This window comes from Rhamphochromis sp. 'chilingali' (assembly GCF_963969265.1).
Source record: "Rhamphochromis sp. 'chilingali' genome assembly, chromosome: 1".
Taxonomy (NCBI): domain Eukaryota; kingdom Metazoa; phylum Chordata; class Actinopteri; order Cichliformes; family Cichlidae; genus Rhamphochromis; species Rhamphochromis sp. 'chilingali'.
The window spans coordinates 2,664,320-2,725,267 of record NC_137929.1 but is presented as its reverse complement, the minus strand read 5'-3'; the positions used below and the strand labels follow the sequence as shown (position 1 = coordinate 2,725,267).

Here is a 60,948-nt window from a genome sequence, read left to right as displayed (position 1 = left end):
GATACTAATATAATACATATACATATATAATCCATACTAATGATGAAAGAACTGAGCTCACAGTCCATTGTTCATTCAGTGAACTACTCAGTTTATTTTGGGCCTCAGAAATGCTCACTCTGTTTGTACATCACTGTCAGCAATAGACTCATTCTGCTGTGTGGACAGGAACACATGTGACATCACTTCCTGTTTGTTTGTGACTGAAGAAGTTTACAAGGAATCATTTAGAAGAGTTTCAAACATCAACTGATTGAATCCATGAATCTGAAAACATGTTTGTGAGTGAAAGAGACAGACATGTACAGACTGAACTATCTGTTCAACAGTCAGAGTGTTTCTGTAACAGGAGACACTCTTTACACTCCACTCAGCACAGGGACACTGAGGAACCAGACCAGACCATAAACCCAGGATAAAGAGTTTGAGTGAATGTGGTGTTGAAGGTGTGGAGGTGGATCAGAGTGTCAGAGGAGACTCTGTAGAAGGACAGAGTGCCAGCAGGACAGTCCACATACACTGCTGCTCTGTTAGAGACAGAGGAGGAGGAGATGGATGTTAGTCTGTTATTGTGCCTGACAGAACGAGGACCATCATCAGAGCAGCTCAGACTCCAGGACTGATCATTGTTTCCAAACACACAGTCTCTGCCTCCTTTCCTTCTGATGCTTCTGTAACTCACTGATATATAAACTCTTCCTCTCCACTCGACCTCCCAGTAACAGCGACCAGTCAGACCATTTCTACACAGCAGGTGAGGATAAAAACCATCAAATCTGTCTGGATGATCAGGATATGACTGAACCTCCTCCACACAATGTGCCTCAATGTTATTGATATTATTATTAACATTGTTATATAATAATAAAACCTTTATAATAAAACCACTAAAAACCTTTGTTCTCATGGTCCAATCATGAGTGAACTCCCCGATGAAGCCTTGTGTGCTAAAACATGTCAGAGTTTTAAAGGTTAAACATGAGTTTCCAAAACGTTTTGCTGGAGAACAATGAACTATTTGACTGAGTTTCAATCATTTACAGACGAGCAAAACCAGGACAGAGAAAAAAGGACAAAACTGACTCAGTAAAAAACAAAAGAAGATCCCATGTAGATCTGTATTATGTAGAAGTTCAGCCCAGCAACCAGTTCAGTTCAACACAAGTTTAAATGATTCTATCTGAACTCTGTGGAGCCTGATCTCAAGCTTTTTGAGTCTGACACAGAAACCAGAGGATCTTTCTGTGTCTTCAGATTCACTGTGATCCAGTGATGGGAGTGATTTCAGCCCTGAGTGATCGCGCTGATGTTTGCACAGAGCAGACAATGAGGTGAATGTTTGGGCACATTGGTAACAGTGAAACAGTTTATTAGTAACGTGGGATCGTTTGTGTTCAGAGTATGAACTGAGATTCCTGAAGCTCTTGTCACACTGGTCACAGCTGTAGTTTCCTTCCATGTGTGCACGTTCATGAATGTTACGATTACCTGAATGTGAGAAGCTTCTCTCACAGTGTCTGCACTTGTGTGGTTTCTCTCCTGTGTGGACTCGTTTGTGTGATTTAAGGTCCCTTGCAGTGGTGAAGGATGACCCACACTGATCACAGAGGTGCTTTTTAACCCCACTGTGAATCAGTTCATGTCGTTTTAAATCACTTGGTGTGGTGAAGCTTCTCCCACATTCTTTGCAGTATTTCAGTTTGTCTCCAGTGTGTCTATGTTGATGTACTTTTAGGGTCTTTTGCCGACTGAAAGTTTTTCCACAGAGGTCACAATGAAAGTCTTTCCCACCACCACAGTGATGACAGGGTTGAGAACTGGATCCATCTGTGTCGCTCTGCTTCTAAACAAAGACACAAAGACAGTGTAAGTCAGTCCTTCAACATTTGTATCCTGAACGTCGCCTGAAATAAAGAGCATCTCTGCAGACGTCCAACTACATTTGACTGTTTCAGTTAACACACTCAGTTTACTGGGCTGCAATAACTACAATACTACCACCATAATACTACAGTAATACTAAAATCATAACTGAAAGGAAAATCTGAATAATCACTCAGAGCTGCTTTTCCATGCAGTAGAATTGCTAACATGCTAACACAGTTTAATGAGCAGAGTTGTTCCAAACAGTCAGGCTAAAATGACAAGATAACAATATAAATACTAGGGGTGCAACGATACTCGCATCGATATTGAACCGTTCGATACAGTGCTTTTGGTTCGTACGCATATGTATCGAACAATACAAAATTTGTAATTTATTTTATCAACTTTCCGTCTGACGATGCTGTCTGTGTTGAGCGCTCAGAGAATCTGCTTTCGACTACTCCGCCTAGGCTGCACTGTCGAACGCAGATCCACTGAGCGTTCAACACAGACAGCATTGCCAGAATGAAGAGTGCAGGGAGACAGAAGTTAAGCTCTCCTTGCAACATGGCAAATTGAACCTCCCCCACCCTCATTCAGATCTGGCGTTTGGAAAGTAAGTGACGGAAGTGACGAGTAAGGTAAGCGACCCATGTTGTAGGTGACGTCAGACGCCGGAGAATTGGCGGAAAAAAAAAAAAAAGCAAATGGTAGCATAGAGTTTAACAAAGGTTTTTCAAGCTTCAGTATTACCAAATATACTAATCAATTGTCATATAACTAACAACATCTGTTCTATCATCTCTAACACCCTGGAGGACAACGGGGGGTGTTTAGACGCTCTCAAAGATTACATCGACCGCTGTTTTCAAGATTTAGTAATGAAGAAGGCCCTCAGTGCATCCTCCCCGACCAAAATTGAGACGCCGTCATCGAAGAGATGTCGCCCGGCAGACTCCCCCGGTACAACATTGCCCGCCGGCAAAGACATCGTAGACATCCTGGAGTCAATCGACAAGCGATTATCCAGTTTCAATGCGAGGCTGTCCCTGGTGGAGATTTTACACCGGGAATTTAAATCTCTGAGAGAATCCCTGGAATTCAGCCAGCAGCAGGTGGAAACGCTTGCCGCTGAAAATACCACTCTACGGGAGTTGGTCAAATCTCTCACCGATAACGTGACCCAGCTGAACATTGAAAATAAAAAAATAAAAGAGTCCGTTATCGATCTACAAGCCCGTAGCATGAGAGATAGTCTTGTGTTTTCTGGTATTCCAGAATCTGCCGGAGAGGACGCGGAGGCAACGGTGAACAGCTTCATTAAAATCCACCTGAAGCTGCCGGAGGACACCGTAAAGAACATCGACTTCCATAGAGTACATCGCTTGGGGGACGTGAGGTCGCGGACCGGGAGACCACGGCCTATTGTGGCCAAATTCGGTCAATTCAAACAGAAGGAACAGGTGAAGAGTTGCGGCAGAGAGCTGAAAGGAACGGACTTCAGCGTGAACGACCAGTTCCCCAAAGAGATCCTGGAACGATGCAAGGTCCTGTTCCCAGTTCGACGTAGCTTCATCCAGAAAGGCTCCAGTGCTGTCATCGCCGTGGACGGACAGCTCTACCAACCCCGGCACCACACCGTGGTTATATTGACTCTCTTTCTTGGCTCTCGGTGAAGGCGGTCGCACTTTTCTCCTCTCCTCCTTCCCCTTATCTTCCCTGCTTAGCCTCTTGTGTCCTGTCTTGTCTCGTGTGCACTATTTTTCCCTCGAACAGTCTCTCACTGTCGTTCTCTAAAACCTAACAGAGAATTATGGATTTGATCAACTGGTCTCTGAATGCTATTGACACCCTCTTCTCAACGAGAAGTCTGGGCTCGGGAGAGCCCGAGTGCCCTGGAGGGACTTTCCCTGCCGGATACACGATGGATGGGTGGCAGACCTGGAGGATCTTGTGCCTGGCGGGACTGTCTATCGAGGACGCTGAGGATATTTACCTATTCGGAACCATGATAACAGGGTTCTTGCTGATCGGAGCTGGCTTGGCCCTGACTTATCGGAGAAATAAGAGAGCGGAATCAGCTGTTCAAACCCCCCCTAAGCTGACCGCTGGAATTGAAGCGATGGGACGAGGCGCGGCCTCCCACACCGAACGCAGCATGGTTAACACCTTGGAGACGCTTACAGCTGCCGTGAAGACTCAAACTAACACCATTGAGCGTATGATGGGATACATCAGAGAGGGGCCTGCTCACAATAACACCCTTGAGCGAAAGTTGGATAACATCGCAGAACGGTTCACTGCAGCTGTGGGGTCTCAGAACCAAAAGAACGAGAACACCACGGAACAGAAGCTTGATACCATCATGGGGAGGCTCGCGGCTCTCCAACGGGAAATCGAGGCCCCAGTGTCAGAGTGCTAAATTCGCTGCTCGCATAAAGGAGAAATCAACAATATTCTACATTTGGACACCACGGCGCCAGCTGCTCAGGCCCAAGGCTGGAGCCCACCAAAACAACTCCCTGATAACGACTGTGTGATGACTATTCTTCCCATCCCATGAAGGACACCCTGGATCGGCTGGAGGACTGTTTACTTAGCCTGATAGGCCGAAGGACACTGTCTCAGCTGAACTATGGACACGCACACACATACACTTACACTGATAAGCACGCACTCATCCCCCCTCCCTTCCCAACGCCTTCGATGCTTGTTTCCTGCGAGGGAACACGGCGGGTCTGCGTGCCGCGCTGGAATGGTAGCGCTGTGCGGGGCGGCTGCTGTGTTCGCTTCGGATTACCCCTCACCCCCCTCCCACCCCTGTGGCTTGTCATGTCTTCACAATGTTGTGCTGTGGACATTTATGTGCTTTTTGTGCAGAGGAGTTTTTTTGTTTCCTGTTCTCATGCTGTCCTACCATGGAATCATAGCATGAGTAGGGGTCTCTTTTTTTCCTCTTGTACTTTCCCCACTGTAGTGTATATTTCAATGTTTTTCTGATTCTACCAATCTCCGACCTGTATCCCCATGTAATGTTTGTGTTATATATGTACGGTCGGGGGGGGGGGGGGGGGGGGGGGGGGGGTGTCCCATTTCACTGCAGGGCAACCTGCATGTGACGAATAAAAGCTTGATTGATTGATTGATTCCAGATAAGAACCCGCTACACTCTTTTCTTATTCATTCACACTTTCTCCTCTAAAATGGGTTTAACCTAGTAATATCAGTAGGATGTCATAGCAGATATAACACCGTCACCCTCCGTCATTACTTTAATTGGAATGTTTCTGTTTCGTTTCCTTTTTTTGTTGTTGCTCACAGTTCATGTGGTTTCTTTCTTTCTCTTGTCTTTCACTGCTGTGTTCACCTACTTCCCCACTCACCTACAAACAACACCCTCTATTTCTCCATATTTTCACACCACGATCACGCAAACACATCCGCTCAACGGCAGCACATTCACAACAGCCTCACAGCACGCACAGACTTGCAGGACACATAAGCAAGCCACGCTTGTTCATATTAGTGAATATTCACACACATAGTCAGACTTATGGAGCCTCTCACCACACTTTTTCTCTCTCTCTTTCTATTTACAAACAAGGGATGTTTCCACACTCTCTCCACCTGTCTAAACGAAACACCCAGCGTACATCATTAGACATACACACACAATTATGGGCATGCTGAGGTTTGTCACATGGAATGTAAATGGAGCTGGCACCAGAGGAAAGAGGTTAAAGATATTTAACCAGCTTAAAAAACTACAGGCAGATGTTGTTTTATTACAAGAAACTCACAGACCTGTCACAGGTTTAAACGAACTTAAAACACCTGAGTTTCCTAACGTGTTTGCAGCCTGTTATAATTCTAGACAACGGGGAGTAGCAATTTTAATACATAAAAATGTTAATTTTACAGTACTCGATACAGTTATAGATCCAGAGGGTAGATTTCTAATTATTAAACTATCAATATTGAACAAAAAACTATGTATTGTAAGTATATATGGTCCAAATGTTGATGAACCCTCATTCTTCCACGGATTTTTTAGTACACTCTCTGAACACCTCGATTGCGCACTCATTCTTGGCGGTGACCTCAACCTTGGACTAAATGAAGAAATGGATAGGCTCAACACAACAGGAACTCAGCGCAATTGGCAATCCACAAATATAATCAAACAGTATATGAGCGACTTTGGCCTTCGCGATGCATGGCGCTCCCTTCCCCCCAACAGTAAGGAATATACTTTTTTCTTGCATGTTCATCACTCTTACTCTCGTCTGGATTATTTTTTGGTCAGCAGCTCACTGCTGAGCGACATTTCAGACACTGAGATTCATCCTATAGCTGTCAGCGATCATGCTTCTGTATCTTTAACACTAATGCACAAGAATAATACTACGCCAAGTAAAAACTGGAGATTTAATACATCACTGCTTAAAGATGAAGACTTTATTAAATATTTTAAAAAGGAATGGACTTCATATTTAGACTTTAATGACACTCCCGGAATATCTGCTTCTGTTCTATGGGAAGCAGGGAAAGCTGTGATGAGAGGTAAAATAATTTCTTTCTCATCACACAAAAAGAAAGAAGAAAACAAATATATTCAGGAATTAGAAAAAACCATCAAATCACTAGAAGAAGCCTACGCGTGCGACCAAGATCAGGAAACATTGAACAAAATACGCAAGACAAAACTAGAATTAAATGAAACTATTAATAAAAAAAAAAAAAACACACAATTCCTTATACAAAGACTTCGCTTGCAGAATTTTGAACACAGTAACAAATCAGGTCGATTTCTAGCTAACCAGTTAAAAATAAAGAAAGAAAAAAACAACTATATGTGCTGCTAAAGATTTATCGGGGAACACAATATATGACCCTGGAAGAATAAACAACATTTTTAGGGATTTCTATGAAACTTTATACTCACCACAAATAAACCCATCTAAAAATGAAATTGACCTGTTTCTTGACAACTTTACTCTTCCAAAATTACTAGACAGTCAAGCAATGGAACTGGATTCGCCACTGACGCCAAGTGAATTCCAGGAAGCCCTGATAAGTATGCCCAATAATAAGGCTCCAGGTCCAGACGGCTTCCCTGCAGAATTCTACAAAGAATTCTGGACAATTCTGGCACCAGTATTCCACGGAATGTTGCAGGAAATCGAGGAAAATGGCAGACTACCACCAAACATGAATTCTGCCAACATTAGTCTCCTGCTAAAACCAGGCAAAGACCCTTTATTTCCCTCAAGCTATCGTCCAATTTCTCTTTTAAATGTAGACCTTAAAATAATCTGCAAAGCTCTCTCAAAGAGATTAGAGAAAATAACCCCCCTCTTAATTCATCCTGACCAAACTGGTTTCATAAAAGGTCGGCACTCCTCAACAAACACTCGTAGATTACTTAATTTAATAGACTACTCATACAATAAAAACATCGAAACCATAATATTATCTCTAGATGCAGAAAAAGCATTTGACAGAGTTAACTGGAAATTTTTATTCGCAACTTTACACAAATTTGGTTTTGGAAACTCTTTCATAAACTGGATAAGAATATTATACAATTCCCCAACAGCTCGTATCAGAACAAATGACCAGACATCCTCCAGCTTCTGTCTCCTGAGGGGCACCAGACAGGGATGCCCACTCTCTCCTTCACTTTTTGCAATTTTTATCGAACCTCTAGCAGCAGCATTTAGACAGGCTACAACAATTAAGGGCATAAAATGTAAGAACATAGAACATAAAATCAGTCTCTATGCGGATGATGTGTTGCTTTTTCTGCAAAACACACAAACCAACCTCTCTGAGGTAATTACTCTAATAAACTGGTTTTCAAGAGTTTCAGATTATTCAATTAACTGGCCAAAATCTACAGTTCTCCCCATTAACTGCTCCTTCCATAATACTTCCTCTGCCCCACTGCAATCCGGAACTATTAAATATTTAGGTATTAATGTTTCTCCTAAGCTTTCAGACTTAACTAAATTAAACCACATCCCACTTCTAAAGAAAGTAGAAGGCGATCTGACTAGATGGAAATCGTTACCCATATCACTCATGGGAAGGGTCGCCACTATAAAAATGATGATCTTGCCAAAAATAAATTACTTATTTTTGATTATCCCTAACAAACCATCACAAGATTGGTTCAGATCTCTGGATTCATATATTTCCAAATTCCTTTGGAAAGATAAACCCCCGCATATCAGCTTAAAAATGCTACAAAAAAAGGGATAGAGGAGGATTAGAACTGCCTAATTTTCACCAATACTTCTTAGCCAACAGGCTTCAGTTCATCTCGGAATTGTTAAAACATACCTTCTTAGATGAGCCCTGGCTAGATGTTGAACAGGCACTATGCAAGGATCTAGAGATTTCAGACCTACCATTTATTAGCTCAAACATCAAAAGACATGAATGCTTTAAAAGTATCAACATCAGCTTTTCTCTGACAGCATGGTGGGAGTTTCTAAAAATAACAAAGTCTTCATTAATCCCATGCAAACGTACACCTATCTGGAATAACCCTGACATATTACAAAACAATAATATGATTAATTTCCCAGAATGGAGTTGTAAAGGAATTAAACACTTAGAACATACATTAGAGGGAACAGAATTTATTCCATTTGACAGACTAGTTGCACAATATGGGATCAACAAGAAAAGATTTTTAGAATATCAACAAATTAAATCCATAGTAAAAAAGAAATTTAACATCAGTCAAGTTGAATTACAAACACCACCAAGTGCGGCACATTTCCTTACTCTTAAATCCCCCAAATTATTATCTAAAATATACAGAACACTTTCTAAATTAGATGAATCAATATCACTTCCTATTGCAAAGTGGGAAGCAGATTTATCAGTCAGTTTAGACCAAAACTTCTGGTCTCAGGTATGCTTAAAAACCTTTAAATTGATTAAAAATCCCAGTCTGCAATTAATACAATACAAAATACTACATAGAGTGCAGTTTACAGGTCATCGGATGTTCAAGATAGGCTTTACATCTTCCAACAACTGCTCACACTGTCAAGGCAATACACCAGACAATTACATTCACGCTCTTTGGTTCTGTCCACCAGTGCAGAAGTTTTGGCGCGAGATATGTGAAGACTTATCAAAATGTCTGAAATGTAACATTCCAACTTCCCCCTTAGTGTGTTTGTTGGGCAGCTTAGATAATGTCACTTCAGAAAAGAATATAGCCCATATGGTTTTCACTGCCCTATGTATAGCCAAGAAAACTGTCCTCATGAACTGGAAAAATAAAAACAATCTTAATTCTAACCAATATAGAAATTATCTATTAGATTACATTAGTCTTGATACAGCCTCGGCCACCACATCAGATCAATTGCTCTGGGCTCCTTTGATCAGCTCCATCACCTAGTGGGGGTGGGGGGTCATAGTTTGGTCCCGCCTTCACTGTTGTGATTGGTGTGGGGGTAGGGACAGGCTTAGGGCGTCGGGGGGTTCCCCGGAGGCATCTTCCTTGGGGGGCTCAACCCGGGGTAGCGGTCATGTCTGGTTGGGGGCTCTTCTGGCTCTCAGGTGACTGTTTCCTCGTGGCTGCGTGCAGCGGGGCTAAGGGAGGGTCTTTGCTGACGGACGTGGGTTACTGACCTGGTAGCCTGGCTGCCCCTGGGTGGGTCCGGGATGGGCGTGAGGTTCTGGGGGCGCTCCGTCTCTGGGCTGGGGCCCTGGCCGGGCCCCTTGGATCCTGGTTGGTGTGTTGCCGGGGTTGAGGGCGGGTGGGTGCATGGGGGCCCATCCCTGGCGCAGGGTGCCGCCGGTGCGTCGAGCCACCTGGGGGGCTCTTCAACTGGTGGGGGAGATTGTCACACCTTGCAGGAGCTTTCCTCTCCTCAGGAACTCTCTGCAGGAGGGGGAGATACAGGAGAGGTGGAGGAATATCTCAGCCTGGGTGTCTATTGTCTCATGTAGTCTGGAAGATGAGTGGATGGTGGGGTGGGTGCAGTTTTCTCTGTGGTGGGGTTGGGTGGACTGTCCCGGGGCTGGGGGGCGCTGCTGCGCTGGGTCCTGGTCTGGATGGGCCTGGGCCCCCTTTCCCTGGCGGGTCGCGGAGTATGGGAGTGCCTACTGGGGTCAGCGGGGGAGCTGGCCCCAGGGAGGGGTCACCTGCCCCTCCCTTCCTTCGCTCCCCATCTCCAGCTGCCTCCCTCTTCCCGCTCCACCACAACCACCCACACATGCAGGGCCTTGGAGTAGGGGTATGTCACCAGGGTGCAGAGGAGGCTACCCCCCACCCCTCTGTCCCCTTCTGGCTGCCTCTGCCTCAATTTTATCCCACATCTTAGACAATCACATTACTCACACTCTCATTACACATACATATAGGATCTTGGGGGTGGGCACGATACACGGAGTCTAAATTACCATCAGGGTTGTACACCTCACCCCTGGCGTCGTTGCCCACCTCTCAATTTTAAATACACGTGCGACATTGAGGGCTAGCAGGAGGGACTATGCGCTTACCTGCTGCTCTCTGGCAGGTAGCTCCATGCCCTCCTGGGTTTTAAATGCACCTTAGAACACACATGCATCAACACTACAAAGATGCGGGTGGAGGGAGGCTTGGAGTCTTCTCTCACCCCCATTCTCTGCGGCCTGCTGGAGCGGGGGGGGCTAGGAGGAGTTGGCCGTCCGACTGCAGTCTGGAGTGTGGGGCCTCCCTGCTGCTACGGAGTTAGGGCGGTCTGCCTCTCCCCACCACAGGGAAAAGGGTAACACCACCTGGGTCTGGGTGCAGTTCCCCCCTCCAGGGGCAAGGGTACCTAGACCTGGTTCGTAGAGTACGCTTGGGGAGTGTGTACAGCGTCTCTTTATGTCCCAACCACATTGGTTGAGTGTGGAGTAAGTGCATATGAGAGCATGAGGGTGGGAATGGATGTTTGTGTCTGTGTGTTCCTGTATGTCTGTGTCTATATTAGAGATGGACCGATCCGATATTACGTATCGGTATCGGTCCGATACTGACCTAAATTACTGGATCGGATATCGGAGAAAAATAAAAAATGTAATCCGATCCATTAAATATCACGAAAGCACCTCACAAAACTTGCAACACGCCGTAACTCACCTCAGAACGTTAGCACGTCGGAGCAGTGTGCATCACGTGATAGAGCGGCTGTGGCATGCGGGACCTGTGGTGGTCTGGATAGCATTTGGAGCTTTGCTAGCAACCCGGCATTTCATCTCCGACAAAGTTATCCCGAGAGAAGTAAAGCAAGTGTGTAAGTCCATCTCTGAATGTTTGTAAAGCATTCCTGCGTTAAGCTTAACAAGCGACTGCCTCTTCTTGCTGCTACTTCAATCATGAAACTGCTTAATGATCAGCTGATCGGCTTTTCTGTCGCGAGTCCGTCTCTCTGGTTTGTTTTTGGCCCACTTTGTACCAGAAAGAGGAAACCAGCGGCTGAACAACAGCAGCACGTTTAAGCTTGATCAGCTGTTGTTAGAATGTATTTAATATTACTTTCTACTCGAGGATCTTTTTCTACATAGCTGACGGCTGGTAACTGTGCAGGGGCGGATCTAGCAAAGTTTAGCCAGGGGGGCATTAACTGGGAAAAGGGGGCACAAAGACATACTTTTCTTTCTTATTCTCATTTAAAATGTCTAGCTTTTAATAAATAATTATCTGACACCCAAAGTTTTAATTTGATGCAAAATGAATAGAAGTCCATTACTGTATATAGTAACTATTAAGTCTAATATATATACCCTAGTAAGCTATAGTACTTTTTCCTTTGGGAAGGTACCATCTGTGCAGTCTGCAATTCTGTTGAAGAAAGATGTTGAATCTATTTAATATTTCTTGAAAAATAATTGATTTCTGTGCATTTTTTTCACACTGCATCAAATTAAGGTTGATTACGTCGATTAAGCATCATGAGGTGGAGCGTGAGGGGTGGTTCCCCATTTTTTATTTATTTATTTTTGTTGTTGCTGGGAGTTGGAACCCTATTAGTTAGGTTGCTTAATATTTATGCTAAGTACTCTTTCAAATACCAGAATAGGGAGGATGGTGTAGGTTTAAGTTTATTAGATTGATCAGTATTGCTGAACTATGAAATAATTTTTTTTGCATACAGGTATAACAGAATAGCTTTAGTGTAGTTGTTGTTTTAAACTTGAGTATGAACTTATACAAAATGCAGCAAGATATTTAAAAAACAGTTTTGTTGATTAAAAAACACTATATCGGATTCATATCGGTATCGGCAGATAACCAAATTTATGATATCGGTATCGGTATCGGACATAAAAAAGTGGTATCGTGCCATCTCTAGTCTATATGTCAGGTTGGGTATCAGACGCCACATCTCTGGGGACATCTCAGGCCCTCCAAGGTTTGGAGGCCTATCTCCACCACCACCATTTTCCCTGCCGGTGGCGGACTCCCTCAGGTGTCGGTGCATTGGTGGTTCTTTGTGTTTGGGGGTGGGCATCCGGGTACACACCGGCTCACTCCTTGGCGGCCGCTTATCGGGGCCTGGAGCCTGGGGCTCGCTCGGGCCACTTCGAAGGTGGGGTGCCCCTGGCCTCTCAGCCTGGGGCTCGGTCACTCAGGCACGGCTGGCTGCCGGCGGAGCTCACGGGCGCGTCACTGCAACTCCCCCTGGCTTCTGCTCCGCGGCTGCTGAGTGAGCCCTCATCTGGGACTCTCCTCAGCTCTTACTGGGACAGTGGCGCGGCTGCCCCTCTGTTGGTCTTCCTTGGTCTCTTGTGCTCTGGGAGCCTCTGGATGTCTGGAGGTTTGATCTCCTCCATACCTGCTTCATACCCTGGAGGACAGGGCTGTGGCTCCCCACACTCCCTAGCAGATCGTTACATGGAGAAACCTTTGGAATGCAAGCATGCTGATCCACACAGGTATGCACACAGGTGTACACACGGATATTCACAGACGCGGACTACAGCTTTCTTGGCTGCTGCCTCAAAGCACATTGTGCGCTGTTTATCTTGCGTGCTGCACAATATCGTTTATTATTTAGTAACTATTGATATCTATGGCTAGCTAGTTTATTGTGATTGTGCTGTTTTTTTTATTATATTGCTCTTTGTTGTTTGCTTTCTCTTCTGTTTTTTTTCCCTCCATACAGGTGACCCAGGTGTTTTATTTGTTTGTGTTTTTTTTTTTCTTTCTTCCACCCCTTCTCACCGTCTCTTCTCCCCTTTGGTTTTCTTTCTCTCCCTCTCTTTCTTTCATTCTTTCTCCCTGTCCTATCCCCCAGTCATGTCTGTCCCATTTGTAGCAACTGAAAATAAAATAAATTCATATTTATAATAGAGATGGACCGATCCGATATTACGTATCGGTATCGGTCCGATACTGACCTAAATTACTGGATCGGATATCGGAGAAAAATAAAAAAATGTAATCCGATCCATTAAATATCACGAAAGCACCTCACAAAACTTGCAACACGCCGTAACTCGCCTCAGAACGTTAGCACGTCGGAGCAGTATGCATCACGTGATAGAGCGGCTGTGGCATGCGGGACCGTCGGTGGTCTGGATAGCATGTGGAGCTTCGCTAGCAACCTGGCATTTCATCTCCGACAAAGTTATCCCCGAGAGAAGTGAAGCAAGTGTGTAAGTCCATCTCTGAATGTTTGTAAAGCTTTCCCAAGTAAAGCTTAACAAGCGACTGCCTCTCGCTCTCCGGCTGCTACTTCAATCGTGAAACTGCTCAATGATCAGCTGATCGGCTTTTCTGTCGCGAGTCCGTCTCTCTTGTTTGTTTTTGGCCCACTTTGCACCAGAAAGAGGAAACCAGCGGCTGAACAACAGCAGCACGTTTAAGCTTGATCAGCTGTTGTTACAATTTATTTAATATTACTTTCTACACCAGGATCTTTTTCTATGTAGCTGACGGCTGGTAACTGTGCAGGGGCGAATATAGCAAAGTTTAACCAGGGGGGCATTAACTGGGAAAAGGGGGCACAAAGACATACTTTTCTTTCTTATTCTCATTTAAAATGTCTAGCTTTTAATAAATAATTATCTGACACCCAAAGTTTTAATTTGATGTAAAATGAATAGAAGTCAATTACTGTATATAGTGACTATTAAGTCTAATATATATACCCTAGTAAGCTATAGTACTTTTTCCTTTGGGAAGGTACCATCTGTGCAGTCTGCAATTTTGTTGAAGAAAGATGTTGAATCTATTTAATATTTCTTGAAAAATAATTGATTTCTGTGCATTTTTTTTTCACACTGCATCAAATTAAGGTTGATTACGTCGATTAAGCATCATGGGGTGGCGCGTGAGGGGTGGTTACCTATTTTTTATTTATTTATTTTTGTTGTTGCTGGGAGTTGGAACCCTATTAGTTAGGTTGCTTAATATTTACGCTAAGTACTCTTTAAAATACCAGAATAGGGAGGATGGTGTAGGTTTAAGTTTATTAAACCTCCAACTTGTTTTATTCCATACGTTATCCATCTGTGCTTGGTGCCAAGGCTGAGATAAACGAGGAGTTATCGCATAAAGAGGAACAAACAGTACTCCAAGAACAGACAAAGCCCAGCAGAAACCTTGAGGAGGAGCTCCATTTGCCCCCACCCGGGAAGAGCCTCAGAAAGGCAAGAAAAGGGGTCCCTATTTGCCTCCAACTCTCTCAACAACACCAACGACCAGGACAAGGGACCACAACCTTCCCCAGTCCCCCAAACCCCTGACAGGCCATCACCCTCCTCCCCCTCCCTTTCTCCATCCCCCCCACACCTGAAATTCACTGAGGAGATGATGGAGCGGGTCAATGCTGGGCTCAGATCTACCCCCCGTCCCAATCCCTTTTTGTCCCCCATAAACCCCCCACCAGAGCGGCCAAAGGTTCGCCATCGAGCCCCACCCTCAACAGAGCAATCGAAGTCACATTGCCCAGCCTCGCCCCCCTTAGTTCCTCTTTACCACCTTCACGCTCTGTCTCCGCAGTCTGATGTGTGATGTGTGAAGGGTCCGGGCTATGAGGATTATGGCAGTGGTGACTTTTCCCAGGAGAAGCTGGGACCCTGTTTACTAGAAGGTTTTAAAATCTCTGTACTTTTAGGTGACAGAAGGAGACATGTGGCCTGGTCAAAACACAGAGAGGTGCACTCTAAAAGATCTTTAAACATAGTAAACATACCTTGTGTGCCACAGACTGCTCCCAAACACGAGGGGACAAGTAATGCCTCTAAAACACTTAAGTTGGCTTTATTAAACATTAGATCTTTAGCTGGGAAAACATTTTTAATTAATGATTTAATCACTGAGCACAGCCTTGATTTTATGTTTTTAACTGAAACTTGGTTGGACCAAAGTAACAGTGGAGCTGTTCTCATCGAGACGACCCCTCCTAACTACAGTTTTATCAGTGAGGCCAGGGTGAGCAGGAGAGGAGGGGGGGTCGCTGTCTTATTTAATGAATCATTTCAATGTAAGCAGCTATCTCCTGGAAGTTTTCAGTCTTTTGAATATGTGGCTTTACAGCTGAAGGCCCCATCCAAAGTTGTGTTTCTTAATGTTTACAGGCCTCCCAAATACTGCACAGACTTTTTTAATGACCTCAGTGAACTGCTGTCTGTGATCTGTGTTGATTTTGACTGTGTAATTATTGTTGGGGATTTTAACATTCATGTGGACAACCCTCAGGACAAAGGGACTAAAGACCTGAGTAACACTCTGGGCAACTTTGGGCTGACTCAGCATGTAACAGAGGCCACACATAATAGAGGACACACTCTTGACCTACTGATCTCCAAAGGCCTGAGCATTTCAAAGGTTACTGTGTCTGATGTGGGCCTGTCTGATCATTACTGTGTTTTCTTTGAAAGTAAAATCTCAGCCCACACAAATATATCAACAACAGTGATCACAAAACGGTGTATAACTGAACACAGTAGTGCAATTTTTAACCAGGTCTTCCCATTAACACCTGACCTGTCCAGAGGGTCAGTCAATGAGCTCGTCAATAGCTTCAATGCTAACATGTTAAATGTAATGGACACTATTGCTCCCATTAAGGTGAAGGTTATCTCTGGAAGGAAAAAGTCTCCATGGAGAAACTCCACACTGGTGAAAAATGAAAAAAGAGAGTGTAGGAAAGCTGAGCGCAGATGGAGAAAAACAAACCTCCAGGTTCATTATGACATTTATAAAGAGAAACTTCACAATTATAATTTACAACTGAGGAATGCAAGGAGGTCCTACTTCTCTGACATCATCACTAAAAACAGCCATAATGCTCGGGTCTTATTTTCTACAGTTGACAGGCTAACAAACCCTCCTGTGTCAGTGGCAGCTGAACTTCATTCGACCATGGCCTGCAATGACTTTGCCAAATTCTTCACAGAAAAAATCCAAAAAATTAGACAAGCAATTGGTACATCAACAGCAGATCCAGGATATGTACTGTGTCCACCAAAAAACAGTTTAAACACCATGAAACAGTTTCACCCGATTAACAGCAAAGACCTGGAGGACATCTTAGGTCAACTGAACTCCTCCTGCTGTTTAGATGTCCTGCCAACAAGTTTTTTCAAAAAGGTCTCAAAGACTTTAGAGTCACACCTGTTACAGATCGTCAACTTTTCTTTATTATCTGGTGTGTTTCCAGAATCACTAAAAACTGCTGTAATCAAACCTATACTGAAAAAGGACAATCTTGACAAGACACAAATGAACAACTACAGGCCGATCTCAAATCTCCCGTTTTTAAGTAAGATCATTGAAAAAGCAGTTTCTCAACAGCTCAGTTACTTCTTAAAACAGAATAACTGCTACGATGCCTTCCAGTCAGGTTTTAGACAGAACCACAGCACTGAAACCGCTCTGACCAAAGTGTTTAATGACATATGTCTGAATACAGACAGTGGAAAAATGTCAGTCCTAGTTTTACTGGATCTCAGTGCAGCATTTGATACAGTTGACCACAACATATTACTCAAACGACTGGAGAACTGGGCAGGTCTTTCAGGAACTGTACTAAACTGGTTCAAAACATACTTAGAAAACAGGAAATACTTTGTATCAATAGGTAACTTCACATCTGCGCAGACAAGTATCACATGTGGAGTTCCCCAAGGTTCCATCTTGGGACCCCTTCTGTTTAACATTTACATGCTCCCACTGGCACAGATTATAAACAACAACAAAATAAACTATCACAGCTATGCAGATGACACACAAATATATATCACAATGTCACCAGGAGACCGAGGCCCTGTACAGGCTCTTGGTAAATGCATTGAGGAAATCAATGACTGGTTGTGCCACAATTTTCTCCAGCTAAACAAAAACAAAACTGAGGTAATAGTCTTTGGCGCCAAAGAAAAACGATTACAGGTCACCAGAGAACTTCAATCTATACATCTAAAAACCACAAACCAGGCGAGAAATTTGGGTGTAGTGATGGATGCAGACCTAAACTTAGAAAAACACATTAAGACAATAACAAAGTCAGCTTACTATCACCTCAAGAATATATCAAGGATAAAAGATCTGATGTCTCAACAGGACCTGGAAAAACTAGTCCATGCATTCATCTTTAGTAGGCTTGATTACTGTAACAGCATCTTTACAGGTCTACCTAAAACATCAGTCAGACAACTACAGCTCATTCAGAACTCTGCTGCTCGAGTCCTCACTAAGACCAAAAAAGTGGACCACATCAGTCCAGCTCTGAGGTCTTTACACTGGCTGCCTGTCCGTCAGAGGATAGACTTTAAAGTTCTGATGCTGGCCTATAAAGCTCTGAATGGTTTAGGACCAAAATACATCAATGACCCCCTGACCCAGTATGAACCTTCCAGATCCCTCAGGTCATCTGGATCCGGTCTTTTATCAGTTCCCAGAGTCAGAACCAGACACGGAGAAGCTGCATTCAGCTTTTATGCTCCTTAAATCTGGAACAAACTCCCAGAAAGCCTCAGATCAGCTGAAACACTCAGTTTATTTAAATCCAGGTTGAAGACTCACCTGTTCTCAGCTGCATTTGAATAAAGCACCAAATCCACACTTTTAAGCTTAAATTTCAAAACTTACATTTAACTACTGATTTTATCTACTGTTCTGATTTTATCTGTTTTGATTTTATATACTGTTTTGTTTGTTTGTTTGTTAATTAGTTAGTTAGTTTATTTGCTTGTTTTAATCAATTTTAAATCATGCTTTTTATTTGTTTCTGTTTCTAATGTCTCTGTAAAGCACTTTGAATCACCTTGTTGTTGAATTGTGCTATACAAATAAACTTGCCTTGCCTATTAGATTGATCAGTATTGCTGAACTATGAAATATTTTTTTTGTATACAGGTATAACAGAATAGTTTTAGTGTAGTTGTTGTTTTAAACTTGATTATGAACTTGCAGACTTTCAAAATGCAGCAAGATATTTAAAAAACAGTTTTGTTGATTAAAAAACACTATATCGGATTCATATCAGTATCGGCAGATATCCAAATTTATGATATCGGTATCGGACATAAAAAAGTGGTATCGTGCCATCTCTAATTTATAATAAAGGTCAATCAAATGGACCAATATGGCAAGGCCATGATGATCCACTTGGTAAAATAAATCCGCTTGGCATTTTTCTTGGCCTTAAGACAACAATTCTGATGGCTAAAGACCCAACGGGACAAAAAAAATAAATAAATAAAAGATCTGGCGTTTGGAACTATTTTGGTTTTCATGTGACGTATGACCCTGAAGGTAAGCGTGTCATGGACTAAAGTAAAACAGTATGTTGGATGTGCCACGCAATGCTCAATTACATGGGTGGGAACTAGTGTGTTAGCGCAGTTGGCTCGTTAACGTGTTGGCCGTCTAGCCCCACGCACGGGGCGATCAGGGGTAGCTCGTTAACGGAGATTTGCCGTGTTGTGGTGTTAACATCATTTCAACGAGATTAACGCTGACAGCACTAGTGGGAACACAACGAATATGACTGCACATTTACGCCGACATCATCCTAGTGCAAAGACAAGTGGAAGCAGACAAAAACAACAAGCATGCATGCTACAAACTTTACCCGAGTCATTTAGACAGCCGTTAGCACATGATTTTCCTTATGGGGACCTGATATGTTTAATATTGTGGCGAGCTCAGACAAGGAGGAGACTGAGGTGTCGTTTGGTCTTGCTTCCCGTGAGCTAGCCAGGGAGCACAGCCGTTTATTAACATCTGCAGAAGAACACTGCCGCTAGCTAACTGCTCAGCGCGGCAACCGCACAGCAACAACAACACACAGGGCGCCCTCTGACCCCGGAAGGACACACCATCGCAGCGAGAGGGCGTCACCCGTCACTATGGCAACATAAACAAAACATAACTGTACAAACAGAACCCCGACCAGCCCTGACCCGCTACATAGCCCCAACCTAAGGGGTCAGTCGTCCCCGACGACCCCATTACCCCACACAAAGTCCTGCAAATGTCCAGGTGCCTTCTTTTGGCGCACCAGCCGGTCACGACCGGCGGGGGGAAAGTCACTCGGGTCAGAACATGGGGTGCCACCATCATCCCACTTCTGACACCAATGTGGCGAGCTCAGACAAGGAGGAGACGGAGGTGTCGTTTGGTCTTGCTTCCCGTGAGCTAGCCAGGGAGCACAGCCGTTTATTGACATCTGCCGAAGAACACTGCCGCTAGCTAACTGCTCAGCGCGGCAACCGCACAGCAACAACAACACACAGGGCGCCCTCTGACCCCGGAAGGACACACCGTCGCAGTGAGAGGGCGTCACCCGTCACTATGGCAACATAAACAAAACATAACTGTACAAACAGAATCCCGAACAGCCCTGACCCGCTACAATATGCTGCTGAGAATATAGCCCAGAAGAAGCGTATAGTATAGCTTTTATTTTGGAAAGAGCCATTTCTCTGTAATAAACTCTCTTTTCCAAAGATGAGTGACTCCTCAATCAGATACAGGGCTTGCAAAATTGCTAGTCCGATGTCCTGGGGCTAGCGATTTTTCCAGTCGGGCTACCAAAATCTATCTCTTCCCTGCCCGTCGGGCTATTGTAGGAAGGAAAAATATATGTCAATGCTTTTGCATTCTTTCGGAAATGTAGCTGGGTAATTATGTCATTGGCATCGGTGAGCCACTGTCAATATGTGACATATCGAAATCGCGTTTGAATTTGCGCTTGTTTTTTGCTTTCACTTTGCAATCGCACGAACTGTGTATAGAGAGCGACAGTACTGATCTGTGAGTGATGATAATTTGTGCACCAATTCCTCTGACATCATCTTATCAATCGTTAGCTTACTATGCAAACATGACAAGTGAAATCTCCCGCAGCTTAAACATGTGAGAGGTTGATCGCGCAGATAATCACTGAGCGTTATGTGTGTGTGTGTGTGTGTGTAAAAGCAGCAGGATATATATTTTAGTTCTGCTGAGCCAAATAAGACAGGTCAGGGTGAAGAAGTGACAGCCAAAGAAAAGCTTACCACAAAACGGAAAAGTTATGACAAACCAGACTATAAGGCAAAAAGAAAGTGCAGCTTTATGGTTTCATGGACAAAAGAATTTCTGTGGCTGCAATATGATGAGCTACATAACCGGGGCTGCACATAAGTGGTCCGCAGGTGTGCATTCGCTGTCAAAAAAAAAAAAAAAAAAAAAAAAGCGCACAAGATATGAAGTTGCAACGTGTGTTTGCATACATAAGATTTTCTGGAGGAGGACAGACATTTGTTTAGAACTCTTAAAGATGTCGAAGAAGCTCCTTTAAGCAATTACTGTGATGTTCCTCCACCTCCAAAGAAATGTCAGAAGGAGTCCGAACCACAAAAGAAGCACGTATTCTCGGAAAAGTGGTTGCAGGAGGTGAGCTAGCTTCAAACAAATGATGAACGCACAGAGATGTGGTGTGGAATGTGCCGTGAAAATCCCACTCTAGCGGACAAAAACACTGCCTTTTATATGGACGCAAACGCGCGTTGCAACTTCTTATCTGGTGCGCGTCTTTTATTTTGACAGCGAATGCGCACATCCGGACCACTTATGTGGACCCGTGTAAATAACATAATGTTCTGCCGGGTGTGTCGTTGGTTTTCTTTCAATTGCTGAGTCAACAAGCGCCTTTGTTACTGGGACCAGTCATTCTAAGAAAGGCCCCCATTAGAACCCATGAGAAATGCAAGAAATGCATTATTGCTCAGTCTGCAATATCTTTCCCAGAACAAACACCAATTGCAAATAACATACTAAAAATAAACCTGAAAAAATCTGTTTAGAACAGCGTACTATGTTGCAAAGAGTGAACTACCACTGGCACAATTTAGCAGTCTTTGCAAAGTTCAAAAAGCAAATGGCCTTGATCTTGGTTCCACTTGTTCTTACCCGTGACTTCAGTGGAAATTTCAAATTCAGGATCTGACACAGACTGATTCATGTCCTACACAGTTCTTACAAGTTCATAGAAATTTCTGTTCAATTAGAACCAAGTATTTGAGTTGATGATTGTAATTTTTATACAATGTTGTAATTTGTTTTTCAACAATTTTTTCAACAATATTGTAAAGGAAACAAAACATCAATCAAAAAATTGCTTTCTTTTTTATTCGGGCTACTTACATTTATTTTGGGCTACCAAAAACTGAAGAGTCCCTGCCCGAAGGGCTACCAGGGATTTTGAAATTTTGAGAGCCCTGAGATATATTTATTTTTTAAATTACTTTTGTTTCAGCAACATTAAATTTAAAAACTGTACTTTTGAGTTAAAATATATATTTACAAGTTTAATAAATGACAAATTAAAAAGGCATGAACATTTTTTGTATCGAAAAAATATCGAACCGTGACACCAAAGTATCGAACCGAACCGAACCGTGAATTTTGTTTGTCGTTGCACCCCTAATAAATACATACCTTACAGTAGCTGCACTTGTAGAGTCTCTTTCTGGTGTGGATCTGTTGGTGTCGTCTCAGGTGATGTGGAGATTTAAAAGTCTTCTCACACAGGTCACATTGATAAGGTCTCTCCTCAGTGTGGGTAAACATGTGTCGTTGTAAGACTGCGTCTGTTGTAAACTGTTTGCCACACTGTTCACAGCAGTACACATCATGTCCGGTGTGAATGCGTAGGTGTTCATTTCGGCTCCCTCTCTGGCTGAAAGTTTTTCCACAGATGTCACAGCTGTATGCCTTAATTCCAGAGTGGGTAACTAGATGCCTCTGTAAACTGCTACTTTGAGTAAAAGCTCTGCCACATTGATGACAGCTGTGCACTTTAACTCCACTGTGGATGAGTTGGTGTGTTTTTAGGTAACCCTTCAAGGAAAAAGACTTTCCACACTGTTCACAGCTGAACGGTCTCTCTCCAGTGTGGATGACCTGATGCTGTTTTAGTGAAGCCTTCAGAGTAAACTCCATCCCACACTCGTCACAGCTGTATGCCTTAATTCCAGAGTGGGTAACTAGATGCCTCTGTAAGCTGCTACTGTGAGTAAAAGCTCTGCCACACTGATCACAGCTGTGCACTTTAACTCCACTGTGGATGAGTTGGTGTGTTTTTAGGTAACCCTTCAAGGAAAAAGACTTTCCACACAAGTCACAGCTGAACGGTCTCTCTCCAGTGTGGATGACCTGATGCTGTTTTAGGTAACCCTTCTCAGTAAAACCCTTCCCACACTCGTCACAGCTGTATGCCTTAATTCCAGAGTGGGTAACTAGATGCCTCTGTAAGTGGCTACTGTCAGTAAAAGCTCTGCCACATTGATCACAGCTGTACGCTTTAACTCCACTGTGGATGAGTTGGTGTCTTGTTAGGGAACCCTTCAAGGAAAAAGACTTTCCACACAAGTCACAGCTGAACGGTCTCTCTCCAGTGTGGATGACCTGATGCTGTTTTAGTGAAGCCCTCACAGTAAAACCCATCCCACACTCGTCACAGGTGTGTTTTTTCTCTCCCTTTCTTCTGTGAGGTTTGTCGGCCTCCTGAGAGTGCTGACTTCTGGCTCCATGTTGGTCCTGCAGTGACAGAGATACAAACAGAGGCAGTGAGTGAAATGCAGTCGTGGAACAAACTCAACCTTCAAACTCCATTAACACTAGTTTTAAACCTGAAGGTGGAGCGTGGCACCAAACACCTTAAAGGTCTCTTATCCCCACCTGCTGGTAGTTCTAACACATTACATCCAACCTGCTGTTAACCCTTTAAGACCTACCATAGAACCAAGTCCGCCAGAGCTTATATTATATTTTTACATGCTGTGGAGCCATTTTTGGGAGCATTTCAAGTTGCTATACATCAATACAACCATTATAGCCCAGATTTTAATAATATGTATTCATTAAGTGCATAGTAATTACATAAATTGCAAAAAAGTGCAATAAACTACAAAAAAATTGAAAATCGTTTTTGATTTTTTAACATATTTGTAGTTAGAGAAATTTAAGAGGCTTATCCCTCAAAACTGTAAATACAAAAAAGTTGCACAAAATAGTTTCCCACCACAGGAAATTTATTTTGAGTGTCTTCATAGTTTTATTTTTGAAATACACCAATTTTTATACACTGCAGGAAAAACGAAAATAAATATTATACTGCAAATTTGCAAAAAAGCAGCATATGCATCAAAATAAACTATTTCCAGCAGTGCAATATGAGTCCTAAGCATCCCAGAAACGACACAGAAAGTCATAAAGTCAAAGATAACTTTTAAAAAGAGCAGTATAGGCCCTGAGGCCCTGATCGCAAAAAAGACTACATTTCTGCGAAAATGACGTCACTTCCGGTTTCGGGCAGGTAATGGCGGAAATGCAAAAGTTCGCGCTGACGTCTATTCCAACGTAGGAAGTGTTTTGAACAGCTGATCTTATCGGTAAAGCGTGTTTCTGGAATATTATGTTTTTGTTCCTGCAAGCGCTTTTTATGCAGTTTTTGCAAAGCTTTATGTGGAAGGAAACCGTGACCTAGGACAAGCTGATGGCATCAGATTTAAGTACAACTCCGGTTTCATATGCAAAAAAAACTTTTGCGCTAGCTTACGTGGTTGCAGTGCTACCGGGATTTAAAAATAGTTACGCATAACAGAGCGTTCCCGCTCCGATCGGCTCTAAAGGGTTAAAGATAATTCATGACTGTTCAAACACTAAAATCATGCACACACACACACACACACACACACACACACACACACACACACACACACACACTATTTTATAATTTAGATTATTTTGTTGTTTCCTATTACATATTTCTATAATTTGTATAGATTTATACAGAATTATTCAGTGATAATAAATCCTATGTTTGTTTATTCTAAAGGAACCCCGTTAGCTTCCACAACAGATGTTGCTCGTCTTCCGTCAAATACTCACATAAAATATTACACAATAAAGTGGATTCAAGATATCCACATAATTTCACTCTTACATCCACAGTGAGGTTTCACAATTGTTCAAATATAAGCAATCAATAATAATAATATTTCTCTGTCAGCCTTCTCGGTTACGAATCGTCTTCTGCTCCTCTGTCATGCGGCGTCCCACAGGGCTCAATTTTAGGGCCACTGCTCTTTTCACTGTATCCATTGCCTCTGGGTTCTATCCTTAGAAGGCATGGGATCTCATTTCATTGTTATGCCGATGACTGCCAACTTTATTTGCCACTAAAACACAAGGATGGCATCTCCATAAAACCTCCCTTGACATGTCTAGATGACATTAAAGCTTGTTTGGCTCTAAACTTTTTAAATTTTAATGAAAAGAAAACAGAGCTGTTGGTGTTTGGACCCAGTGGTCCCTGTGAGTCCTCCTCTATTGTTTTAGGATCCCTGGAAGTCTACTTTAAATCTGTTGTTACTGACCTTGGTTTTAAGTTGGACAGTGATTTTAAATTGGACAACCAAATCAGAGCAGTGGTGAAGTCCAGTTTTTATCATTTAAGGCGACTGGCAAGAGTAAAATCTTTTCTTTCGAGGCAGCACCTTGAAACAGTGATCCATGCTTTTATTTCTTCCCGCCTGGACGACTGTAACTCACTTTATGTGGGGGTCAGTCAGTCGTTGCTCTCACGTCTGCAGCTGGTTCAAAATGCGGCTGCACGACTCCTAACAGGGACTCAAAAAAGAGAGCATATAACCCCCGTGCTGGCCTCTCTGCACTGGCTGCCTGTGTCTTTTAGAGTTCATTTTAAAATTCTTATGTTTGTTTTTAAATGCCTTCACAGTCTTGCCCCGCCTTACCTCTCTGAGCTTCTTCATCTCCACACACCCTGTGGGTCTCTCAGGTCAGCTGACCAGCTGCTCCTGGAGGTACCGAGATCCAGGAGGAAGCTCAGAGGGGGCGGGGCCTTCTCTATTGTGGCTCCAAAGTTATGGAATGATTTGCCCATGCACGTTAGAGAGGCCCCTTCACTGTCCACTTTTAAATCACGTCTTAAAACCCACTTTTATTCCTTGGCTTTTAACCTCAGTGAGACTTAGTTTCTCTTTTAATTGAAGTAGTTATTTAATTAATGATTTCACTCTTCTTTTATTTGTGTTTTATTTGTAGCTCATGTAATTTTATTTTACAGTTCCAATGTACAGCACTTTGTGTCAGCTGTGGTTGTTTTAAAGTGCTTTATAAATAAAGTTGATGATGTTGATGATGAATATCAATAACATTGAGGCACATTACACAAATTTCAAAAACAAATCATGTCTTACAATATTTACAACAACTAAAAGCTCTGTAAATCGGCTTTTAAGTGTTCATTGAAGTTTTGAATAATTCTCTAATTTTTTAAGGCAACTTATTCCACTTAAAAGTTGCTCTAAATGTAACAGTTTTACAAAACGTTACTTTTAACTCGAGCATTTACTAAATTGCAGCTTGTTGAAAACTGTGTAATATGATGATGTATTTCATCTGGATACTGCAGCTGAGCAGAATAAATGTGGTGTGTTTAACAGAATTGCTTTCTTTAGAACTACAAGTAAGCCATAGAATATTTTAGCCTGTACAGGAAGCCAAGAAAGGTTATTATGCATTTGATCAATATTAGTATAGTATGAACATCTTCACACTAATCTGGACGCCTTATTCTGGACTAACTGAAGTCTGTTAAGATCTGTCTTATTAGCTGCTGACCAAATGATTGAACACTACTCCAGATGAGACATTACTAGTGCATTAATGACATCTTTCATAATGAAGAAGTGATACACAAAGAGCATTTCATAGCCATAGCTATGCCTTGTCGGCAGAGTTATGTGACATTAGTGATGTTTGTACTTTCAGCGTTAACTTGGTTTTAAAGCCTTTAAAATATACGCCGTTCAATAGTCGACCTTCATCTGACAGAGAATGTGATGATTTTGTGGATAATTAAAGTCAGTCATATATCCACAAACACAACAAGCTGAAAGTCAGTGATGCTGCTCGGTTTGCAGTCCTGAACATCACGGCACAAGCAGGATTCACTGCACTGTTAATGTTAGCTGTGTTATATTGCTGCCTCTGTTCGGTGGTGTCGAGCCAAACGCACTTTAACGTGTGTTTGAACGAGCTGACGGTTCACTCGTTAAGCTGAAAGAAAGATGCTTTAATCACAGCAGTCACACATGTGTCCACTGCACCATCTGGAACTCTTCTTGTTTACACTCGTAATAACACAAACACTAAATCCTGCTTCTCTGGTGCTGTTGTGTAGCAGTGTGTACACCTGAGACTGTCACCTGTCTGTCTGTCCTGCACTCTCTCTCTGTTTCTTTCTCTCTGATTGTGGAATAAAAGTATGAACATGTGTTTATAAGTTACACTTGTGTTTGAATCCTGCAGCTTATCACACATTTGATTTCCATGTGAGACGACTGCAAGTGTCCAGAGTGAGGACAGACTGAGGGAGCCACTGCTGCACATCATCTGTGAGGCTTTTCAGCCCTGATGATCCACCAGGACAAACTCAGCAGTGTGTGAGGAAGAGGAGGAGGAAGAGCCAGCAGCAGCTGACAGATGGAGAGAATAGACAGACTGTTCCCTGTTTGTGAAGGACTGCTAGGAAAGTTTAACATAACTGTCTGTCCTGAATCAGTGTTGGTCAAGTTACTTGAAAAAAGTAATCAGTAACTAATTACTGATTACTTCCCAAAAAAGTAATCCCGTTACTTTACTGATTACTTATTTTCAAAAGTAATTAATTACTTAGTTACTTAGTTACTTTTTAAAAACACGATTCTACATAATCCATCATATAAAATGTAATCAAATGGAAAAGTCTCTTTTTTTAAAACTTGTTTTATTAGTTTTAATCTTTTAAGTTTATGCATCAAGCAAAAATTTAATTATATGCAACATTCTCTGACTGGAAGAAATTAGTTTAACATTGAAACCTATTTTCTGCACATTCCAGCACATAAAATAAAATATTTGTTGTGTTTACACTCAGTCTTTCAAATAGATGCAAGTAAAACACAGCAGAACATAAATAAAGTCAAAGACTCAGCGGTCCTGTTGCTCTATTTTCACCTGTAAAGCAGGAGTTGGGTAGGCGGAGGTTTACCCTGGTGCAGGTGTGCCGCGGTCAGTGGAAGAATCCGCAAGTTTCTCTGTGAGTTTCCCATTACGTCGTTGCGCACTTGGTGCTTGCTTGGAAGTTTAGGGTTTTTTTTCCGCTGTAAAAAGAAGTTTTCTTCCCACGCACGATGGATGCTAATGTTTTTGTCACTTCTTATGGAATCAAACTCAAAGTAAGGTCAGTACTTCCACGCTTTAAACGCTGCACGCTCATACTCTCTCCCACAATCGATATATGATCCAATGTTGATCTCCACACAGCTGTTGTCACTAACGGCGCACTCGCTTACGTCACTGTCGTGAGACATTCTCGCAAAGAAATCACGGTTTTAGTAACGCAGCATTCCTACGGGAAAGTAACGGTAATCTAATTACCGTTTTTGCAATAGTAATCCCTTACTTGGGTTACAAGTAACGCGTTACTGCCCATCTCTGGTCCTGAATCAGTCTTATTAGGTAATGTTCAAATAATGTGATCATCCCAGTGTTTCCAGTGTGGGAGAAAGTACTCAGGGCCTTCAAGTTACACACTATGAAAGGCAGCAACAAGTTTAATGTTCAGAAACCTAAAGTCTGTATCAGCAGCAGGATGGAGCTAAAAATAAATGTTGGTTTCAGTTCTATGAAGCTTTGAGTATTTTGGATCAGTAGCTGCTGTGTTTGTTGCATCATATTGCTGTAACTGTTTATATGCTTTATATATTCTGAGCTAAGTTGATCTATAGTGTTACATCATATTCTATAAGGATGTTATGTGTTTGTAGACTTTCTGCCCAGTTTGACCCATTTAGCAGAAGTCAGCCTGTTTAAGGCTCTGATATCTATTCTGTGTGACTTAAAGCAGTTATGACATGGTCTGATTTTCTCACCCAATAAAGGAATATTTCATATATCAGTCTACTCTTCATTCTATCAGACACAGTTATCACAGCTCCTACATTTGCTTTTTACACATATATGTAAGCATTCAGCCACATTTAGTACCAACATACTGAAGGAACAATATTTGTCTCTTATATATGATACATCTGTATACACACTGTCACAGATACTTGTCTGTGAGTGAAGTGATTAATATAATAACTATAATATTGGCCATATCATATTTACATTACCACAGTGAGATGACTTTAGTCTCATGAACAACATCAGCTAATTGTTATTTACAGCTAATCTTAAACGACTGTTCAGCACAGAAATGAAGCCCAACAATCATGTTTCACAGTCCTGTGGTCTCAGCCTCAGATACTCATCAAATCACACAGAGCTCATGTAGAAACAAATGAACTAAATATGTTCTCCTTCATTTCTGTCAAACAAAGCTGTATGAAACGTTTCCAGCTGTTAGTATCATGGTTGCTAGGCAACCTGGGCAGCGCGACGGAGGCTAGACGTCCCATTTCACGAGCCTACGAGCCTCGCACTTCGGCCTTAGCGGTCTTTGAGTACGCGGCCCTTGAGGACTTTAAAGCTGCAGAACCTGAATCGGGATACAGCCATGATGATCTCCAGCCTCGTGCTCGCCAACATTCTCACCTGAGTTAAGAAGACGATCACTGAAATGGTCTCAGCAGGTCCTTTGATGACAGCAATGAAATGCAGTGGTAAGGCTTTTTGGGGATTAAGTTCGTTTTCATGGCAAAGAAGGACGATGCAGTTCATCTGATCACTCCTCATAACATTCTGGAGTGCAGGCAAAATGCTATTATAAAAACTTAAGCAGCAACTTCTCCAGGTTCCAATATTTATGCAATTCTCAAACCTTTTGGCCACGACTGTATAACCTCTTCTGAAGTTTAGTGGATATTATACATGGTTATGCTCAGGATGTGTCGGCCAGTTTCCACTGGAAACGCCTTTTGGTTAAACTGTCAGCGAGGAATTTGCATTTGCACTGTTACATTTTTATATAACTTTAATGCACATAAACAACAGCTGCTTGTTTCAGTGAAAATACATTGATGGGTTTTTAATAAAGTTGTGCAGCTGTAAAGTATTTTGTCTGGTGTCAATTCTATCGTCAGCTACATCGTTATGGCAAATGTTCAAATGTATATGGTGATAAATATCTTTGGTCATATGGTCCTGCTCTGTCTGTCACCTTCTGTGTTGAGCTCATTGTTTCCTCTGTAGTGGCTGAGCTGAGTCCAAGTAGCTGAAAATGTTCCTCTGCTGCTCCGTCAGACTCTCCTCCTCCTGCTGATCAGCTGGGACACAAAACAGATCTTTGTTAGGCTCCACACTGCACTGAAGAGTCAAAGTGGCTCATATGTTCATCTGACAAGTAAAAGAACACATTTTTGTTTCCCGAGGTGGGCAACTTGTTGGAAACAAACACAAAAGGTTTGAGCACTGATACCTGCCATTGCTGCCATTGAAAGATGCAACGCCAGCAATGTGGATTGTCAAGACTCAAACCAATCATCAAGCAAAGACAACAGGGATCAAATGTACCGCATTTTGATCTGGGACGTACTCTGCATGAAAACAAGCGCTCACTCTTCCTGCTCAACAAATGACAAGGGCGGAGCCTTATACCACGTGATACAGAAGCTGTGCCGTGTGATGCTAAAATTAGCAGGGAAACAACAACGGAGAGCACGTCAGGGATGACGAGAAAGTGACAGGAGAAAATCCGTCCCGGTCAACCACCCAAACATCAATAACGGGAACCTTATACAGCGCTTCCCTATACACGTCGAACTCCCGCAGGCACAAAGACATTACGGAGGCTATCACTTATCACCTGACCAAAGATATGGCTCCATCAACACTGTGCAAAACGAGGGATTTAGGAAAACGATCAACACCCTAGACAAACGCTACACAGTGCCGTCCCGCAACTATTTTTCTATTGTTGCACTACCTGCTCTGTACACGCAGCGTCGAGCAACGGTGGAGACGGAATTTCAAGCAGGACAACATTTTGCTGCAACAACAAAACGTGAGACATTTGTTGTTTTATGTTTATTTATTGTTATGAGAGAATCATGATCTCAATTCTAAGCCAAAAAATCGTGATTCTCATTTTATGCAAAATCGTGCAGCCCTAACATTAACACAAAACTATTGTTTCACCAGAGAAACACACATGAAGAGAGAGAGAGAGACAATAACAGCTACCAAACAGTCGTCATAATTCGTCACACAATGAGAAAAGGACAAATCAACAAGTAACAATGACTAATTAATATTAAAATCTGTAACATAATGTATTGTTTGGAGTTTAGTCTGATTGGTTCAGGATGACCTGCCATTATCCAATCACACGTCTGCTTACCTGCATCTTTTCTCTTTTTTCTAACCTGAGCACCTGATGGCTTTGAACTTTTATTGTCCATCTTCCATTGGTTTGAATTTTGCGCTCCAGTACAAACACAAATCCCCCAACCCGAGGATCAGCACAATTAACCTAACAGACCTACACCTTAGTTCACAGATTCACTTTGTCTAAGGTTGATTTCTGGGATTTCACACAACCCAGGATTCAGATCGTGAATCCATGATGGGCTTGGATTTACATCATTATAAATGAAATGTGCTCTACTTGGAAGCAGCCGGCCCCGCCCCTTTTGACGGGTTGTGTGAGACTTTAAATCATCAAACTGTAAATTATAAATTTAAATTGTTATTGATCCTTTACCCCGAGTCCTAAAGTGTAGATTTATTTTCTTACGGTGTGTTCACACCGAACGCGATGGACGCGAATAGAGCGTCAGGTTTACATGTAAAGTCAATGGAAAGGCGCGATGACGCGCGATTGCGGGTCCCGCGAAAATTCGGAAGCAGATTTGCGTCGCGAAAACGCGTGAAACGCGCGTCAGTGTAGCGCGTCTGGCGCGTTTGACGCGCGAATAAAACCACGCGCGTGAGTTTTTGTGTTGCATTTTGTGCATACGCGTTTCGCGTCTACCGCTCGAGTTGGAAAAAGCTGAACTCCAGCGTCAAATCGCGCTGCGACAACCAATCAGGAGCCTGGTGACGTGGCTGTGACCTAGGTCAAAGGGGCAGATCCAGCCAAATCCCTTCATACTTCAATGGAGGGAAGGCTAATCAACGCGTAGCAAACAACTCGGAGCTGTACGACACCAGCTGCTTTCTGTACCGAGACAGGAATAAAAAGGACCGAGCTTGGAGGAAGATATGTGAAGAGATCGGGCAACCTGGTAAGTTCATTCATTTCTCTTTTGAAAGTTTTCACTGACCCGGGGAAGCCGCACAAAAGCTAGCAAGCCACTGCTATTTTCCCACTGACGTACAAATACCGTTCTGCTTTTATGAATGTTGTCATATAGGAATATATATTTTTTATTAATAAACAGCACACAGTGGTCCCGCTCATCCGTCACTGCTTCGCTTTTTCGCTGATTTTTTTATTGCACCGTACAGCATTGCATTCTGCAGCCTGATTGACAAATCTGCTCCGTGTCGTGTCTCCTGCGCTTGCCAAATTTATCATGTTTGGTTTTGATAACCATCGCGTCCAATAGAAAAAACAGCACAAAAACACCCATAACTAAGACCCTCATTCGGAAATAGACACCTGCACCGCGAGGGAAAAAGGTGCACGAAAGTGGCGGGCAGATGAAGACAAACCGCGGCATAATAATACTTTTACGTTTTGCAATCTACAAAGGTTTGCACTTTGAGAATCAATTGTGAGAACTGTGACCAATGTTCATGTGTGTGTGTGGAAAAAAGTGTATAAAGTGCGTGGCCAGGGGCTAGTTATTCTGAGAACCCCTGCTGCAATAAATGAGGGACCACTGTCTACTCTACGATTATTATATCCAACCTGTTAACATTTAATACTGTATTGATAGAACCAACTGATTCTGCAGCAGAGCATCCCCAGTCCCTGAGCTCCTGCTGCTGCACCCACAGATATGTACAGCAAGCACTGATACCTTTTTAGTCGGTGGGATTGCCTTGTGATCACCTTTACTAAATATCTAAAACCAATCTGATTATATCCTGTTTTTGTTTTTTTCAATGTTGAAATTAAAATCTAGTAGCAGCCTTCTCATTTCTTTGTGTTTTGTGCTGTTTTACAGGCCCACAGAGGAGGACGGCTCCGAGGCAGATGAGGGACGGGTCCCAGGACGGTCCATCGGCGGTGGAGCTGGCCATCCTGGAGTCCCTGAAGAGTTCACACCAGTCTCCAATGGAGCATTTCCTCCTCAGCCTTGTTCCTGCTCTGGAGAGCAGCTGGTCCTTTTTATTCCTGTCTCTCTGTAAATTCTTATATTTTATATATTTATGTTTAATGTTTTTCTGTTTGAGAATTTTAATATTATTTCAAATAAATTTTTATAATGACTGATGTCTCAGTTCTACTACACAGCAAATGTTGGCACACGACTTGACACATAGTATAATATGAAATAAATTCTACTAATGACAAAATATACTAATACAGTGGGATGCAAAAGTTTGGGCAACCTTGTTAATAGACATTATTTTCCTGTATAAATCGTTGGTTGTTACAATAAAAAATGTCAGTTAAATATCATACAGGAGACACACACAGTGATATTTGAGAAGTGAAAAGAAGTTTACTGGATTTACAGAAAGTGTGCAATAATTGTTCAAACAAAATCAAGCAGGTGCATCAATTTGGGCACCACAAAAAAGAAATGAAATAAATATTTAGTGTATATCAATGTGTGTGTCTCCTATATGATATATGGGGTGCCTTTGTCTGGATGTGCTTCCCATCCAGAGCTGCACAGCACAGAGGAAAGTTCCAGCGCTCCTGGAATCCCTCTGTGATGGACCGCCAGTCTCCAGGTGAAGGCACAGCCATGAAGTCGTCCACTAGACAGTCCCAGATGGACGCCGCTGCCTGGGGGGTGATCTGGCTCACCGTGGACACACCGACTCTGTAACTGAACGCTTGGTGCTGAAGGAGTCCGCGGTGACAAGGAACCTGGACAAAATTGTTCAAAATCAGTATTATGTGTGCTGCAGTTACAAAATACATTATTCAAATTCCAAAATACTTTTGTGATGTCAGATTTAAATCACAAAACTTAAATCTTACATAAAACATTTTGTAATTATAAGGATAATTACAAAATGTATATTAGATAATATCTAAAACAGTTGTTTTGTTTTAACTTTAACATATCATAATTTGATTGGTAGCAACTTTCACAACTACAGTGAGCCAATCACTCATAATTCCTAAACATGTCAATCAGGTAGGAATGAAGTGAGACATTAATAGAAATAAAGAGCTGTATGTTGACATGTAGCCCTTTCCTTGCTTAAATCATTAATATTTTTGAAAAATTAATCTGTGATAAGACATAGCTTATCAAGATAGAACCATGTAACTAAAGATGAACCAAACTGTTCAGTTTTATCTAACTCTGTTTTAATAAAGGCTGGTGACCCCTGCTATAGAGTCTGACAGCTGCAGGGATTATATACAAACATTCAACTATCCCAGAATTAAACCAGGTCTAAATATAAAGGAGTGAGTATCACTACAAGGTTAACTCAGTGGTCCTAATGCTACAGTTTGATATCAGCAAACACCGAGCGCATACATTGATGTGACACCACAGCCATGCTATCATTCAAACACTGATAACAGCATAAATCGAATTAAATCGGGACTTGATGAGACCTTCTGAGTATCACTAGAAATATTATAAACAGTCGTCTCTGTACCACAGTTTGCTTTCAGTAAACACCGACAGCATTCACTGTTAGCATAGCACATCCATGTTAGCAGTGTATAAATGGATGGTTTAGCATATATTAGCACAGGTATCATTAAAGAACTACCGTATTAAATACTTTTACTAACCTCAGGCAGACGGACAGGCGGTTTGCAGGTGGGATTGAGCGCCTGTAGTTGGTGTCTAGGCGGGCGATTCTGGGACCGACGAGGGAAAGCAGGTCCTCAAACTGGCCGACGGTGATAGCGCTGGAATCGGCCGTCATCCAGGCGCAGCTCCTGGAGCAAATGGTGAAACTCACCAAACTGCTCACGCCTCTGGAGGACCTGATGGACCCAGGTACGGCGAGGACGTCTTTTACGCTGCTGCTCTGCTCTCCACAGTACATAGAGAAGGGAGAGTCTCTCTTCAAGCGCTAGCTCGACAGCTGCCATCTTGCAAAGATGTCTGGCACAACTTCCTCCCACATTCCTCCCACATTTCCGGTTGACGATGGATTTTTCTTGGACACGCGTTGAGACGCGAATGTGCACGCGTCAAATTAGGGGCGTTTGGGGCGTTTTATTCGCGTCCATCGCGTTCGGTGTGAACACACCGTTACTCTTCTTATATTTATTGTTTGTGTACTTGCACCGCTGTAACTGCAGCCTCGTCGTCTCGTCTCTCTATATGCTGGACTGTCTGTAGCGGAAATGACAATAAAGTTTACTTTGACTTCAGCAGCTCGCAGGTGCACCGAGGGCTCTCGCGCTCACTTTATAGAATTTAGAAAAAACATCGGTGCAGATTATAAGTCTGTATCATAATATCTGTTTGTTGTGTTGTTTTTATTTTGTTTTGCGAGTTGGTTATTAGATGCCGCTCCAGCCAGCCAGAGACTCCCCGCCGCCCCGCCCTCTCCTCCCTGTGCCGCCAGCAGCAGGCGCACCTCGCAAACGGAGGGCGCCCTTACTCCCAGCAAATGGCTGATAGAAAACCGATCGGTGCCTACGAATTTCCCAATATGCGCTGGCATGACGTCGGGGAAGCATGGGTACGACCGATTATTTTATTTTTTTCTTGCCAATGCCCGTGATGCCCCCCCACCACGATGCATTCTATTGGTTTGCACACTTACACACACCCAGCTGTGGTTTCCTGTTTTGCTGGACTCTGGAGAGCCCCGCCTTTAACGCTCTTCTCTCACAGAGAGCAACAGAAAACTTGGAAAAACTCCAGATTGACTGAACTCAGTTCAAAGTTACCTTGACACCTTTAGATGTGAGACGTAGTGATGGCCAGCTTGAAGCTGACGCTCCGGTGCGTGTGTCAGAAAGATCAACGCGCTGCTTCAGAAGCACCGTGTCGAAGCTTGGTTCGTTTGGCCAGAGTCACGTGATCAGTGACGTCTGAAGCTTCGTTTAGAACGTACCTTTTTTTAAATCGAACTTTATTGAAACACAATGAGTATACAACATACAAACAGATGAAGTTTACAAAAGAACAGAACATGAACATACAGAACCAGGAGTAAAAAAATTATGATATGAGTAGGCGAAAAAAATCAACATATTGTAACGTGCAGTGGAGGTGAAGCCAGCCGCGGAGGTGTGGAGGTGGATAGCGAATGAGCAACAGCTTCTGACTTTCCAAAAAGTACTCATTTATTTACAATATCAAAAATAAAAGTGCTACCTCTACCACACATTACTAAAGAGCACACTAGTCCGCGTACACACGGGAGCATCCATTACAGGAGGAGTGCAAAGAAGAACAAAAAGGGGGTGACACCAGTCGTGAGACAAGAGGCGCCGCCATGTGGTGATACACTGCATTACAATAGCAACTGTTATATAGTCCCCCCCTGGTGAGAAAAAGGCTGTCCTCAGCCGTACACAGCTGAAAAAGCACACACCACACCAAACAGTACCCTATACATAGAGGTTACAGCTAAGATTGGTGCACACACACAGGGCAAAAGACCATTTAAAAATGAAATTGGTGAAAATAAGACGAATATGTACAGTTTTTTTCACTTTTTTCTTTTGTTCTCTTTTTTTTCTAAGTAAATGCCAAGAATGAACCAAACAGAAACATCTACATATCATGACTCAAAGTAGCAATGCAACAAGACAGCATCAAACAGGTTTAACCAAAACATTTCACTTCAGATCAAGCCTGGTTGTGTGAAAATCATTAGTCCATCTTTTGTTGCTCCAGCCAGACGTAACTCTGGGGCAACGTCTGGGCCTGAGATTGTAATGTCCACCAGCAGCTGGGTGCTGGACAGATCTGGGTGAAACACTCTCTGGAACAGCGCCCACACCAGAAGAAGAGTCAATGTCCGGTAAATCAAAGGGGAATGGCTCAGAGTCAATGTCAGTGTCTGCAGGGGGGCCAGGGTGGGCCTGAGAGTCAGAGTTCAGACCCTCTGCGGTCTCTCTCTCAGCAGGCAATGAAACAGAATGTTCTTTGGAAGTGAGAGAGTCCCAGGTATGGAACGGTTGCATGTTCACAACATGATAAACACCTGCATCCACACCGGAGTCCACCCAAGTGAGCCTGTAATTAACATCACTGAGTCTCTGAGATACACACGAGAGTCCCAGGTATGGAACGGTTGCATGTTCACAACATGATAAACACCTGCATCCACACCGGAGTCCACCCAAGTGAGCCTGTAATTAACATCACTGAGTCTCTGAGATACACACAATGGTCCCTGAAACAGTGGTGCAAGTTTAGCAGTAAAGTTAGACTGAGCGTCTTAACTCTCACAAGGTCACCAACACGAAACGTGGCATGTCGATGTCTCAAGTCATAGTAATGTTTTTGTCTGTCATGGCTATAGTCCAAAGCTGCTTTGGCGTGGTCGTGAGCTTCCTGCAGGGAGGCTCTCAGAGTCTCAGGGTAAGGCACACCCGGTTCATCAACACCTGCTGTAGAAGGCTGAGTGATAAGGTCAAGCGGGGTGTCTAACTCACGACCATAAAGCATCATGGCAGGAGTCATACCTGTACTGTCATGGGGGGCGGTGTGCAGAGCAAAGCAAATCTGAGGGAGAAACTTGTCCCATGATGTGTGCTTATCACCTACATAAGCGCGGATTGCAGTTTTCAGAGTCCGGTTGACGCGTTCAGTAGCATTTGTCTGAGGGTGATATGCCGTAGTGAGTCTGTGCACCGAGCCTAAGGCAGAAACAACATGTTCAAAAAGCTCACTCACAAAAGGAGACCCTCTGTCAGAAATGAGGTAAGTGGGTGTACCATGCCTAGCAAAAATGTCAGTGACGAATTTACCAGCTGCTACCTGAGATGTAGCTTCTTTGACAGCACTGGCTTAAACCCATTTAGTCAAATAGTCAACAAACACAATCAAATAAGCATTACCAGTGGGGGTGCGGGGAAGTGGCCCAACAAAATCCACACCCACATACTGCCAGGGTTTCTGGGGGACAATGGGAACCATAAGACCGGCTGCTTTTTTCTGACTTGGCTTGGTGAGTTGGCACACTGAGCATGAAATCACATAGCGTTTCACATCAGCTGCCATTTTGGGCCAGAAAAACCTAAAACGCAGTCTAGCCAATGTCTTAGAAACACCCAAGTGACCTGCTGTGGGGTGGTCATGGTAATAGTCCAGCAAGGTGCCTTTCATGGAAGTAGGGGCAAACAGTTTCAGCTCTTTCAAAGGGTGCAAAGCACATGTGGAATTGGGTTCTCTGTGATACAAAAGAGAGTCATACACAACATACTGTAACAAGGTGGCATTGTCCGAGCTGTTCAGAGAGTCTGCTTCAATGTCTCTGAGGAGTGGACCTGTGACATGATCGTCTAACTGCAGCTGTCTGAATTGTGAACGGTCAGCCAGAATGACGGGGGGCAGAGTACGAATGTCCAGGCTGCCCATGACAGCATGATCTGGTAAAAGATCAGTCGGCCTGTCACAGGTCAGAGGCAAAGGGTTGCGTGACAGTGCGTCGGGAACTTTGTTCTGTGCACCAGGTTTGTGCACTATTGTGAAATCAAAGTCCTGCAAACGAAGTGACCAGCGGGCGAGTCGGCCCGTTGGGTTTTGACGAGACATGAGCCACCTGAGACTGTTGTGGTCAGTGAAGATAGTAACATGAACACCTTCAACATATGGGCGGAAGTGTTCCAGAGCCCATATCACAGCGAGGCACTCCTTCTCTGAAGTGCAGTAGGGGAGTTCAGCTTTGTGAAGGGAGCGACTAGCAAAAGCCACAACGTACTCACGACCCTTGTCATCCTTTTTCATCAACACTGCCCCAAGACCAATGTCACATGCATCGGACTCAGGACTTCTCATGTGATCAGTGTCACATATAAGTGAATTTCTCCCAAGCCCATTATAATCATGGAGAAAAACACTTTGCCACTGTTTCCAGTAAGAATATTTTATAGCGCTTTAAAGTTCAACCTCTCAGGTCTGGATTAAAGAGCTGATTTGTTAAATCGGGAACTCACAAAATACCAAAATATCACCACCGGTGGATCACACCTCTCAGATGTTCTTATCTCAGTGCACTGTAACAAAAGCACAAACAAACGCAACCAATAAAATACTAATAAAGTAACAAATACTGGGGCCCATTGCAAACATGTCCAAGCATAAAACCATCTTTCTCTCTCTTAGAGAAAGAAAACAATCCAAACCTCACTGATAAAATCAACCTAGTGTCAAGCAAAACCCAAAAATCAACCAAAACTTCACCAGAAAGTTTTTCTCCCTCCCGGGACAATATTGTGCAGGAATACAGGCACCGTAACTCCTTTTGCACTGACAAAAACATGTTGGATTGACTTGATTCAATAGTGGACACTGGTTGCACACAAAGGTTTTGCTTTGGCAGAAACTTAAACAACTGAGTTAAATCAACACAACCTTTTCATATTCAGTAAAGCTGCATGTTGTGTTCATAAAACACGATTGAAACATGTTCAGATGGAGTAAGTTGAGCTCCTGGAACATTTTAATCCTTCAATTGAAATTGAATGGGTCTACAACAACTACCATCCTCCTATCTCTATCCTGGTTGCAGCAGGGCTGGGAAATAACCCTGAAGTGATAGGTTACCAGGCAGGGTACACCCTGGACAGCTCACCAGTCTATCAGATAGAAACACACAGCCGTTTACATTCATGGATAATTTAGCCCAGGACCTTCTTACTGTGGAGCAACAGCACTAACCAGCATGCCAACAATGGAGGAAATACAGGAAAGCTATGATTTCCTGTATTTGAGGCAGAATTATTTTGTTCTGGCCCTTGACAGGTTAATCCACAATAAATAGCAACAGCATGCATGTGGTGTGTGTGTGTCGTTGTCTGCCTCTTATAACTCCAGTGATTTTCCTGTAGTTTGAAATCTTATGCGGTGTTGACACAATAATTTGTTGTAAACCAGGAAATTCCCAACTGTGGTAGAAAGCACAGCTTAGCCTCAGCAAATGTTCAAAGAAAAGTCGTCACTTCCTGATTTCTGCTTCACTGATAAATATTGTCACACTGGGGTTTTTGCAAATGATATCAGTGAGCACTGTGTTGCAGCTGGAGTCAGACAACTGAAGCTCCCACAATCAAGACCACAAACAGCTTTCAAAGGAGATTTGAAGCTTTTCTGGCAGCAAGCTTCATGATTTATGGGACTGGAACTGGAACAGAAACTACCTGATCACCAATGGTGAGCTGGCATGGAATTATTTTTATGACATTTTATCAAAGTTATAAATAAGCATGCCCATTAACACATAGTGAGTGAGCATGTTGTCTTCCCACGCAGTGAACAGCGGACGCTAATGTTTTTGTCACTTTTTACAGAGTCAAACTCAAAGTAAGGTCAGTGCTTCCACGCTTTAAACGCTGCACGCTCACACTCTCTCCACACTCGATAGATTATCCATTGTTCATCTGCACACAGCTGCGGTTTTAGTAACGCAGTAACGCAGCGTGCTTACGGGAAAGTAACAGTAATCTAATTACCTTTTTTGCAATAGTAATCCCTCACTTTACTCGTTTCTTGAAAAAAGTAATGGGATTACTGCCCATCTCTGGTTGGAGCTGTGCACTTGTGGGTTCCACCTTGTGTACACGTTTATCTTTGCTGTGTGTACTTGTACCTCTGAGTGGAAGCTGAACTCTTGAGTTCGAGTATCGAAGCATCAGCTGTGACGTTAAAGTCCAAACAGCTCGTTCATTTGACGTGCAAATGAACAAAGGTAACGCCGTTTTCATGTGGATGTGTCACTGAGACACTTTCCACATCCACAGCTCACAAAATGGGAAAACTATAGAAGTATAACAATGAAGAAGTTACTATGTTACGGGTCCCAAGGATGAAGACCTCGATGACAAATATGTTACCTGTAAAAGCAGGTGAAGAGCAGAGTAAGGAAGACACGATGCGTCTCTGCTTTCCTCCAGAACGTGTCTGAGTCTGATTTATTTCACACAAATAAATGCTATAAAACACTAAACATGAGCTTTCAATATACTGTTCAGCTGGTTCCTCATTCACATCAATTACATTTACTTATTTCACAACATCAGTGAAATATACTCTTTTTAACTGGTTCAGTTTCTCAAGTTCACACTTCTTTCCATAACAGCTACATCCTTTTATCATATCAATAAACACATCACATTGTCTTCTGCAGTGTCTTACTGGCTAAACAGTTCTATTCAATAACAGCATTGGTAAATACATTACATTTGTTCCCTCCAGTAATTTACTGGCAAAATCACTATTTAGTGCATCATGAAACACAGCTTGTTGAATCAACCCATGAATGCCTCTGTTAGCTACACAGAGTTGCTCAGAGTGCTTGTGTTACACTAGCTAATCTACTCAGTCACTTTAACAGAACTATTAACATTCACATCTCACAGAACTGATTTGATTGGAGCATTACAACACGTTTGCACAGAGCATAGGAGCGCACTGACTCTGCTTCACGAGCGCTCCACCTAACGAGCGGGCTCGCGGTGCGGTCGCGCGGGACACTCCTCTGGTTTTCTCCCGTGTTTACATATAAATAACTTTGGCGGACCGCCTTAACTCTCCCATTCACATTAACGTGGGTAACCATGGTGACAATAAACAACATTTTCGGTGCGAGCACCGTGTACCGACCTGTAAAAGCAGGTGAAGAGCAGAGTAAGGAAGACACGATGCGTCTCTGCTTTCCTCCAGAACGTGTCTGAGGAAGCAGCGGAAGGTGGGCTCCACTTACTGCTCCCCGAAACCCCGGAGCAAGCACCAAAGTTCCGCCCTCACTGCTTTCTAACATAAAATGAATCCCTGTTACATGGATTTTCTATCCTCTTAAAGAAACTGAAAATAAATACATATAGCAATGAAAAATGTCCCGTTACATGAGTGTTTTACACAAAATAATATTCATGTGGTCATTCCCTCACAGGGGTGCCACAACTACACTGCTGTTTTGACAGAGACACAGTGTGTTTATCTAACTTGGCTGAAGCCAAAGTTCTCCAGACAAATTCAGTCTGTTTCTGCCAAGTGTGAACTCACTGGATGAGCGCCAGATACACAGAATCAAAAAGGGATAAATTACTTTTCTTATGTCAAGTTCATGTCACTAACAGCTTTGCAGGGTATAGCAGTCTGTACCTGACGCCGGTCATCCCACGTAGTCTTCCTCTCATATTTGCAAATGCGGCTCTGCGTTTCCAACAGAGGGAGGGAAATCTGGGAGGATGTTTATTTTAAAAACCCTTATACATCAGGTTCTTGTTCTCTGCAGCTTTCAGCAGAATTTCCTCACCAATGTGGTAGTAGTGCAATCTCAAGATGATGGGCCGAGGAAGATGACTTTGTTTGGGACGCTGGCGATTCACTCTATGTGCTCGATCGATGAGTGGCTTCTCCTCGAGAGATAGCGCCTCCGCCAACAGGTGTGAACCAACTCAGTCATCTTGGGTCCCTCTGTGCCTTCTGGTATTCCTGCAGTTCTTAAATGATTCCTCCTGGAGTGCCTCAAGAGCTCCACATCTCTCATCTAACTTCTTTACCTCCGCAGACAAACGCTCCACAGTGGCCTGGAGAGTGGCGATGGTGTCAGAGTGGTTCGAGGCACAGTCCTGCAGTTCAGTCAAAGTGTTATCATGCCTGGCCACGTCGCTTTTTATGTCCGAAATTGAGGGCTGGATGCTCTGGTTCAAGGATGATATCTCGCCTCCTATGGTGGTAGAAATCTCTAATATGCAAGTGTCCAGTGCTAGTTAGTTAGTTCTAGTTCTAGTGGTTAGTGGGGCTTTATTTGATGATTCTAGTGTGTGTTACATTGTTGTCATATTGTTGAGTCGCAGAGCTGCACAGTGTTACAGTTTCTGTAGATCCCTCTGTGAATAATGTTCACTGAAACTGATCTGTCGGAAGGTGTCGGAAGACATTCAAAAGCATCAAAAACTGTTGGAACTGGTGAAGGACAACGTGGTCAAAGCTCAGGAAAAAACAAAGGGCAAAATAAAAATGATGAAGAGAGATGTCGTCTTCAAAGTTGGTGACAAAGTTTTAAGAGCTAACATAAGAGTCTAGCAGAGGAAAGGGGGGAAACTTGAAGCAAACTTTTTAGGCCCTTACATTATTACAGCAATCCAAGGTAAAAGTGCAGATCTTCAGGATTCCAATGGGACAATCATTCCAAAAGTAAATATTGACCAACTAAAGTTAAGCAAAGACAGCATGCCAAGAGTGCCACACCAGGGTTTAAAGAAAACAGCAGCCACATTACTAACAGCACAACCAGGTCCAGCAGCACCAGCATCTGCTCTAGCTTCACAGGCTACAGCAGCACCAGTGGCGGTAGCACCACCACCTCCTCCTAGAGCTACACAGGCTACAGCACCAATGGCATCACTTACATCACTACCAGTTCAAACACAACATCCATCTCCAGTTCCACAAGGTATACCAATAACGGTATCAGAACCAGAGTCAGGATCAACAGCACAGAAAGAGAACGAACCACCAGAACCAGCCACAAGTGTTACAGCACCAGAACACGCTACAGCTCTACAAAGCGAATCCAAAACAGCAGCAGACCCAGCCTCAAAGACAATAACAGCAGACCAGGCCTCACAGACCACAACGGCAGCAGACCCAGCCTCACAAACCACAACAGCAGACCCGACCACAACAGCAGACCCAGCCTCACAAACCACAACAGCAGACCCAGCCTCACAAACCACAACAGCAGACCCAGCCTCACAGACCACAGCTCCAAATGCTACAACCACACAAGCCTCAGCTCCACAGATTACAGCCCAGCAATCTACAGCACAAACCATAGAACCAACAGTTGCAGAGAAATGTAAATAAATATAATATTTTTTTATTTTTAAAAAAAGGACTTTTGTTCCTATGACAGTGTTTGTTTCAGTACTCTGTAGATCATGGCATAGGAAATTTTACACCTTTAAAAAGATTTTGTTAGGTATATTTCCTAACAGAATATTTAAATTTAATAATATGTTAATGCTTTAAAAAAACATTCATGGGGCAAAACATTATAGAAAACTTGTAAAAGAATGTAAGCCACATGTGTAAAATTACACAAATGAAAAAGTGAGTCCTTCAAAACTGTGAATCTTTCTTTTGTTGTTGTGTAACCCAGAATGTTCATGATTTATATTGTATATCTGATGTACACTAAGAGTGAAAAGTTTGGACACACCTTCATTTTAATGTTGCTTCTTAATTTCCTTGTCTATTTTGTAGATTCATTGTTGATTAGAACTCGAGGCATCAAAACTATGAATGGACACATATGGAGCTGTGGAACAGCCTGCCGGAGGAGCTCAGGGCCGTAGAGAACGTACATGTTTTTAAGAACAGGCTCAAGACCCACCTTTTTAATTTAGCTTTTACTTAGCGTTTATTTATTTTATGCTTATTTATTCTATCCTGTCATTCTATTATTAATTTAGGCTTTACCTAATATTTTTTGGTTTTTCTTATTAATTTTTTAATCTTCTTAATCTTCTGTGTGTGTGTGTGTGTGTGTGTGTGTGTGTGTGTGTGTGTGTGTGTGTGTGTGTGTGTGTGTGTGTGTGTGTGTGTGGATATATGTGTATTGAGAGTGTGGGGAGTGAGTTGGAGGGTGGGGTGGGCTGCTTTTAACTATGTAAAGCACTTTGTGCTACATTTTTTTTGTATGAAAAGTGCTTTATAAATAAAGATTGATTGATTGATATGGAGCACTAACCCTAACACAAATGATGTAGTAAACCAAAAAGTATGAAAGAATCAAAAATATTTTTTATATCTTAGATTCTTCAAATTAGCCACCCTTTGCTTTGATCACTGCTTTGAACACTCTAGGCATTCTGTCAGTGAGCTTCATGGGGTAGTCACCTAAGATGATTGTCACTGCATGAAAAGCATGAACACACAGAAAAACACTGAATGGGAAGGTGTGTCCCAAATTTTGACTAGTAGTGTATGTTCTTCATTTTCTTATTTTCTAAAATTGCTGTCATAAATGCTGCTAGTGACATAGAATGCCCACTACAAGAAGTATATTAATGTTGTGATGATGACTGCCTGCCAGCAACAGTTTGAAAGATCAAATACTCTTTAAGACGCTGCTTTTAACAGCCCAAAAATTGACACTATATTTTAGAGATAATAAAACTAGTTTTGGAGGAGAAAAATAACATTTTTCCAGAAACGGTTATGTAATAGTAAAGGCCACAGGTGCAAGCCTTGAGCCTGAGTATTTTAAAATATAGTCATGTAGCTTCAACTAAACATAATTTTAAAAATTTGTTGTAATAGGTGTTTCTGCAGGAAAAAAGATTTGATAGGGGCCAAGAGCTTTTCTATTGCTATGTATTTAAATTTCTTTTCTTTCATTAATATGAATTTATTTAAATGTCTTTGTAGAACATTGTAAGTGTAACTTTACCCCCAAATAAAAGCAAATTTAAGTGCTCTTTTTTTTTTTTTTTTTTTACAAAATACAATGTTAAACCATGTGCCCATTTTATCAGCGTCTTAAAAGTATTTACCCTGAAACACGTCTTTTGTCAGACACTACATAAGAAATTATGCATTTTAAATTTTGATTTACATTTAGTCCTGCTGACTTATCTCTTTTTCTTATTACTTTTTGTAGATATAATGGATGCCTGGGCTGGAAAGAGTCCTCACATTCTACTCTCCAGAATTGGTGCTTACAAATTATTCTACTGGGATATCCAACAAATTGGTACAGTGATCTAGATGTAGATGTTAAATTAAGAAGTCTAAAAAAACCAAATGGTCTCCAAAGTTACTGTACTTATTGGTTATACTGTGACTTATTTGGCAAATATACCCTTTGTGATAACAAAGCCAATATGGATTACAGATGGGGGGGGCACACATTTTGGCAGCCGATGCCACACAGCCTGATAAAATCTGTATCCCTCCATAACTTTTGCTGTGAATAAGACATCTTCTCCAAAGTTACTGTACTTATTGATTAGATTGAGATATATTTTGCAAATGAACTCATTCGTGATAGCTTTGCTACAAAGTGTAAACCGAGTGTCAATTCACTGGAGAGCGACGTGTTTCCATCTGGTTTTACAGTATTATAGTATCAAAGTCTTTTTCTAGACAAAGTATTCCCAGCAGGTTATTTCAGTGTACAGTATAAGGTAAACTGTCTTCCACACGGCACATTACAATGTCACGAAACTAATATTAAATTCATCGAGTCTGCTGTTTTCCAGCTTTTACTCTTTATCGCGTCGACTGCAGATCAGTGACAAGTAGCGTACAGAACGGAGCTGGGCAAGTGGCTCCTCCTACTTTGCGCACTCCCGTGAAAGGGGAAACAATTTTTGACGGGGGTAACTACTTTGGCACAACAGCATTCTGCCGTCAAGGGCGATCATTGGTTAAATGTGATCATGTGACTGATGCAAGCCAGATCCTTTTATTTAGCAAAACTGTGATTAATAGTTAAATATTATTGTTGAGGGGCACAGACAGGACTCCGCACGCACACATTAAAAAATAATAATAATTTTTTTTTTTTTAAAGTTGCCTCAACAAAAGGGCACCTTGGGCACCCATCAGGAAAGGGGCGGGTGCTCAAGCCCCTCTAGCCCCCCCCTCTGCACGTGCCTTCCTTTAAAGGTTCTTCAATGAACCACTGAAAGAAATGGTTCTTCAAAGAACCATTGTTTGAAAGGTTCTTTGTGGCACCAAAAAAGGTTCTTCTATGGCATCAGTCTAAAGAACCACTTTTGGTTCCAGTTGGCACCTTTATTTTTCTGAGTGTGGGGTGGCAAGTGCCACCCTAAAATGATCTCTTGCCACCCCAAGTGCCACCCCAGTTTTGCATATGACAGTGTTGTTTATTAAAATAAGACAGCATTAACAGTTTGAGCGTAGTTACAGTCAGCAGTGAATATAAATGCTAAAACTGTATATATTGCATAGTGTCGTCCCCCCCCCCCCCCCTGCATCAGTAACAAGTGGTTCAGCCCATAGCAGGACAGCTTTTTTCTTGTTTTCAGCAGCAAGCGATGCTTATGATCGTGCCAGAGCACATTCTGAACAACACCATGGGAATTTTGGATTTTACACAGGTGGGTGGATGTTACACTGTGGAAATGGAGGAAGGTGAGTGTTATTAACCCTCTGTGGTCCACGGACACGCTGCACCTCCAAATCACATGACTGATGTAAGCTGCCATAGCAACAAGCTGCAGCAACGCTGAGTCTCTGTTTCAGCCACATTGAAAGTTCAGACTTCAAAGTTTTTAAATTTTAATTACAGGCCAGTAAATCCAGAGTTATGATCATATATATCAGCCACGCTTTGTTCTAAACACTGTCGTCACGTTTGTGTGTGTTTTAAGCGTTTTCTAAGGACAGCGCGAAAACAGTAAAGAAAGGAAAAAATCCACATTTCCTATCGGTGGAAAAATGCACCATGTCGACCAAGAAAATTTCTCTAGATCCGCCCCTGGTCTTGCTGCCACAGATGGAGCTCCCACAGCCAGGGGAAGGAGTACTAGCAGTCCAGAAGCAGCGGCCAGCCAACCAATGCAGAGGCCGGCCACTTCAGAGAAAGCCAAAGACGGGACCCTGGACCCCAAGAACCACCCGACACCTGGGGGAACCCCGACCGCGCAACTAAGAGGAACAAGCCATCCCCGGAAAACAACCCTCATAGGAGCATGCCAGCAAGTCTCGCACCAGTTGTGACATCACATCCTGTGTCGTGCGACATAATCGTTGTGGTGCGTTGATCAGTATCGCTTAATTTTTGTAACTTGATCCATTTGCCGTGGTCGTTGCAATCATGCTCATTTTTCCACCATTTTAATGATGATCCTGCACCGAAGCTCAGAGACACACGAATACACAGAGTGAGATGTTGAAGCAGTTTGAAAATGTGAATTTGTGGAGAGAAGTTTGCAAAAAACACCCTCAACAAAGTCGTGGCTTCCAGGTTTGGCTTCTCCTTATCAGCTCGTGTGACGTGAGCATAAATCTTTGCACAGATAATGTTCATATGTGGATTCCTGGTTTTCTGCAGTTAATTGTGACCCAAAGCGTATTTTTAAAGTGGTTCCAGGCAATAAAGTCTAAAAATAAATACATCTACTTCCTTTTTCTGTGTTCCAGCCTCAGTGACTCTGACACAGTGCTGTAATATTTACACCTCTGATGAAAGCAGAGTTTGTAGTTGCAGAGAAATACTCGACTCATTTTGGGCATTTACGAGCAGGAACCTCAGAAAGCCCCTCGCTGCTTCACTGGTTAAGAAGCAAAGCAAACATTAGTTCACAGTGATGTTAATTAAGGCCCAAAGTTTAGGAACGAACGTCAGCACTTCACTAATGAATGTAATGCTGATTCATGTGCTTGTTTTGTAATGTGCATGTTGTGCGTTGCTATTTCCCATATTCTTTGGCACTGATAGATGAAGAGTCTCAGGCAGGACCGAGGCTGCCAGCTGCTGACAGTGAGCAGGGAGAGAGCAGCAGAAGCTGGGCAAGAGCAGGGCACCTTCAGCCCCCTTCATCAGTCAGAAATCATTTGGGTGTCTGTGTGAAATGTCTGATTTTTAAAATCTTTTTGTAGACATATTTATTAAATGTTTAACAATTATATAGAAGAAAGACAATGTAAAGAACAAAACATGACAAAACAAAAATGAGTTGAAGTTATGAACTGTTTCTGAGAGACAAATAACACCAGGATCCTTTTTGTGTAGCTGACAGCTGGTAACTGTGCAGGGGCGGGTCTAGCAAAGTGTTGCCAGGGGGGCAGGTAGGGCATTAACAGGGAGAGGGGGGCACAAAGACATACTTTTCTTTCTTGTTCTCATTTAAAATGTCTCGCTTTTAATAAATAATTATCTGAATCTTACAACAAACGTTTCCATCTGATGTAAAATGTATAGAAATCCATTATTGTACATAGTCATTTTTTAGGGTCCCATCATAATTTCTTCAGAAGTAAGTACTGCATATGATGCCAGTGTTTCCCACATTTTCTAGATTCTGCACCAGTACTGTGTGTAAAATGCATCAAAAAGTCCGTTTGATTCTTTCTCAGCTGTCTTTCTGTCTCCTTTCACTTTTTAAAGGTCGCCATGTTAGAAAACATATTTTGCCCTGCCGTGCTGTTTATTGATGTGGCAAATGAAAGGTTTATGAAAACATATCTAAATCTGTCATCAGTAATCAGCAATGATCATGTCTCACCTCTAGTCTCTGTCTTAATGTCAGGTTTTCACCGTGTGTTGTAGATGTTCAGGAGGTTAACTCGACCAATAGTCTACTTCCTGTTTAGAATACCAGGACAGGGAGGATGGTGCAGGTTTAAGTTTATTAGACTGATGCATGTATACCAACAAGACAGCGTCCATCACTGTGACAACAGCGTTTGTTTTCATTCAAAGGCTTCATGGTTTTTCCTTTAATACCTGGGGGGCCGGTCTCCAGTCAAAATGCCCGCGACCATTTTTTGTCCCAGTCCAGCCCTGGTCAGGAGTCACAGTCAAGTGTGAGCTGCATGGCCCCTCTATGAACATTGTGGCTTTCCTAATGGCCCCTGTTGAGTCTAATTGTTGAATGTTGTCAATGTGTTTCTTAAATTTTACAGGTCTTAGTTCAATCTGTAGGATCAAGACATTCCTTTGATCCTGACCACCTCTCCACCCACTCTGTGCTGGGGGAGGATTATTGTCGACACATCTCTGTGAAGATTCTGTTTCTTGTGTGGTCAGCTTCCTGCCCTTTAGTGGCTTCACTGTGTTGTGCACGCTGAACCAATACAGGAAGTGAACCATATATTGGGTGTGGGGGAGATCACCATTTTATGGCTAAGGATGCTGTTAGAAACAGTTGGAAGTCACACACACAGAGAGACACACAAACACTAACTCCCTCAAACAGCTGAACTACAATGATCCATGTAGCAAACACAAACTGTTATATCACCTTTGGGCTTTTGGAGCCTTGACCTGACTTTTAAAAAATAATTGGAAAAAAGCTCTATGCTGCTACAAAATGAAAAATAGATATTTGCAAAATTCTGCCCAAGTATGTATTTTACCTGGTTACTGCGTGTGGCGGGCGTGGTCTGCAGCGCCGCTGCAGGGGAGGCGGACGCACCTGAGCGGCACCCGCAATCACGCCTTAACGTCTGTGCTCTCTCTGCTGTTGTTGGTGTGTGTCGGGCTGTGAGCTGCAAAGCTACAGCCGGCTGTGTGCGCACAGCAACCGTGTGTGTAAAGTGGTCAATAAAGAGATGCTGAAAAGCGCGTTCATGCAAACATCGTCGGGTCTGCCGTGATATGTTTACAACGGGACTTCTGCTGCTGAACCTCTGCGCACAGCGTCTGCAGGTCGGGGCTGTACGAAGTCACTTTATCTCTACAGGACTGTAAGCTGTCGTCTGTGAGGCGTGAGCGTGTTTGTTTGAACACAGTTCACGGTGGAGAACAGCTGCTGACATAATGTGGATCCGAAGATCCATAACTGGCCTACCTGGGGCTGAAAGTCTCCATAAATGCAGGCGTTTCGGCGGCTACACCGGCTTCCACGAGTGTGACGCTTATTTTGAGAAAATAATAGAATATAAATGTATTTTTATATTCCAATATCACAATAATCTTCCAATGTAGAACTACAAGTTAAAAAAGAAGTAACATAAATCAAATCCACTTCAGCTAAATACTTCTCATTTATTTCCATCTTACATGCTGTGACTGCAGCCATTCCCACATCTCTGTGAATGGGACTCATGGACATGGATCAGTGGTTGTTGATCAATGGTCCTGAGAATCTGCATAATTAAGATGAAGGAACGGAGCTCCCAGCCCATCGTTCCTGCAGCTGCTTTCAGTCTTTATGCAAATGTCCTGTTTGTAAGACTGAAACCTGCAGCTGAGACTGAAGACGTCACCTGATGATGACGACACGTTTCTCCCACAAAACGCTGCGTCCAGATGAACAGAAGCAACAGACTCACTTTCCTGGATGATTGAGATGCATCAAGACTTCATTGTGTGTTACTTCTCATTCAGCACAGACACATTATTCCTGTTAGGTCATGTCAGCTGTCACTCAGTACAAGCACAACTGTGAACAACACAAACTTCTCTTCAATGTGTCACAGAAACACTAAGTGTGAGAGCCTGTATGACACACAGGACAGACTGTAAGCTCTGCTGGCTGCACAGCACTTTGTAGCAGTTTTCCAACATGTCCTCCACCCGTGATGTCAGTGGTGGGACCCCAGTCACAGCACTCAGCACCACCTCCTTTAAATGGATTTTATAGCAGTTCCTCCCGTTACTCGGTGCAACGCTTCTTAAATGTGTTTTTGCAGGATAAAACACAGCAGGTGGTGTAGAGAGGACGTCAGCTGACGGAGCAGAGGGAGGCAGACTGTGGATAAATGACAGAGTGAGAGGAGAGCAACCATGACAGAAGCACAGGTGTGGCAGATAGAAGTGGCTTTATAGACACTTATTGTCAGTCCTCGTGCATGCTGTGGAAATAAGTGTCTGTGTCATGAGGTGACATGTGAGCTTATCTTTGGTCAATAAAGCTGAACGACCAGTTTTCACTTTGCTTGTTACGCTTGTTTAGTGACGTCTGGGTTTCTGTGGAGCCCGAATTTTGATGAGTTCTGGTGAAATCATCTGAGATCATCTGAGCATCGGTGAAGAGTCAGCAGAGAAAGTGTGGGACAGAAGTTTGCTTTGGACACATGGACTGAAATCAAAAAGTAACAAACAGGATTTCCAATGGACAGTATGGAGAAGTGAAAGTACACAAAGGCTGTGCTGGAACACGTGTGTTACACTTTTTGACAGCTGAGAACAAAACACAATATTTTGCATCATCTCTGCAGTGTCTCTTCTTTCCTCTGCTGTTGTGCTTTTAGCTCCAAACTGTTTCAAATGGTTTGTCAGCAAGCTGACCTCTGACCTCTGCAGTACTAACTCCTGACCCGTACAAAGAGCGGGCGTTTCTGACCTTTGACCTGCAGCTGTATGTCTCTCAGTCTCAGTTCTTCTCTCCGTCACTGATGGAGCAGGTGTAGTTGCTGCTGACAGTCAGTCGTTTGTTTTCTCAGAGTGAGGCTGAAGTCTGAACTGTTCAGAGCATCAGGTCTCATCAACGTGCGCTGCTGTAACGCCGCTTTGTCCTCTGAGATCAGCAGGTATGAAACCTGAGTGCTGACAGAGCAGCATGTTCCCCCTCATTCACCTCCACCACCACAGCCAAGGCATGCTGGGAAACTGAGGACACACAGACGGAGAACTGAAGTGTCTGCTGTGTGTTCATCTCAGAGTCCTCACAGGTGACACATTAGCTCCAGAACACCAAGCCAGGTGTTTGAAGCCTGACAGGGATTCTTCCCATCCAGAGGGAGGATTTAGCTGCACAACAATGAACATTAGTGTGTAGTTTAGAAACACAGACTGTGCCTGCACTGCATCTAGTGAAGAAAAGTGTTACTGCGAGAGAACGAGGCTCCTTTAAAGCAGCTGATATTAAGGTTGAAAAATCAACAATAAGCTGATGTAATCAACGTTTCACAAAATGGTCAGCAGCTAAAATCTGGAGCCGTTCTTTGGTGGTAATTAACAGTTTGTTCTTGTTAGCTAATTATGTCATTAAAGGTAGCAGCAGAAGCCTTGTGTTGAAAGCCCATTCACTCACACATTCACACAGTATGTGTGTGTCTGTGTTACACTGTGGACATCCCTTCTGTTGGAGCGCCATCTTGTGGCAGGTTTAAGAAATGTTCTTCTTGTAAATCCAAACTGATGCACCTCCATAGCAGACTGTGGAGGCTTTCAGTGACATGAAGACTTGATTTATACTGTCATATTCTCCTGTTACACAAAGCACAGCACGCTGAACATGGATGAACTGAAACTCCCAGCATCTGACTGAGGAAAAGCACAAATCATTCTCACACTGACTCCTGCTTGATTTTAGATTTGCTTTCAAATCCTCACACTTTCATATGAAGCACTAAATGGGCTCCAGACTGTTTATCTCAGCTTCCTGTCAAACACACTGCTGCTCACACCGAGGCTCAGTTTACTCCTCCAGCCTGGCTTAACCTGCTGTCTGTTAAAAACAGTCCCACACTCCTCTGTTTAATCCTTCTGATCAGACTCTTTGATTTTGTATTGTTTTTACCTGAAGTTGTGTTTTTGACATGGTTCTGTCTGTGAAATAAAGCTCACACACACACTGCTACAGTCCTTCATACACTTAGAAACGAAGCTGCTCCTTTCCTCAGTGCTGACACATAAAGAAGAGTTGGTTTTATATCCAACACGTCTCTGTTCCAGAAAACAGCTTCAGCAGCCTCTGAGTCTGAACTTGGAGTTGGTTATAAGCCACGGGCCTGTGTGCACAGCAATGAGGAAATATAATGCAGTAAGTGAAACATGGATGTGTGGAACAGATTATCCCAAAGGTTGATTCTGTTCATCTGGACGTTCTCAGTGAAACATTTGGTCTCTCGGTCAGGTGACTCCTTTAGTCTCAGCTGACTGCAGCTTTCCAAACCTTTGTCACTGGATCACTCACTTCATCTCCAACGTGTCCCTGACACAGACAGCTGGAGCCGTTACAGCAAAATCATTGATCATCGTTTTTAGAACATTAGCTGGTGTTGGTGGGCAGGCTAGCAGTGCTAATTGTTAGCACTAGTTCTGCTGCTCTCCCTTTGTCTCTGTTATTGTTGGTCTTTAGTGAACAATAGAAAGTGTCTTCATGAGACTGTTGCCTAATGTTCAAATGTAGATAACACCACCTGCACCAACCTGTTACACAGCACAACCCTCTGGTGTAGCTTTGGCTGGAGCACATATTGGCAGCTCCAGTGACATCACCACTCCATGGTGACATCATCTCTACAGACTGTGGCTGTTACATATCCTCACCTGGTAATAATAAGACTGTCCTCAGCTGCACACAGCTCCAAGATGAACAAACTGAAGTAAATACAAATTAGAGTTACGATAGATTGAAATCTTGTAATCAGAGCTAATTCTTAGTGAAACTCTCACAACATCATATCATGATCCTGGGTTAGTGTCTCGGTCTCAGATCACAACATCAGCACAGGCTTGGCTTGGGTGAGGTATTGAGTGGTTCTTGTCCATGACAGCTGCAGGTACAGTGCCATCAGCCATGCTGCACCACATGTCTGCCCAGGAACATTAGTGTGGCTGAGTCTCATGTAAACATTGTGCTAAAGTGGTGGGAAAGTGGCTGCAAGCTGGCTGCACTGTGTCCAATACTCTCAGTATGATATCCACAAACCTCTGAGTGTCACAGAGTGGGCCTGTGCTCAGCTCACTGTGCCCCATTCAATTCTACTTGCATAGTTTTACAAGTAAAATTAAAAGTTGCTCAATGATAAGTTATTGTAGTAACAACTAAGTCCATGGTCATTATTTGTTAATAGTAGCTTAAAGCTTCTGCACCAATCATGGAGCAGCAGGTTTAGAGCATGTGGATCTACAAAAGTAAGTCCCAGTAAGATGGGCTGAGCCTTACATACTAGAAGAAACATGTCATTCCCAGCAGATGAAGCGCCCTTTAAAGCAGGATCTCACTTTAAACCTAAAGAACTTGCTATGAGCATGCAGTGCATTCATGGTTATTATTCATACGATTGTGGGGAGCTAATAAAGTGCAACTATCACATTACATTTTATTATTAAATTGTTGTTAACAATCCCTTCACTTCTGCTTATCTAATTCATGGTTGCAGGATGGCTGACAGCTTCCATTAGGCAGGAGGTAATGTCCATTCTGGCCACAGTGCAACCCACAATGTGTAACTGACACTATTATATTGCATTATGTCACATTGTTACATCTTTTTAATAAATGATGACAGTCAGCTGAATTTGCTGCCCCCTTGGTGGAGGACATCAGGATCTGCTGCTCCATCACAAACACCACAGAAGAAGAACAACACTGGATCAGATTATCTGGACGTGTTTGACAGGGACAGTGTTCATGTTCATGGACATCAGGACAAAAACAGACGATGGAAACCTGCCAGATTTGAGCTAAACTGCTCGTTTCCATGTGTAGTCCCTGGGAGGTCACATGACCAACAAAGACACACAAGCTGTGTCCCAAAACGTCGGCTGCATCCTCCGGAGGCCGCATTTGAAGGCCGATGACGTCACAGCCAGGCGACGAAGGCTGTCCCGATTCCTCGACTCCTTCAAATGCGTCCTTCATTCCCCCGAGTTTGAAGGATGGGTCGGGTGTGTCCTTCGTGGCCCACCATATCCCAGAATTCATAGCGCGGCCCAGCCAAATTTCAGCTGCCAACAATGGCGGCCGCTACTAAGTTTTAAAATTTAACGAGGGAGTACTACTTACTTACAATGAATTCCTTACACTATATAATTTTCCCGTCAGTGTTGGGGAATTCTCAATGGTGCTTGGTGCCATACCCTCAGGGACTTTAATGTTATATAAAAACACTGACAGCTCAATATCTGCCTCAGTCACTCTCCCTGATCCAGCTGAGTCAGCAGTGGGAAAAATCTGCTTTTCACAGGAACTTGGTAACAGCAATAAGAGAATACGTAGTTTATTCCAAGAAGATATCATGTCTCTCCCATATATAGAATATCTTACTGGAACCGACATGTTCCAGATATCACCTGGAAGACAGTCTGGATGATCCCATAAATATCTAATTGTGAACAAGGTGAAGGAAATCTCATATAAAATTCTTCATAAATGTGACCCAGCCAGTCACTATATGGTAACATTTAAAAGAGACATAAATACTAATTGAACTTTCTGTGGGGATCATCCAGAAACTGTGGCACATCTCTTTTGGTTCCTCTACACAGAGATTCTGGAAGAATTTAGCAGTTTTGTTATTGTCCATATTTTAAGGGAGTTTTCTTTACGATGGGAAATGTTTTATTCTTTTTCTTTAAGTTCCCCAGGAAGAATGATAAATGTTTTTTTATAAAATATTTGTTAATACTTTTAGCTATTTTATATCCATAAATGTAAGTTTATTAATAAAACACCATATTTCTGCCTTTTTATAAGGATATGAATTGTACATACAATCAATTTCAGACTCAACCAACAAAAAGCCTCTCAGAACAATATTTATATGTAGATTTTTTTCGCCTCCTCATATCATAATTTTTTTACTCCTGGTTCTGTATGTTCATGTTCTGTTCTTTTGTAAACTTCATCTGTTTGTATGTTGTATACTCATTGTGTTTCAATAAAGTTCGATTTAAAAAAAGGTACGTTCTAAACGAAGCTTCAGACGTCACTGATCACGTGACTCTGGCCAAACGAATCAAGCCTCGACACGGTGCTTCTGAAGCAGCGCGTTGATCTTTCTGACACACGCACCGGAGCGTCAGCTTCAAGCGGACCATCACTACGTCTCACATCTAAAGGTGTCAAGGTAACTTTGAACTGAGTTCAGTCAATCTGGAGTTTTTCCAAGTTTTCTGTTGCTCTCTGTGAGAGAAGAGCGTTAAAGGCGGGGCTCTCCAGAGTCCAGCAAAACAGGAAACCACAGCTGGGTGTGTGTAAGTGTGCAAACCAATAGAATGCATCGTGGTGGGGGGGGCATCACGGGCAAGAAAAAAATAAAATAATCGGTCGTACCCATGCTTCCCCGACGTCATGCCAGCGCATATTGGGAAATTCGTAGGCACCGATCGGTTTTCTATCAGCCATTTGCTGGGAGTAAGGGCGCCCTCCGTTTGCGAGGTGCGCCTGCTGCTGGCGGCACAGGGAGGAGAGGGCGGGGCGGCGGGGAGTCTCTGGCTGGCTGGAGCGGCATCTAATAACCAACTCGCAAAACAAAATAAAAACAACAAACAGATATTATGATGCAGACTTATAATCTGCACCGATGTTTTTTTCTAAATTATATAAAGTGAGCGCGAGAGCCCTCGGTGCCCCTGCGCGCTGCTGAAGTCAAAGTAAACTTTATTGTCATCTCCGCTACAGACAGTCCAGCATATAGAGAGACGAGACGACGAGGCTGCAGTTACAGCGGTGCAAGTAAACAAACAATAAATATAAGAAGAGTAAGAAAATAAATCTACACTTTAGGACTCGGGGTAAAGGATCAATAACAATTTAAATTTATAATTTACAGTTTGATGATTTAAAGTCTCACACAACCCGTCAAAAGGGGCGGGGCCGGCTGCTTCCAAGTAGAGCACATTTCATTTATAATGATGTAAATCCAAGCCCATCATGGATTCACGATCTGAATCCTGGGTTGTGTGAAATCCCAGAAATCAACCTTAGACAAAGTGAATCTGTGAACTAAGGTGTAGGTCTGTTAGGCAGGGCCGTGCAGAGAGGTTTAAAGGGGCGGGTGCTCAAAGTTAAAAAGGGGCACATTGAACCAGGCTGAATAACAACAACACACTTTCATCAAGAATCTAATATGGGCAACAAGACAAAGCAAACGTAGCCGATGCTTTACCTGATGGGTACAATGTTGCTGTTGAGGGGTTGCTGTGGATAGTGCTGGAGGGCAGGCAGGGCTGGACTGGGACAAAAAATCGGCCCGGGCATTTTGACTGGAGACCGGCCCACCAAAAATGTGACGTCATTCATGGATAAAACCGCAAAGGATTCTGGGAACTTTTGGCAAGCGGTACTAGCGCATACAGGCTTTCAATTGAACTCAGTTACACAGCGATAAAAAGAAACACAAAAAATGGCAAGAAGCTGCTGTATTATTAACTGCAATAGCCGGTGTTGTGCCAAAAAGTGATTGTCTGCCAAAAACTGATTTCCGGTATTTGCAAAGAAACTGATTGCTCGTATTTAAATTGCTATAAGTAACTTGTTGGGCTATAATATGTGAAACATATGTCAAATGCATCCCTCATGGATGACACAAAGTCATACTGAGCTACAAACAACATTAGTGTAACAAGGTAGAAGCCGCAATCAGTCTGTGGCAGTGACTTTTATATAACCTTTATTTATGCCGTAAAAAAAATCTAATTAACATTAAAAATGTATTTTTTAAGAAGTAGTTGGACAGCAGAAATGGCTCAAATATTACAATTATTTTTCAACTACTAATTAATTACCGTTGAGCTCAAAGGTTATATTAATACACGGTTAACGAATGTGTATTTATGAAGACGATTTGTGAGACGAACAAAGGTAAACGTACCTTTGTTCGTACGATGGTCTTTCGGTGCATTTCAAGGTCCTGTACCCATCCGTCGGTAAACTGTACCTGGGCTTGTTGCAGTGACCTGAAGTTACTAAACTTCATGAGTGTATGCACTCACTCCAAGAACCGTATAATTATAAATCTGAGCGTGGTGAAAGTTGGGCAGCACGCTAACGTCTTTTGTCCCTCTGTGTGCTCGTAAGGGTCTGACCCTTTCACTCCTTTGATTTTTCCTCGTATCTTTTCTTTGTCTTTTCGTCAAGTCTGTCTTTGTACGGACCGGCATTGTTCTCCGTCGTTTTGTACATACCTTTTTTGTGCGGCAAAGAAAAAACAAGAAGGTATTGGAACCGGAGAATGAACGTTTTGCGGTGCTGCAATTGCAAATGCTTGTATTTGATGCGGTTCTTGGATTGTTTTGCCAGGAGTTCCCGGCATGCAATGCGCAAAGTCACGTGGTCTGTCAATCGCTATAGGAAAAACCATCAAGCCTTTGCATGAAAACAACTGCTTTGATGTACACTGCCTTGTTGGTATATATGTATCAATCTAATAAAGTTAAACCTACACCATTCTCCCTATTCGGGATTTTAAACAGTACATAGCGGAAACAAAAAGACTGCTTGGTAGAGTTAACCTCCTGAACTATCTACAACACATGGTAGAAACCTGAAATTAAGACCAAGAACACTAGAGGTGAGACATGATCATTAATTAATATTAAAATTAATAAATGACAGATTTAGGGATATTTTCATAAAGTATTTATTTACCAAAACAATAGAAAACAGCATGGTAGCACAATATATTTTGTTAACACAGCAACCTTTAAATATGAAAGGAGACAGAGAAAGAAAGGTGAGAAAGAAGAATAAGAATAACACTTAATTGAGTTTTTGATGGCATTTTACACACAGTACTAATACAGTATCTAGAAAATATGGGAAAATACTGGCATCATATACAGTACTTACTTCTGAAGAAATTATATGCGACCCTGAAAAACAGGACACAAGTGAAAGGACAAAGAACTGTGAATGGCAATTGATGGACTTGCTCAGATGATCACAGTACTGGCATCTTTATTCCAGAAAGGAATTAGAGAAATCATATACACTAGTACTTACGTTGATGAACTTAAAAAGTTGAATGGTCTCGAACCTCTTAAACAAACAATGTATGATCAGACCCTGACAAACAGGACAGAAAGGAATAAAGATTAGATGAATATTAAAATCTATAAAGGACAGATTATGATTGAATTGTATCACCAAAGACTATTCACTCATCAATAAAAGGTCACCTACAACACTTCCACAGCAGCAACACTGAACATATCTTAAGACATGGGTGATCGTGGCTCAAGAGTTGGGAGTTCGCCTTGTAATCAGAAGGTTGCCGGTTCGAGCCCCGGCTTGGACAGTCTCGGTCGTTGTGTCCTTGGGCAAGACACTTCACCCGTTGCCTACTGGTGGTGGTCAGAGGGCCCGGTGGCGCCAGTGTCCGGCAGCCTCGCCTCTGTCAGTGCGCCCCAGGGTGGCTGTGGCTACAATGTAGCTTACCATCACCAGTGTGTGAATGTGTGTGTGAATGTGTGTGTGAATGGGTGGATGACTGGATATGTAAAGCGCTTTGGGGTCCTTAGGGACTAGTAAAGCGCTATATAAATACAGGCCATTTACCAGGCCATTTACATGGAAACCTTTATGAAGTGAAAGGACAGACAGTGAAGGTTGAGAAAGAATTGTACTTAATAGATTTTTTCAGACGATGACAGTACTGGTATGCTTACTCTAGAAAAATGGTTGAATCATATTCCATATAGTACTTACTTAAAATGAACACACTTCAGTCCTCCTAAAATGACTGACAGCATCTGAAATGAAACAATGACAGATTAAGACTGTAAGAATATATGTTTATAAATGCCTAATACTCCAATCTCATATTTATTCTATCTATTAAGATGGACAAATTCTAAGCATTTACCAATCACTTGACTTGTTTGAAGTGAAGGTAGATACTAAACGTATTCATTTAGGCAATAACAATAAAGCTGAATTTAATATTAACAATAGATAATTAGGAATGTTTTGCTCGTTTTTATTTCACCTCACCAGGTTACAAAAGGAGCTTTCTCAGCAGGTCACTCTTCTCAGCTACCCTGTCAATGACCATGTCAGAGTCCAATGACATGAGAATGTCCTTTTCAGTGGCCATCAGCATAAACATCTCCAGCTTGTTTGCAGACAGGCTGCTTCGGAGTCTGCTTTTAATGAACTTGAGTGTAGAGAACGTTCTTTCACAGGCAACCTGAGTGAGGGAGAGGGTCAGCAGGTACTTGTATGCCAGCCCAAGGAGACGATAGGCATCAGACAGCATGTTGAACCACCTGAGTATTTGATAGCAGCACAGTGGGCAATTTTTGCAAGAACCACAGCTTTCGGTCACAATTTCACTTTCTTCGTCCCATTCTTCAGATCTGTCCTTTGCTGTTCTGGTCGTGTACTCATCTACATGTGATGTCTTAAGCCTTTCCCACTGTTCAGCAAAACGTTTCAGTTCTGACTGAAGGTTATTAACTGTAGCCCTGCTGTCAAATTTAAGTAGACAGGCGCTGAGGTTCTGAAATGCATTACTTGGAAGAGAAACTGTTCTGACCTGGCTAAACTTCCTGGGGTCCAACCATGCCAAATCGGCAAGAAGAGGGCCATGTATGACAAATCGTCTGTGGATTGCTTCAATAACTGTGTCCAGGATGATGTTGTGCACTTTCACCTCATATGATTTCTCAGCATTGATTTGCAACTCATCTTCAGGCATCTCTCCGGCCATGCCTTTTCTCTTTTTGGCTCTCTTTTTAGGTAGTTCAGCCTCCACTTCCATGTCTGTGTTGTTCTCCCTCTCCTCTAGTTTTTGATTTGTCTGTTTCACAAATGTGTCTGCAGCTGTCTTCACAGTTGGAAAGTCCCTGGCAATACTTTTGAGGCCATCTTGTGTGGCAGTCACCATATGATGGGCAGAGAGAATGTCCATCCCCTTTGACTGGAGGTACTTTGACAGAGGAGTTGTTGCTCAAACACTCTAAGAAATATCTGTGCTGTTAAC

At 42.7% G+C, this 60,948-nt stretch overlaps 1 protein-coding gene across 3 annotated transcripts; it reads right to left on the bottom strand.

Moving 5' to 3' along the window:
- Positions 1-566: 566 nt before the first annotated feature.
- On the bottom strand, positions 567-40,550 carry LOC308397796 (uncharacterized protein). Of its 3 annotated transcripts, none has more exons than XM_080883916.1 (4): positions 40,479-40,550; positions 29,529-29,634; positions 21,794-22,894; positions 567-1,843 (listed from the first exon to the last, which is right to left on the bottom strand). In XM_080883916.1, exons 2-4 carry the CDS (start codon positions 29,544-29,546, stop codon positions 1,151-1,153), a joined length of 1,812 nt encoding a protein of 603 aa, XP_080740042.1. In that variant the 5' UTR covers positions 29,547-29,634; positions 40,479-40,550; the 3' UTR covers positions 567-1,150. The 3 variants fall into 3 exon arrangements, with proteins under 3 accessions (XP_080740042.1, XP_080740043.1, XP_080740044.1); XM_080883917.1 differs by having other exon boundaries at positions 567-1,840; XM_080883918.1 differs by lacking the exon at positions 567-1,843 and adding an exon at positions 7,835-9,775.
- Positions 40,551-60,948: the final 20,398 nt, after the last annotated feature.

Excerpts from the sequence above, each read along its gene's own strand:
- LOC308397796 (XM_080883916.1), bottom strand. Across the intron at positions 1,844-21,793 it reads ACAAGTGCAGCTACTGTAAG|AAGCAGAGCGACACAGATGG; the intron begins GTATGTATTTAT and ends GTCTTTGTTTAG.